This window comes from Heptranchias perlo, chromosome 15, assembly GCF_035084215.1.
Source record: "Heptranchias perlo isolate sHepPer1 chromosome 15, sHepPer1.hap1, whole genome shotgun sequence".
Lineage (NCBI taxonomy): Eukaryota > Metazoa > Chordata > Chondrichthyes > Hexanchiformes > Hexanchidae > Heptranchias > Heptranchias perlo.
Window position 1 is genome coordinate 8,157,366 of NC_090339.1, and position 72,089 is coordinate 8,229,454.

Sequence of the window (72,089 nt, forward strand, 5' to 3'; positions counted from 1 at the left end):
AAAGCCGGCGGGATGACAGTTAAAGAACCAAATGTACCACATTGAGGTACTTAAGGCTCTTTACCTGTGACAAAGGAAGTAATTAGAACGATTTTGAACTTACCTGGGCGGCCTACCCACTGCTTCTGATTCACACTTGATGAAACCAAACGTCAAGGACCGGATCAGGGAACAAGAAACTAAATAAACTAAATAAAAGATCATAGACAGAAGTGAAAACACAAAATGAACCCACCTTTACACCCTGCTCTGATGTCCGATGTCTCCCGCTCCGATGTCCCCCTCTTCAACCCCCCCAATGTCCCCCTGATGTCCCCTTCTTCACCCCCCCGATGTCCTCCCAATGTCCCCCTCTTCACCCCCCAGATGTCAACCTGATATCCCCCTCTTCAACCCCCAATGTCCTCCCAATGTCCCCCACTTCACCCCCCAATGTCCCCCCAATATCCCCCTCTTCACCCCCCCCCGATGTCCGCTCCACCCACCCCCCCCGATGTCCCCCCAATATCCCCCTCTCCACCCCCCCAATGTTCCCCAATATCTCCCTCTTCACCCCCCCTGATGTCCCCCCAATCTCCCCCTCTTCACCTCCCCTGATCACCTCCAATATCCCCCTCTTCACCCCCCCGATGTCCCCCTCTTCACCCCCCGATGCCCTCCCAATCTTCCCCTCTCCCCCCGATCTTCCCCTCTCCCCCCCGATCTTCCCAACTCCCCCCGATCTTCCCAACTCCCCCCAATCTTCTCCTCTCCCCCTGATCTTCCGCTCTGCCCCCCCCGATCCCGATCTTCCCTTCTGCCCCCCACCGATCTTCCTCCCTCACCGCAACCCCCCCCCACCCCCGTCTTCCGTTCCAGCACCAGATGACATCTCGCTCTCGTTCTTTCTCTCCCCTCATCCCTCGCGTTGCAGCTCCTGACTGCCAGGCGCGAAACCTGTAGAGAACGTTAGTCATCAGCAATCAGCATGTGATCGCGTCGGAAATGGTAAGTTTTGTTCATGCGGGTTTGCCACGTGCACCTTCACCCCCCCTGCTGCCAACCCACTACCATTGCAAAATCGAGCCCTTTGCATCTTTTTTCATAAAAGAGGGGGACAATGCAGAGATTATAGTTAAGGAGGATGAATATGAAATATTGGATGGGATAAAAGTAGTGAGAGAGGAAGTATTAAGGGGTTTAGCATCTTTGAAAGTAGATAAATGACCAGGCCCGGTTGAAATGTATCCCAGGCTGCCAAGAGAAGCAAGGGAGGTAATAGCGGAGGCTCTGACCATCATTTTCCAATCCTCCCTGGCTACAGACGTGGTGCTGGAGGATTGGAGGACTGCTAACGTTGTATCATTGTTTAAAAAGGAAGAAAGAGATAGACCGAGTAATTATAGGCCAGTTAGTCTAACATCGGTGATGGGCAAATTATTGGAATCAATTCTGAGGGACAGCATAAATCATAATTTCGAAAGGCATTGATTAATCAAGGACAGTCAGCTTGGATTTGTTAAGAGAAGGTTGTGTCTGACTAATTTGATTGAATTTTTTGAGGAGGTAACAAGGAGGATCGATGTGGGTAACGCATTTGATGTAGTGTACATGGATTTTAGCAAGGCTTTTGACAAGGTCCCACATGACAGACTGGTCAAAAAAGTAAAAGCCCATGGAATCCAAGGGAGAGTGGCAAATTGGATCCAAAATTGGCTCAGTGGCAGGAAGCAAAGGGTAATGGTTGACGGGTGTTTTTGTGACAGGAAGACTGTTTCCAGTGGGGTGCCGCAGGGCTCGGTACCAGGTCCCTTGCTTTTAGTGATATATATTAATGATTTGGACTTAAATGTAGGGGGCATGATTAAGAAGTTTGCAGATGATACAAAAATTGGCCGTGTGGTTGATAATGAGGAGGAAAACTATAGACTGCAGGAAGATATCAATGGACTGGTCAGGTGGGCAGAAAAGTGGCAAATGGAATTCAATCTGGAGAAGTGTGAGGTAATGCATTTGCGAAGGGCAAACAAGGCAAGGGAAAGCACAATACTGAGAGGTGTAGAGGAACAGAGGGACCTTGGAATGCATGACTACAGATCCCTGAGGGTGGAAGAACAGGTAGATAAGGTGGTTAAGAAGGCATACAGGATATTTTCCTTTATTAGCCGAGTCATAGAATTTAAGAGCAGGGAGGTTATGCTAGAACTGATAAAACGCTAGTTAAGCCACAGCTTGAGTGCTGTGTACAGTTCTGGTCACCACATTGCAGGAAAGATGTGATTGTACTAGAGAGGGTACAGAGGAGATTTACGAGGAAGTTGCCAGGACTGGAAAAGTTTAGCTATGAGAAAAGACTGGATAGGCTGGTGTTGTTTTCTTTGGAACAAAGGAGGCTGAGGGGAGACTGAATTGAGGTGTATAAAATTATGACGGGACGAGATAGAGTGGATAGGAAGGACCCATTTCCCTTAACAGAGGGGTCAGTGACCAGGAGGCATAGATTTAAAATAATTGGTAGAAGGATTAGAGGGGAGCTGAGGAGAATCTTTTTCACCCAGAGGGTGGTGGGGGTCTGGAACTCACTGCCTGAAAGGGTGGTAGAGGCAGAAACCCTCAACTCATTTAAAAAGTACTTGGATGTGCACTTGAAGTGCTATAACATACAGGGCTATGGACCAAATCCTGGAAAGTGGGATTAAGCTTGATATGATGGCTGAATGGCCTCCTTCTGTGCCTTAACTGTGCCTTTCTATGATTCTATGATTCTATAATCTGGCGCACAACTGGTTTCGCCGTCAATCGCCAGAGCTGGCTGGATCACATCAAGCACTATCAAGCCTCACTCTCCTTTTCCAAAACTGAGCGGAATCATATTGACACGGTCAATCACACCATTCTCCTCCAAGACCTCTCCTCCTTAGTCCAGTTCAGTGGGAATGCTCTTGCTTGATTGCACTCTGACCTACCTGATCATAGGCAGAGTTTCTCCAGCAATGGCTTCTCTTCCTGCCCTTGCAATGTCACCTCTGGAGTCCCCCAAGGGTCTATCCTTTGCCTCTTCCTCTTCCTAATCTACGTTGCCCCTTGGCGACAACTGCTTCCACCTCTGTAATGTTGCTGGTCCCGGCCCCTGCCTCATCCTGTCTGCTGTTGAAATTAGCTTCTGGACCCTGAACGCCTCCAACTTCAAATTCTGATCCTCATGTTCAAATCCCTGTTTCTATCTCTGTAACATTTTCCAGCCCTACAACCCCCACCGAACTCTCCGTTCCTCGGACTCTGGCCTTTTGTGCAGCCCTTTTCCCTTCACTCCACCACTGGTGGCTGTACCTCCACCTGAGTAGGAGAACAACACTTCCCTGCTCTAAAATCCCCTACCAATGAAAAGGACAAGAACAGCAATATCATTCGAACACAATCATTTCCAACTTCCCCTCTAAGTCACATTTCTCAGACCAACTAGTTATAGGCAATAAACGAGGCCTCGCCAACGACGCCCACATTCTGAGAAGTTTTTTTTAAAATTCCACTGCTTTACATCTGACAATGAAAGTTACAGTTACCGTGAATATTTTTACTACAGTTTATGGCAAAGTTTATGTTGGCAATACAGAAAAGGCGATGTCACAGTGAATGAGCGAGGTGCTTGAACACTTCCCAGTTTGTTCTTAATAAACATTTCCCAGAAATGAATCATAATTCTCAAGGCAGCAAAAGCTCAGCATTGTTGAAACATTTCCAAAAATGTGAGGTGTGTTCAACTGTTGAAACATTTCCAAAACTCCACACACACTGGGATATATGAGACATTCATTTTATATAAGTGTATAAATGCATGGTTGAGCAAGATAACCTTCAGCATTGATAGTTCTTTGAAGACTGTGGAGGTTGAATTTTATAATTTAGTGCTTACAGCTCCGAACTTCACATGACTGGAGTGGGTATCGGGAATTCGAGTGTAAAGGTCAGTGTCCCTGATCTGTGAACTGACGATTTTCCATCCAATAGTTTTAATAAACGGAATATGATTCGGGCACTGAACTCTGCACCCGAATGTGTTCCAGTCTCAGCAAGGTCTGCACTGGAAGACCTGAATCATAAAACTTACTCAGTGGATGAAACCATGACTGGAAAACAATCTGTGGCAATTAATGAGCACTGAGTAAAACTGACAAATATTCTAGGATCATTATTAGATTCGGCGTATCTTTCCCACGTGAAGGTTAAAGGCAACTGTGAATATTTCATTTCCCTCTTATGAAATTCTGTTTATTATGATTTGTATAATAGTTATTCGTTATCAGTGGTTTATGTGTGTTAAGGAACAATTCATCAAATTTGGGCTGTTCTTCATACCAGTCAGCACTACAATGATTTCCTTTTACTAAACAATTCACAAACATATTTATCAAACTTTGTGGTCTCTTGTGAAGAGGGAGGCAACATAATCTCTTATTGATCATCCCATTAAAAACTTACCACATGAGAAATTTTATTCTGGAGTGAATTCAGGGAAATTCCTGCTTCTTTGGACATACTGGTCTTGAAAGTTTACAGCTCCCACGCTGTAACGATAATAAAAACACTGGTACATTGTTATAAAGCTACTCAAAGCATGGGATTATCGAATAATATGATATTGATCCAATATATAATAAATATTTATTTAAGATTAAAATAGTGTAGCTTGTTCCTTCAAATATTTTTACTCCCGCTGAGTATTTTGGAGGTGGGAGTGACTGAAAATATTGTCATTTCAACAGTTGAAAACCAGCTCCAAAGGTCAGTTTTCTGGATCTCTGTTATATCCAATTAATTCCCTTTATTAAACACACAATCCATTGCACAAGCAGGTAACAATTACAGTTGGTGATATTAGTGAATAAACATTTAAAGCATTCAAATGACAGTCCTCTGTCCTCTATTTTGTCCTATCTTAAATGGGTTAACACCTCCGCTAACTGGGCAGACTGAGGAACCTCATATGAACTGGCGAATCATCTGTCCGTTAATATTACCAACAGTAATTTCTAGGTGACAGTGTTGAGGACAGTTGGCTCCAAGACCCCTTTAGTGCTAATAGTGAAACTACACTGCACATCCTGTGTGTCTGTGAGACAACATAAACCCCACAGGTGCAACTGAACTGGTATCAGTCTGTCAATTTGCATCGAGTGTGAGGCCACCAGGAACAGATAGGGCTTGATTTTAAAAGGGTGGTGGGATGGCAGCGGTTGCTGGGGGGGGGGTCAATGGGCATGCGGCAAACCCGAATAATAAAAACTTACCATTCCCCACGCGATCGCGACATAATTGGTGCCCCTTAACCTTGTTTCCGGATTTGCCTTCTGAAACTGCACAGTGGGCAGACTGTGCACCCGTAGGAGAGGCTGTCTGGATTTAAAGGGCCATTGCTCCAATGGATTTTGCTGGAGCAAAGAGCCAGAAGATCAAAAATGGAGCAGCACAGGGACAAGGCTGCTCCAAGATTCAGCGATGCGTCACTTCAGCTGCTACTGGCCAGGGTGAGGAGGAGGAGGGAACCATTTTACCGTCAGGCCGACAGGAGGAAGTGCCCTGCCTCTGCCACAAAGAAGGCCTGGCTCGAGGTGGCAGAGGAGGTCACCAGCAGGAGCAACATATCCCACACCTGGATCCAGTGCAGGAAGTGTTTCAATGACCTAACTAGGTCAGCAAAAGTGAGTACACTTACTCATTCTCCTATATGCCGAGTTGCACATCAGCGCCACCACCCCCCCAGCTCATTCTGCACTGCCAAGACTACTCTAGCACATCACTCCTCACACCCATTTAAGGCTCATCCTCAACTTACCTGCACTTCCTGAGCACTTCCTCACCTCCCCATTTGTGACCCCACCACTACCGCTCACCCCAATCCTGATCTAATGTGATGTTTCTGTCTCATACACACCCTCTGATGCACCTCTTTCACGGTCAGCCTCACCCAAATCAATGCATTCATCAATTGGCCACTTAACCATCACTCACTCACACATCTGTACTTTCTCCCCTTCTAGGAGAAGAGAGTGCAAAATGCACGCGAATGAGTGAGGACTGGAGGGGGGCCACAACAAATAGTGGTCCTCACAGATGCAGTGGAGGAGGCTCTGCAGATCAGCCACACCCTCGAGTACCTGTCCTTCGGGGACGCCGAGTCTGGCACCTCACAAACGTCTGGTGACACAACTTTAACATTCATCACATACCACATACCCCATTTCCAACAGTTGGTAACCAATGCCCCCCTCCTCCCCCACCCCGGTATCATGTGTGTGATGAATGTCAACAATGCTTGGCATGTTGAACACCTCAGTATGCTCATCGCAACATGACACATCTATGATGATGATTAATATTGCCTTCTGTTCTCCATCAGGCCCTTGAATGACCACAGTGACGGGAAAGGGTGATTCTTCAGAGGACCTGCTCCTCCTCAATGTGGATGGCAGATGCGGATGGTGGATGAGGGCATGGGGCCTCATCAACCGGTACCCCTCTCTGTTGCGCCATGTTGTGCAGGACACAACACACTACTATAATGCGACCCACTCTCGCTGGTGCGTATTGAAGCGCTCCCCCAGAACGATCGAGGCACCGAAATTGCATCTTCAGCAGCCCTATAGCATGTTCAATTATAGACCTGGTGGCGATGTGGCTGTCGTTGTATCGATGCTGTTGCTCGCTGATAGTGTTCCTCAGAGGTGTCATGAGCCATGTGTGCAGGGGGTATCCCTTGTCCCCGAGGAGCTAGCCCTTAAGGGTGTTCAGTGCATGGAAGAGGCCCGGGATGGTGGATTCCCTCAGAATGAAGGAATCGTGGCAGCTGCCAGGGTATCTGGCGCACACGTGAAGAAATCTTTTGCAGTGGTCACAAACGAGCTGAGCGTCGATGGAGTGATAGCCCTTCCTCTTGATGTCCTGGCTCGTGTGGAGGTGCTGGGATTGCTTTATGGGCGCAATCAATTGCACTCTGTACACGTGAGAAGCCAGCCACAGACTGGAATCCCACTGCCCTCTCCATCTGGCTGAGATTGTCCATGGGGAAGTTGACGTAGTGCAAGGCTCTGCGAAACAAGCCGTCGGTGACCTGCCTTATGCACTTGTGTGCAGATGACTGAGAGACCCCGGCAATGTCCTCGGTGGCACCTTGGAATAATCCAGAGGCGAAGAAGTTGAGGGCAGTAGTGACCTTAACTGCGGTAAAGAGATGCTGCCAGGCCCAGCCGGGAGTAGCTGGGCATGAAGGAGGCTGCAAATGTCTGCGACCACCTGGCGACTCACTCTGAGCCTCCATATACACTGCTCCTCAGAGAGGTCCAGGAACCTGAGCCTCGGTCTGTAGACCCTCTGATGAGTTTAGTGCCTCCTGCGATGTCGTTCCCTCTGTTGTTCCCCTCTGTGCTCTTGTGCAGGTGCCTGTGGCGCAGCACTGTGTTGTGGAGCTCCACGTGGCAGAGGCGGACGCCGTGCCTGGCGAGGATGGTGATGTTGCTCGTCCTTGGATGGTGAATGCAGCCATGGCACCCCCCCATCCTGATGGTGTCAGTTTGAGGGGGTCCGAAAAATTGGTAAATATGTGTAAACAAAACAATTCTGAATGGAAACCAAGAATTCTCAGTCTAAACACAAAGATCTCCCAACCAAACGTTTGTCTGAGAGAACTGAGTGCCCTGCTGCAATAATACACCTTTCATCCCCATCTGTCAAATAGGCATTTAAGTGTCCAAATGGCTGCCGGCTGAAACATAACTCATTCACCATGGCGTGTTTTACACAGCTCGGGAAACACGCTGAGGCAGCATTGAAATCGCTTGCCTTCACACTTAATTAGATTCTTGCACATTTCAAGTACTTCAAGTTCTTGAACTCCTTGTGTAAATATCGTCCCGCCGGCTTTAAGTGCCCACTCATGGAACTTGCGATTTTCTTCGCTCCCCCCTCCCCCTCCCGCCCCCAACGCACTCGCAGTTCCAGTTTAAAATCGAGCCCATAGTTTCAGTGTAACCGGAGCAAAACCAAATATTCAAACTGTAATTTAAATGTGTAAAAAGGACTCAGGCACCAGTGGAGTGCATTAAGTTTCTGCTATCAGCAAAGACTGTCCCATTTTTAAGCAAATACACGTAGAGTTCTGCATTGCCTGAGGTCCTGATTGGTGCAGGTGCACTTGGTGCTGTCCCCTTTAAAAATTAAACTGTTGTCAAACCTGTGGAAGCAGAAACAGTGCGTTTTGATACTGAGTGTTCTGAAAGTAATTCAAATATCCTGCAATCAAAACTTTTGGTCTGGTAGATCAACCTATTAACAGTAGAAATACTCTAGGAGCTCAGATGTCATCATGACCTAAATAAACAGAGTTACACCCCTTTTAAATTGCATATAAGGAACTGGGTTCTGACTGCAGAAGAGTCATTGCCTGGTGTGGAGCTGATTAATCCTTAACCAGAGTCCCGGAGCAGTACAAAGTTAAAAAATCTTTGGACAAAAGTGTCCTCTTCAAGTTTCACATGCAACCCCTCCAAAAACAGAAGAATTGTTCATCATTATCCAAAAATGGACAAGACAGAATTAGCTTTACCTGGGTTCTCAAAGAATGATCATCAAATGCAGCCTCCAGAGGACATGGTGAGTATTTTATCAAAATATGATAGTAAACTCATGTAAAACCCTGAGAGGTGCTGATTTGGGGATTTTGGTTGTTATGATTTGCAGAGGCTCTCTGTGGGGTTCAGGGTGTTTCCAAATGACCAATGATTGCTGCTAAATGGAGAACAACACAATGTTTCAGTAGTGGGTGAAAACTGTACTTTTTACTTGAGTTCTAGTCTGACAAAGTCTAACTTCTGAGTGGGCCATTTCCTCTCTTTCCCCCAGGCTGCCACCAATGAATATGTGGGTGAAAGTGACGAGAATGTGGAGCGAGGCAACTGGTCCTCGAAGACTGACTACTTGCTCTCAATGATCGGCTATGCTGTGGGTCTGGGCAATGTCTGGCGATTCCCTTACCTGGCTTACAAAAATGGAGGAGGTACTGTAGTGAAATCCAAAATACAGGGCAGAGAAAGCAGAAATAAAGGGAACAATTCATTGATTTATAAAGAATATTAAATTCAATGAACCAGGGAACCCTTTATTGTACTCGGTAAATAATACAGGATTGAACATTGCTGATATAAGCAGCAATGAATTGAATCTCACAGCTTTAAACTGTTGGCGATTTAAAAATTCTAGTGGGGGTTTAAGAAGCATCACCATGATTAGCTAGAGAACAGGGAATGAGTAAAGAGATTATTCCACCAGTCCCTCTCAGAGTAAAACTGACAAGCTCAGTGAACATCTAGGAATGAGATTTATATTTCCTGAAAGACTGACACTGATCACCAAACCCTTTTAAAAAAAATGTGTTTTTGGTTAAGAGTGAGATACCAAATAGATGGTATTTTAAAACCAAAATGAGTGAGCCTTGGCAGGTGTGTAGAACTGATGATTTATTACTTTTGAATATCTTTTAAAGTGTTATTGTTTAAAATGCATGAACTGTACACATTAGGCATGTTTATTGCACAATATCTGAAATCCTCGGTTATCCGTCTCCCCAGTCAGGCTCTGGGATTAGGTTTGTAAGTTGGAGTCATACCTATCAGGTACTCCTCACAATCCCACAAAACTGGATTGATGTGAACTGAGGACAAAAGTGTAGAAGTGTCGTAACACAGTTGCTCAATGTCTTTAATTAAAGAGACGGAAAGTATTTTGATTCAGTTACAGAATGAATTTTACAAGGTGAGAATTTCCCTGGTATCTTCATTCATTTACTGAACTTTCTGAACTGAAGCTGAGAGCTGAAGATCTATCATATATTAATGTACATTCACATCATAAAATCTTATTGGAATCATGATATGGAGAATAAAATAGGAGAGATTGAAGATAAATTGTTTTTTCTGTGTAATGATAAAAGAAAAAACATAGATAGATAGATAGATAGATAGATAATAAACTGACAGACAGACAGAGGGAGATGTATCAACAAAGACAACACCTGTGCCTTGCCTGTACAGAGATCTGGAGTGCCAACTCTTCATGGGACTCCAGAATAATCCAAAGTGACTTATTTTTCCCTGAAAACAATACTTCTGTCGAGAATATCTCCTGTATTCAACATTCAGCCCTTGGAAATCAGGGGAATAACTAACTTCACCTTTTCACCATTAATGGGTCTGGTAGAATTTGGTGAGCTAGTGCACTGTCCTTTCCTGGGGACAGTTTAACCAGTATGGAGGTGGCATACAGAACTTTCAGCCGTTTTTTATTCACTGGATCTCTATAATTGGTTTTAAATGTTCACATTTCCATATTATGTGTAACAAGAAAGCGTTGCTGAGCAGCTCCTCCAACATCGGAACCAGGTCCAAGCCCCACCCTTTGGAATCAGATTACCGTATGCCTGTAAATATATAATTACTAAAGGAATATTCACTGAACAGGCTGCCTTACCTACATTCCTTCAGATCAAGTCTCCACATCCAAGCCTTTTCTTGTGTTAACTTCTTTGAAGACATGAGAAGGATGGGAAGGTTCCTTTAAAACCATTTTTGTAAGCTTCCCTTCCCACACAACACACATACTTCAGGTTACAAGGAAACCTCCCAGCAACGTAAATCGCTGCGTTTAGTGTCTGACTAATGTTCAACTTCAGATCGGGTTGTACTACGTGAAAGCATGCAGGAGTATATTTTCTTCTGTTTGCTAATTTTAGTGAAAAGAACAGATTTGTGTACAAAGTACATTAAACTCACGTCTACTTTGCCACTCAAATTAACAGAGTAAAATATAATCTCTAATGTATTATATCCCCTACTTTACAATGCTAGAATTTCACTTCCAAAATTCATGAGCTGGCTCTATTAAAATTGTTAAGGGACAACAAAATATATAAATTGATTTCATAGAACGTAGGCATAGACCTGCCTTGTTAACTCTCTTTGGGAGAAGCTGAAAGCTCGTATCCTGTGGTCACTGGCACACATACCAACTGAAGTGTATCCAAGAATAATAATGGAGGCTACATCAAGGTAAATGCAACTTAAAGTCAGTTACAAATCCAGGGAGATTAGTGCCTGTAGCATTTCAATCTTTTTAAATAAAATCCAAAAGGAAGAAAAGGGCCTGATCTAGTAAACGATTTAATTTTCCACTAAGTATAGCTAAGTTGTAATATTATTTTTTCTTTTTACCATGCTATTATTCACATTGCATGGGGATTTGAACTTGGTCAACTGTTTACCTGAAGTGATGGTGCATTTTAATGTTATAATAATAATCTTTTTACACACTTTCAAATTCTGTAGTTTCAATAGTAATGACAGATTCTCCAATTTTTGGTGAAAAATCAATACAACAAGATTCAGCTGGGAGCAGATTGTATTTTCATCTCTAGCACTGACCCCATAATGAACTCCCTGTAAACTACTTGACTGTGCTGAAATAGAGCATTTACTTTGTGCCAAGTGCCATTTGAGACTCTCAAGTGCAAGAACTGGGGTGTTGGGAGTAATGAAATAGGATAAAAGCCTGAATGTTCATTGTGACTTTTATTTTGTATTCAGATGCTGAGTAAACTTGCAATCTGCAGTCACCGGGGGTTAAATTGTATATTCCCCAAAAACGGGTGTGGGGATCGCGGTCCGCATTTAACCCGGGCCCGTTCATTGCGCTGCAGGCAGCACGTTAAATTGGCTCTGCCTGCTAATTTCCTTGATTGCTGCGTGCAGCCAGCGCAACGGCGCTGTTCATTGGCGGCACACATCAGCAGGGGGCCCGATATTGCGAGTGGCTAGCACAACTTAAAGGTAGCCTGCACCTCTTAAAGTGGAGGTGCATTGTGGCTGCAAGAAGTGATGGGAGTTGTTTGAAAACCGAATCTGATACTTTGAGGAATGGCTGAACATGAGAGAGAGTGCACCAAGGTTCGCTGATAACGCACTGGTGGCCTTGGTGCAAGAAGTGGAGAGAAGGAGAGGCACCCTGTATCCACAGGAGGGCAGGAGGCCCTCAAGACATATGTTCAAGAAGCAGTGGGAGGAAATAGCAGAGGACGTAAATGCCAGGAGCATAGCTGCAAGAACATGGATGCAGTGCAGGAAGAAGTCCAATGATTTAACACGAGTTGTCAAGGTGAGTGAGTTTAATCTTCGAGTGGCATATCTTATCAACTGCACCACCAGCGTCCACTGCTCAATGGACACCCATCACCCACCTACCAACAATCTCTATCAATCAGTACTCAATCCTTCAATTCATATGCTTTACCTCACCCTCACACACTTAGCACTGTTGCAAGCCGCACACCCACAACTCACAGGGTCACACATACTGGCAGCTATTCAACCATGACAGCCACATCACCCAAACATCTTGCACGACACTCACTGACACACTTCCACCCTTCTTGCAGGATAAGGTGGCGCATAACCGTAGGTAGCAAGAAAGAACTGGAAGAGGACAGGCGTGCCTACATGTCCTCATCCCAGTGGAGGAGACAGTCCTGTGGATCATTGGAAGGACCATCGCCGCAGCTGTGGCCAGTGGTGGCTCTGGAGGGATCGATGATGTGGGTCTCTGCATACCTAATCCTCCTTCTCTCTTCCCACTTCTCCCTCATCCCACACTCCTTTTTGACTCATATGCTGCAGATGGTGTAAGCATGGACTTCTTACTTTCTCCTCTCCCCTCACCACAATCCAACCAAATCCTTTGTCATTTCAGATACTCAAGAACTGGAACCTTCCCAGTCAGAGGAGACAGAGGAAGAAGACAGTGATGATGAAGAGACACCATCACCTGATCTTACACTCACAGCCACCATCACTGTGCATACTTTAGAGGCTAGGATCAAGGAGGGATCTGCACGTGGTGAGACACCAGCCAGAAATGCGCAGGAGTCGTGGCGGGTGCCAGCTGGCCAGAGGGCGAGGTCACAAACTAGTACTACTGCAAAGGAGTCAGATGATGACTTTGATGGGCCAGGCTACAGAAGAAGGCTGATGGGCTACATAGCCAAATGCTTGGTGCACTGGAAAGCCTGCCAGAAAGCCTGCGCATAATGTCAAGCGGCATGGAGGAGTCCAGCTCCAACTTGGCGCAGGGCTTTGCGCAGAGCTTGAAGCCCATCCTTTCCAACCTGGAACGGGTGGCCACCTCCATCAGCACACCTGTGGAACCCACTATGATGCAGTGTCTGATCACCGATGTAACAGGTTCCATCAGAGGTCTGACTGCTGCCATCGTGGTTCTGGGTACCAATGTTGAAATGGGCTTCCAGGGCATCACAGCAGTCCAGCAATCTGTTCTCCAGCAGATCACCAGAATTGCTGTGATGCCGCCCCGGGAGAGTGGCAGTGGCTCCATGGAACATGAACCAATTGTCCTCTCTCAGGATGACGGCATTCCTGTTCCCAACCCTGCCACTCCGCCAGTGCCCTTGCCGTTTCCTGTCAGCCAGCCAGGCCCAGACTGCTGCAGCCCAGGCCAGGATGGTGCATTCTGAAGCCGGGTTCTCTAGGCCCAGAGCTGCTAGGGATCGTCCTCCAAACCCATGTGCAGTCTCCTCCGCCTCCGCCTTTTCCTCCTCTTCCTCTGCATCTTTCTCTTGCTCAGGTTCTCGCCTGATAGGCGGTGACAAGGGCTGTTCCCTCATATTGGCGAGGTTGTGAAGCATGCAGCATACAACGACAAATCTTGATACCCGCTCAGCCGAATACTTCCAGGCTCCTCCAGAGCGGTCCAGGCATGGGATGTGTTGCTTGGGGATGCCTATGGTGTGCTCTATTCCTTGTGGTAGAATGGTTCTTGTTGTAGGCCTGCTGTGCACATGTGTGTGTGGGTTCCTGACTGGAGTCATAAGCCATGTCATGAGGAGATAACCCTTGTCGCCCAGTAGCCAGCCTTTGACTTGCTGTGCTGGTTGAACTATAGGTGGCACAGAGGACTGCCGCAGCATGAACAAATCATGACTGCTGCTAGGGTAACGGGCATTCACCTGCATAATGCGCTGCATGTGATCGCACACCAGCTGTACATTGAGGGAATGGAATTCCTTTCTGTTCATGAATATGCCTGAGTTCAGATGAGGAGCACACAAGGCAATGTGCATGCAGTCAATGGGACCCTGCATCATGGGGAAGCCTGCATTGTGAGCAAAACCTGTGCTCGCTCCTCCTGCTTGTCTCTGGCAAAAGGGAATGAGATGAAAGTATTTCTCATTGTATAGAGAGCCTCATTGACCTCCGTTATAATGCAGTGCACTGCAAACTGCGAGATGTTGCTTATATCTCCAGCAGCAGCCTGACAGGAGCCAGAGCCATAAAGATTAAGTGCCACGGTCGCCTTGACCCTTGCCCTGCTCTGAGGCTGCAGTTATGGCTGCAGCAGTTGACAAATTTCAGTCACAACCTCCTTTGTGAACCAAAGACATCTGATGCACTGATCGTTGCTGAATTTGAGATAAGAGAATTGGTCCCTGAAGACCCTCCTTGGATATGGCCTCCTGCTGAGTGACCTGCTCCTCCTCCTCCTCCTTCTTCTAGAAGCTTATCCTGCTCTGCGTGGCCTCTCTTCATTCTCCCAGTCATGTTCAATTCCCAGAGGAAGCCCTATCAGGCCACCCATGTCTGAAAGCAACTTTTTTTGGCACAATATTTTAAAAGACACAAAGAGTACAGCAAAACCAGCCTGACCACTCTCCCTGTAGAGTATTGAAACTTTATACAAGTAGAGGAAACCTCCAAAAACACGTACAATTGCACCAGTAGCAGAAGAAATAATCCAGCATCTAAGCTGTAAGTACTTCATGCTCCCTTTAAATAGCGCTGGTGGTGGTAGGGAGGTCCTTCATGCCCTTTAAGTCCTGTTCAGTTGTGCGAGGTTAAGACTGGGCATTGGCTGGAGTGTGGAGTTCCAAAATAGCAGCATTGCCTTCGAATCAACGTTGAACGCTAATCCACATCATAATCCCCCTACTCAACATGCTGCTGACGGTCGTTAAGTGTGTGCACGCAAACACCTTTACCAAGATGGCACCCTGCGCACTTTCCATCAGAATTGTAAGTGCGCATCTTGGACCCCATTTTCGGGACTGAAGTGTCTGCGTTGCACCTACAAAATGGGCACTACACAGCCCAATTTCACCCCACCCTGTTCTGTCAATGACAATATTAAGTTCCTGTGTTGATGTGAAATGGACTGTTTAGTTGTTTAACATCCACTCCAAAACTGCATGAATAAACCTGGTCACTCTAACATCCAAACAATCTTTTTCAGCTTTCCTTTACTATTTTTTCCAGGTGCGTTTCTTATTCCCTACATAGTCATGCTGGCACTCGCTGGGATGCCGCTATTTTTCTTGGAATGCTCTTTTGGGCAGTTTGCCAGCCTTGGACCTGTTGCAGTGTGGAAAGCCGTGCCAATGCTACAAGGTTAGTGTTTATTGAGCAACACAAGCTCGGCAACAGTTTGAGTAATAACCTTTAATTCATGTTAATATACTGGTTATATTTTCCTTATCAGAGGGTGATTTAAACCAGCCTTACTGAAGTACTGTTTACAATCTGATCTGTCGTACGCTTTTACAAAGACAGAGACAGACAGTGAAGAGACAGAAACAGCGAGTGAAATGTTTTCTTTCCTCATTCCGAATTTTATCAGATATTAGACCCAATACCTGGAGAACTCTCTATCTGTCATTCAGTAATTAACACTGATGTTGGTTTCATGTTTCATTTTTCTAAAAGTGATGTCAATTAATTGAGATTGTGTTAATTTTACTCATTTCATTTTGATGCAGCAACTGGGGGCTCATCAGATCATTGAAAGACGTTTAAGGATGTGGATAAATACTTTCCATTGATATAAAGTGAAGGAGGGAATTCAGTCTCTCCTGATCATAACATGATAGAATTTCACATCCAGTTTGAGAGTGAGGATCTTGGGTCTGAAACTACTGCATTAAACTTAAATAAGGGCAATTATAAAGGAATGAGGGCGGAATTGGCTAAAGTGGACTGGGTAAACAGATTAGATGGTATGATGGTGGATAAGCAGTGGCAAACATTTTTTTAAAATTCTTATGACTCGCAACAAAAATATATCCCTTTGAGGATGAAAGACTCCACAAAAAGGGTGAACCAACCATGGCTAACTAAGGAAGTTAAGGATGGTATCAGGTTAAAAGAAAAGGCATAAAACATGGCAAAGATTACTGCTAAGCCCGAAGATTGGGAAAACTTCAAAAACCAGCAAAGGATGACTAAAAGAATACAAAAGAGGGAGAAAATAAATTATGAGAGTAAACTAGCAGGAAAAATAAAAACTGACAGTAAAAGCATAGGAACAAGAGTAGGCCATTCAGCCCCTTGTGCCTACTCTGCCATTTGATAAGATCAAGGCTGATCTGTGATCTAACTCCATTTACCTGCCTTTGGCCCATATCCCTTAATACCTTTGGTTGCCAAAAAGCTATCTATCTCAGATTTAAATTTAGCAATTGAGCTAGTATCAATTGCCGTTTGTGGAAGAGAGTTCCAAACTTCTACCACCCTTTGTGTGTAGAAATGTTTTCTAATCTCGCTCCTGAAAGGTCTGGCTCTAATTTTTAGACTGTGCCCCCTACTCCTAGAATCCCCAGCCAATCTCTATCCACCCTATCCGTTCCCCTTAATTTCTTATAAACTTCGATCAGATCACCCCTTAACCTTCGAAACTCTAGAGAATACAACCCCAATTTGTGTAATCTCTCCTCGTAATTTAACCCTTGAAGTCTGGGTATCATTCTAGTAAACCCACGCTGCACTCCCTCCAAGGCCAATATGTCCTTCCGAAGGTGCGGTGCCCAGACCTGCTCACAGTACTCCAGATGCGGTCTAACCAGGGTTTTGTATAGCTGCAGCATAACTTCTGCCCCCTTGTTCTCTAGTCCTCTAGATACAAAGGCCAGCATTCCATTAGCCTTATTGATTATTTTCTGCACCTGTTCATGACACTTCAATCATCTATGTCCCTGAACCCCTAAGTCACTTTGGACATCCACTGTTTTTAACTTTTTACCATTTAGACAGTACTCTGTTCGATCCTTTTTTGATCCAAAGTGGATGACCTCACACTTGTCTACATTGAATTCCATTTGCCACAGTTTTGTCCATTCACCTAATCTATCAATATCCCTTTGTAATTTTATGTTTTCATCTACACTGCTTACAATGTCACCAATCTTTGTGTCATCGGCAAACTTCGATATGTGACTTTCTATGCCTTCATCTAAGACGTTAATAAATATTGTGAATAATTGAGGCCCCAAGACAGATCCCTGCGGGACTCCACTAGTCACATCCTGCCAATGTGAGTACCTATCCATTATCCCTACTCTCTGTTGCCTTTCGCTCAGCCAACTTCCTAACCAAGTCCGTACTTTTCCCTCGATTCCATGGGCTTCTATCTTAGCTAACATTCTCTTATGTGGGACTTTATCAAATGCCTCTGGAAGTCCATATAAATAACATCCATTGACATTCCCCTGTCCACAACTTTAGTCACCTCTTCAAAAAATTCAATCAGGTTTGTCAGGCACGACCTACCTTTCACAAATCCATGCTGGCTCTCTCTGATTAACTGAAAATTCTCGAGGTGTTCAGTCACCCTATCCTTAATTATAAATCCAGCATTTTCCCCACAACAGATGTTAGGCTAACTGGTCTATAATTCCCTGTTTTCCCTCTCTCTCCTTTCTTAAAAAGCAGAGTGACATGTGCAATTTTCCAATCTAGAGGGACAGTTCCTGAATCTAGAAAGGAAGAGGATAGCTAAAGTAAACATCGGTCCCTTAGAGGATGAGACTGGTGAAATAATAGTGGAAAACAAGGAAATGGCAGAGGAATTGAACAGATATTTTGTATCTGTCTTCACAGCAGAAGACACTAATAACATGCCAATAATAGTGGAAAATAAAGGGGCAAAGGGGAAGGAGGAACTACAAACAATCACTATCACTAGAGAAAATGTATTAGGTAAACTAATGGGTCACAAGGCTGACAAGTCCCCTGGACCTGATGGCTTGCATCCAAGGGTTTTAAAAGGAAGTGGCTACAGAGATAGTGGATGCATTGGTTGTAATCTTCCAGGATTCACTAGATTCTGGAAAGGTCCCAGCGGATTGGAAAACCGCAAACGTAACACCCCTATTCAAGAAGGGAGTGAGACAGAAAGCAGGTAACTATAGACCAGTTAGCCTAACATCTGTCATTGGGAAAATGCTCGAATCCATTATTAAGGAAGTAGTAGCAGGACATTTGGAGACTCATAATACAATCAAGGAGAGTCAACATGCTTTTATGAAGGGGAAATTATGTCTGACAAATTTATTAGAGTCCTTTGAGGGAGTAACGTGGATAAAGGCAAACCAATGGATATTTGGATTTCCAAAAGGCATTCGATAAGGTGCCACATAACAGATTACTGCACAAGATAAGAGCTCATGGTGTTGGGGGTAATATACTGGCATGGATAGAGGATTGGCTGACTAACAGAAAACAAAGAGTCGGGATAAAAGGGTCATTTTCAAAATGGCAATCTGTAACTAGTGGGGTGCCGCAGGGATCAGTGCTGGGGCCTCAACTATTTACAATATATATCAATGACTTGGGTGAAGGAACAGGTGTCTTGTGGCCAAATTTGCTGATGATACAAAGATAGGTGGAAAAGCAAGTTGCGATGAGGACAAAGGGATATTGACAGGTTAAACGAATGGGCAAAAATTTGGCAGATGGAATATATTGTGGGAAAATGTGAAGTCATCCACTTTGGGAGGAAAAATAAAAAAGCAAAATATTATTTGAATGGAGAAATACTACAAAATGCTGCGGTACAGAGGGATCTGGGTGTCCTCGTACATGAAATACAAAAAGTCAACATACAGGTGCAGCAGGTAATCCGGAAGGCAAACGGAATATTGGCCTTTATTTCTAAGGGGATGGAGTATAAAAGCAGGGAAGGCATGCTACAATTGTACAGGGTGCTGGTGAGACCACACCTGGAGTACTGCGTACAGTTCTGGTGACCTTATTTAAGGAAGGACATACTTGCATTGGAGGTAGTTCAGAGAAGGTTCACTCGGTTGATTCCGGGTCTGGAAGGGTTGTCTTATGAGGAAAGATTGAACAGGTTGGGTCTATATTCATTGGAGTTTAGAAGAATGAGAGGAGATCTTATTGAAATATACAAGATTCTGAGGGGACTCGATAGGGTAGATGCTGAGAGGATGTTACCCCTCATGGGGGAATCTAAAACTAGGTGGCATAGTCTCAGAATAAGGGGTCGCCCGTTAAAGACGGAAATGAGGAGGAATTTCTTCTCCCAGAGGGTTGTGAATCTTTGGAATTCTTTACCCCAAAAAGCTGTGGAGGCTGAGTCATTAAATACATTCAAGTTGGACAAATTTTTGATCAGCAAGGGAGTCATAGGATATGGAGAAAGGGCGGGAAAGTGGAGTTGAGGTAAAAATCAGATCAGCCATGATCTCATTAAATGACGGAGCAGGCTCGAGGGGCCGAATGGCCTACTCCTGCTCCGATCTCTTATGGTCTCTTATGGTCTCATGGTTCAGTGGTTTGTCTCTGGAATGAGAAGCATGATAAAAAATGAAAACAAATTGAGAGAGTGTTGAGAGAATGAATGGGAGCTGGTATACTGCTTAGAATTAAAAAGTAAAATGAATCACACCTGTTGCTCAACAGTGCAGCTTGTCCTGAGAAACAGTGAGGGCACTAGAGCTGTCCCCGTGTCCTTAGACTAAGGAGGAAAACATCAGCCAAGGATCCTGTCACTTATTGCCAACTCCTGCTAAACAGAACACGTGTGGGTTATGAACATTGGGTGAGGACAGGACTGGGCCCAGCTGGGATGCCCCTCCCGGTTAATAGTTAATGATGTTCACTGTTTAGGATCTTTGGTGAAGAATGTGCCCTTGGACAGGAGACCAGAGGGTGAGCAGCACCTGTGGGACCAAACCCCAGAATGAGTTAAATTGAGTTACATCCAAACTACAGCACAGGAACAGGCCATTCATTGCAACTGATCTATGCCGGTTTTTATGCTCCACACGAGCTTCCTCCCTCCCTACTTCATCTAACCCTATCAGGATACCCTTCTATTCCTTTCTCCCTCACGTGCTTATCTAGCTTCCCCTTTAATGCATTTATGCTATTTGCCTCATCTACTCCTCATGGATGCGCGTTCCACATTCTTACCACTCTTTAGGTAAAGACGTTTCTCTTGAATTCCTATTGGATTTATTGGTGACTATTTTATATTTAAGACCTCTGATTTTGGAATCCCCCACAAGTGGAAACATTTTCTCCACGTCTACCCTATCAAACCCTATCATTATTTTAAAGACCCCTATCAGCTCACCCCTCAGCCCTCTCTTTTCTAGAGAAAAGAGCCCCAGCCTGTTTAGCCTTTCCTGATAAGGATATCCTCTCATTTCTGGTATCATCCTTATGAATCATTTTTGCACCCTCTCCTGTGCCTCTATATCCTTTCTATAATATGGAGACCAGAACTGTGCACAATACTCCAAGTGTGGTCTAACCAAGGTTCTATACAAGTTTAACATATCTTCTTTGCTTTTCAGTTCTATCCCTCTAGAAATGAACCCTAGCGCTTGATTTGCCTTTTTTATGGCCTTATTAAACTGTGTCGCTACTCTTAGTGATTTGTGCATCTGTACCTCGAGATCCCTTTGCTCCTGGATCCTATTTAGACTCTGATTATCCAAGCAGTATGTGGCCTCCTTATTCTTCCTTCCAAAATGTACCAACTCACACTTATCTATATTTAAATTCATTTGCCAATTACATGCCCATTCTGCAAGTTTATTAATATCCTCTTGCATTTTGACCATTCTTCATTCATATTAACTGTATCCCCCAATTTGGTGTCATCCGCAAATTTTGAAATTGTACTTCCAATTCCCGAATCCAAATCGTTAATGTAAATTGTGAACAACAGTTGTCCCAGCACTGATCCCTGGGGTACACCACTTCCCACCTTATGTCAGTCTGGGTAGCTACCCTTAACCCCTACACTCTCTTTTCTGTTTTGTAGCCAGCTTGCTATCCATTCTGCTACCTGTCCCCTGACTCCACACGCTCTGACCTTAGCCATGAGTCTACAATGCAGTACTTTATCAAAGGCCTTTTGAAAATCCAAATATATTACGTCTACTACATTACCCTTGTCTACTCTTTCTGTTACTTCTTCACAGAATTCAATAAGGTTGGTCCCTTCTGAAATCAGTGCTGACTATTCTTTATTATATTTTCATTTTCTATTTCTTTCTATTACATCTTTGAATAAAAAATCCATTACCTTTCCTACCACAAATGTTAAGCTAACTGGTCTATAGTTCCCTGGACTTGTTCTATCTTCCTTTTAAATATAGGAATCACATTAGCTGTCCGCCAGTCCTCTGGCACTATTCCCTTTCCTAGTGAATTTTTATATATATGTAATATTGCCTCTGCTTTCTTCTCCCTAACTTCTTTTAATATTCGCAGATGCAATCCATCTGGACCGGGGTCTTATCCTCCCTTAGTTTGATAGTTTACCAATTATCACCACCCTTTCTATCTTAAATGTTTTATTATCTTTTTTTACCTTTGTCCTGCCCACCTTGTTTGTCTCCCTGGTAAATAAGGAGGCAAGGTAACTATTCAATATTTCTGCCATTTTGCTGTCATTACCTGTGACTTTATCTTATGCATCCCTTAGTGGCCCTGTCCTTATTCTGATTGCTCTTTTGTTATTTATGTGTCTGTAGAATACTTCGCTGTTTCTTTTTATATTCCTTGATAATTTAATCTCGTAGTTTCTCTTTGCTTTCCTATTTCTTTTTTGCTTCTGTCTTAACCTCTTTGTATTCCCTTTTGTCATCCTTTCCTTTATTGTCTATGTCCTTGGTGTGTGCCTTTTACTTTAGTTTCAATTTTACCCTTATCTCTCTATTCATCCATGGTGTTTCATTATTGGCTAGTTTGTTCTTGCTTTTTAGAGAAATATATTTCTCCTGAACTCTATTGATCACCATTTTGAATATTTCCCACTGTTATTCTATTTCTTTGTCTGTCAAAATTTTTTTCCAGTTTACCTTCCCTAGTTCCATTCTCATCCCTTCAAAATTAACTTTTTTCCAATCTATTACTTTAGCCTTTGTCTCACTTATGTCTTTCTCAATCATTACTTTAAACCTTATTATGTTATGATCGCTATTGCCTAGATGTTCCCCCACACTTACTTCTCTTAACTGTTCTGGTTCATTTCCCATTACTAGATCCAGCAGTGATTCCTCTCTTATTGGGCTTCTCACATACTGGGTAAGAAAGGAGTCCTATACACACTGTAAAAACTTCCTTCCTTTTCGCCTTTCCCTACCTCTTCATGCCAATTTATTTGGAGGTGGTTGAAATCTCCCATGATTATTATTCAATGTCTTTTTACTCATTTCATAGATTTGTTTCCATATTTCATCCTCCATTTCTCTTCCACTGTTAGGTCTTAACTTGGTCTGACCTTTACTCTCATTTCCTATTTCTTTTTTGTTCAGACTTATGTTATCTTCCCCAGATCCTTCCCTCCATCTTTCTAGTTTAGAGTTATATTGACAGCCTTATTTATCCTTTCCACTAGGACTCTGGTCCCATTCCGATTCAGGTGGAGCCCATCCCAGCACTGCAGCTCCTTCCTGTCCCAGTACTGGTGCCAGTGTCCCATGAAATGGAATCCCTCCTTCCCACACCAATCTTTCAGCCACGCATTCACCTTCCTGATCTGTTTATCCCTATGCTAATTAGCACGTGGCTCAGGTAGTAATCCCGAGATTACTACCAGTGAGGTCCTGTTTTTTAATTTAATTCCTAACTTCTGATATTCTCTTAGCAGGGCCTCTTCCTTTTTCTTCCCAATATCATTGATCCCAACATGGACCACAACAACGGGATTCTCCCCCTCCTTTTCCAAGTTCCTCTCCAGTTGCTCCGCAATGTCCTTTACCCTTGCACCAGGGTTAGATCTTCAGGAAAATGGGGGAAGAGTTATCACCCAATTAATGCAATTTAATTAATTTAGGGCTTTAGAAAAAAATTAATCCCAGAATTAGAATTGATATGGAAAGCAGTTTTACACTTTAATTGTTTTTGTTTGTAATTACTAGCAGATCTCCTTTGCCATTGCTCGCAGTGTCAGGTGATCAGCTGTCCATGAGCTTATTGTGGTCGATTGCATCGACATCATGGCTTTGACGGAAACTTGGCTGATGGGTGATGACATATTCCCCCTTACTGAAGCCTCCCTGCCTGGCCATACCTTCCACCACTTGCCCCGCCCAGACCGCCGCAGTAATGGTGTGGCCATTTTAACCAAATTACACCTTGGTCTGTCCCCCTACTCTTCTGGCACCTTCTCCTCCTTTGAGCATCTCACCTTGTTTCACCCCTCACGCCTCTCCTTTAAAATCCTCATTCTCTACCACCCACCCAAGTACCACGTCAAGTTTCTCACCGAGGTATCTTTACTGCTTTCATCCCTCAGCCTCCGCATCGAGAGAATTCTCATCCTTGGTGATTTCAACCTCCATCTGAGCTCATCATTCCCTCTCTCGTCTAAGTTCACTACTCTCCTCTCCTCCCTTAATCTCTCTCTCCATATAAACTCACCTACCTATATTCATAGCCACCCCCTCAACCTTGCCAGCTCACGTTACCTCTCTACTCCCATCATGTCAATCATAGATAAGACCATTTCTGATCACTTCTTTGTATCCCTCTCCACTCACATCCCCCTTCCCTCTCCCCACCCCACTTTCTTCTGTGTCCGCCCTGGAAAAAACTCTCCGCAAGTCACTTACAACGGCACTTTCACATTCCCAAATGTCTAGCCATTGGCCCTCCATTCAACACGACATTTCTACAGCTACGATCTGATCAATCCCACCCTCACCTTCACCTTTGATATCCTTGTGCCCATTAAAACCATTACGCTGCCTCACCCTGGTCAGACCCCTTGGTACAGTCCCCATCTCCGCTCCCTTAAGTCCAAGCGACTCAGACTTTAACATTTATGGCGGACAACTGGTTTAGCCATTCATTGTCAGATCTGGCTGGACCACATAAAGCACTATCTGGTCTTGCTGTCCTCTGCCAAAACTGCTCACTATTCCAGGATCAGCCTGAAATGCAAAGATAATCCCTGGCTTCTCTTCTCCACTACAAACCATCCTCCTATTGTCGGGGAGGGTTTAAACTAGCTTGGCAGGGGGATGGGAACCTGAAAGTGAATTCAGATGGGAAAAAGTTGGCACTGGAAATGGAAGGCAGAAAATTAGTGAGTGAGTCTGGAAGGCAGAGGGAACGAAGGTTAGAAAATAAACAGAGGAGTTTGGCAGTCCTTAAATGTATTTACCTCAATCAAGGAGTATAGGAAATAAGGCGGATGAATTGAGGGCAAAGATAGACACGAGGCAGTATGATATCTTAACTATTACAGAAACATGGCTTAAAGAGGGGCAGGACTGGCTGCTCAATGTCCCTGGTTATAGGGTTTTCAGACGCGATAGAGAGGGGGATAAAAAAGGAGAGGGGGTGGCAATTTTGGTTAAGGAAACAATTACAGTTGTGAGGAAATATAGAAACATAGAAACATAGAAAATAGGAGCAGGAGTAGGCCATTTGGTCCTTCGAGCCTTCTCCACCATCCAATATGATTATGGCTGATCCTCTATCTCAATACCACATTCCAGCTCTCTCCCCATACCATTTGATGCATTTTGTGTCTAGAAATCTATCTAGCTCCATCTTAAATATGTTCAGTGATTGGCCTCCACTGCCTTCTGTGGTAGAGAATTCCACAGGTTCACCACACTCTGAGTGAAAAAATTTCTCCTCATCACTGTCTTAAATGTCCTACCCCGTATCCTGAGACTGCGACCCCCCTCGTTCTGGACCCCCCCAGCCAGGGGAAACATCCTCCCTGCATCCAGTCTGTCTAGCCCTGTCAGAATTTTCTATGTTTCAATGAGATCCCAACTCATTCTTCTAAACTTGAGTGAATACAGGCTGAGTCGACCCAATCTCTGCTCATACGAAAGTCCTGCCATCCCAGGAATCAGTCTGGTGAACCTTTGCTGCACTCCCTCTATGGCAAGTGTATCCTTTCTTAGGTAAGGAGACCAAAGCTGCACACAATACTCCAGGTGTGGTCTCACCAAGGCCCTGTATAACTGCAGTAAGACATCCTTGCTCCTATACTCAAATCCTCTTGCAATGAAGGCCAATCAGGGGGAAAGCTCTCCAGTGGCTGGAGTCATACCTAGCACAAAGGAAGATGGTAGTGGTTGTTGGAGGCCAATCATCTCAGTCCCAGAGCATTGCTGCAGGAGTTCCTCAGGGCAGTGTCCTCGGCCCAACCATCTTCAGCTGCTTCATCAATGACCTTCCCTCCATCATAAGTTCAGAAATGGGGATGTTCGCTGATGACTGCACAGTGTTCAGTTCCATTCGCAACCCATCAAATAATGAAGCAGTCCGAGCCCGCATGCAGCAAGACCTGGACAATATCCAGGCTTGGGCTCATAAGTGGCAAGTAACATTCGCGGCAGACAAGTGCCAGGCAATGACCATCTCCAACAGGAGAGAGTCTAACCACCTCCCCTTGACATTCAACGGCATTACCATCCCCAAATCCCCCACCATCAACATCCTGGGTGTCACCATTGACCAGAAACTTAACTGGACCAGCCATATAAATACTGTGGCTACAAGAGCAGGTCAGAGGCTGGGTATTCTGCGGCGAGTGACTCACCTTTGCCTTCCTAACTACTTGCTGCTCCTGCATATTTGCTTTCAGTGAGTGGTGTACAAGGACACCCAGGTCCCTTTGTACATCAACATTCCCCAATCTATCACCATTTAAATAATAACCTGCCTTCCTGTTTTTCCTTCCGAAGTGGATAACTTCACATTTATCCACATTATACTGCATCGACCATGTATTTGCCCACTCACTCAACTTGTCTAAATTGCCTTGAAGCCCTCTCTGCATCCTCCTCACAACTCACGATCTCATCTAGTTTTGTGTCATCAGCAAACTTGGAAATATTACATTTGGTTCCCTCATCCAAATCATTTATATATATTGTGAATAGTTGGGGCCCAAGCACTGATCCCTGCGGTACCCCACTAGTCACCGCCTGCCACCCCAAAAAAGACCCATTTATTCCTACTCTCTGTTTCCTGTCTGTTAACCAATTTTCAATCCATGCCAGTATATTACCCCCAATCCCATGTGCTTTAATTTTGCATACATAACCTTTTATGTGGGACCTTATCAAAGGCCTTCTCAAAATCCAAGTAAACCACATCCACTGGTTCTCCCTTATCTATTCTACCAGTAACATCCTCAAAAAAACTCCGGTAGGTTTGTCAAACATGGTTTCCCTTTCATAAATCCATGTTGACTTTGTCTAATCCTGTTGATATTTTCTAAGTGTCCTGTTATCACATCCTTTATAATAGACCCTAGCATTTTCCCTCCTGCTGATGTTAGGCTAACCAGTCTGTAGTTCCCTGTTTTCTCTCTCCCTCCTTTTTTAAATAGTGGGGTTACATTTGCCACCCTCCAATCTGCAGGAACTGTTCCATAATCCATAGAATTTTAGAAGATGACAACTAATGCATCCACTATTTCCATGGCTACCTCTTTTAGTACTCTGGGATGCAGATTATCAGGCCCTGGGGATTTATCGGCTTTCAGTCACATTAATTTCTCCAGCACTATTGTTCTACTAATTCTAATTTCCTTTAATTCCTCCTTCTCACTAGTCCCTTGGTTCCATAGCATTTCTGGGAAGTTATTTGTGTCCTCATCCGTGAAGACAGAACCAAAGTATTTGTTTAATTGCTCTGCCATTTCCTTATTCTCCATTATAAATTCTCCCGTTTCTGACTGTAAGGGACCTACATTTGTCTTCACTAATCTTTTTCTTTTTACATACTTGTACAACCTTTTACAGTCCACTTTTATGTTCCCGCAAGTTTACTCTCATACTCTATTTTTCCCCTCTTAATCAATCTCTTGGTCCTTTTTTGCTGAATTCTAAACTGTTCCCAAAAGCTTGCTGCTTTTTCTGGCAACTTTACATGACTCCTCTTTGGATCTAATACTATCCTTAATTTCTTTTGTTAGCCATGGTTGGGACGCTTTTCCTTTTGTGTTTTTGCACCAGAAAGGAATGTATAATTGTTGCAATTCATGCATTCGTTCCTTGAATGTTAGCCATTGCCTATCCACCGTCATGCCTTTTAATGAAGCTTCCCAATCTATCATAGCCAACTCACTCCTCATACCTTCGTAGTTTCCTTTGTTTAGATTTAGGACCCTAGTCTCGGCTTGGACGACTTCACTTCATCTTAATGAAGAATTCTATCATGTTATGGTCACTCTTCCCTAAAGGACCCCGCACAACAAGATTATTAATTAACCCCTTCTCATTGCACAATACCCAATCTTAGAGAGCCTGTTCCCTGGTTGGCTCCTCAGCGTACTGGTCTAAAAAACCATATTGTACACACTCCAGGAATTCAGGAGGAATGATATTTTAGAAGGAGCATCAAATGAGGCCTTATGGGTTGAACTAAAGAACAAAAAAGGGGCAGTCACATTCCAGGGAGTGTACTATAGTCCCCCAAACAGTCAGAGGAGATAGAGGAGCAAATATGTAGTCAAATTTCTGAGAAGTACAAAAACAATAGAGCAGTAATAGTAGGGGATTTCAACTACCCTAATATTAACTGGGATATAAACAGTGTGAATGGTATAGAGGGCACAGAATTCTTAAATTGTGTACAGGAGAATTTTTTTAGCCAGTATATAGCAAGCCCAATGAGAGGGGGGGCAGTTCTGGATTTAGTTCTAAGAAATGAAGAGGGGCAGGTGGAAGAAGTAGCAGTGGGAGAGCATTTTGGTGGTAGTGATCATAATACAGTTAGTTTGAGCATAGTTACAGAAAAGGACAAAGACAAAGCAGGAGTTAAAGTTTTCAATTGGGAAAAGGCCAATTTTACTAAACTGAGAAGTGATTTAGCAGAAGTAAACTGGAAACAGCTGCTTGAAGGTAAATCAGTGTCAGAGCAGTGGGAGACATTCAAAGGGTTCAGGGTAAACATGTTCCCACAAAGATAAAGGGAGGGGCTGCCAAATCTAGAGCCCCCTGGATATCAAGAAGCATTCAGGGTAAGATACGTCAGAAAAAGAAAGCCTGTGATAGACACCGGGAACTCAATACTACGGAAAGCTTAGAGGAGTATACAAAGTGCAGGGGTGAAGTTAAAAAGGAAATTAGGAAAGCAAAGAGAGGGCATGAAAAAATATTAGCAGGTAAAATCAAAGAAAATCCAAAGATGTTTTATAAATACATTAAGAGCAAGAGGAAAACAAAGGAAAGAGTAGGGCCTATTAGAGACCAAAAAGGTAAACTATTTGTGGCAGCGGAAGATGTGGGTTTGGTTCTTAATGAATACTTTGCATCTGCCTTCACGGAGGAGAGGGCTGATACAGGGCTTATAGTTGAGGAGGAGGAGTGTGAAATATTGGATGGGATTAACATAGTGAGAGTGGAAGCATTAAAGGGTTTAGCATCTTTGAAAGTGGATAAATCACCAGGCCCGGATGAAATGTATCCCAGGCTGTTAAAAGAAGCTAGGGAGGAAATAGCGGAGGCTTTAACAATCATTTTCCAAACTTCACTGGATACAGGCGTGGTGCCGGAGGATTGGAGGACTGCTAACGTTGTACCGTTGTTTAAAAAGGGAGCGAAGGATAGACCGAGTAATCACAGGCCAGTCAGCCTGACCTTGGTGGTGGGCAAATTCTGAGGGACAGGATAAACTGTCACTAAATAAAGGCATGGATTAATCAAGGACAGTCAGCACAGATTTGTTAAGGGGAGGTCACGTCTGACTAACTTGATTGAATTTTCCAGGCGGTGACAACGAGGATAGATGAGGGAAGTGCAATTGATGCAGTCTACATGGATTTTAGCAAGGTATTTGACAAGGTCCCACATGGCAGATTGGTCAAAAAAGTAAAGGCCTATGGGATCCAAGGGAATGTGGCAAATTGGCTCAGTGGCAGGAAGCAAAGGGTTAACGGTCGATGGGTGTTTTTGCAACTGGAAGGCTGTTTCCAGTGGGGTGCCGCAGGGCTCGGTTCTAGGTCCTTTGCTTTTTGTGGTATACATTAACGATTTGGACTTAAACATAGGGGGCATGATTAAGAAATTTGCGGATGACACAAAGATAGGCCGTGTGGTTGATAGTGAGGAGGAAAGCTGTAGACTGCAGGAAGATATCAATGGACTGGTCAGATGGGCGGAAAAGTGGCAAATGGAGTTCAATCCGGAGAAGTGTGAGGTAATGCATTTGGGGAGAGCAAACAAGGCGAGGGAATACACAATAAATGGGAGGATACTGAAAGGTGTAGTGGAAGTGAGGGACCTTGAAGTGCATGTCCACAGATCCCTGAAGGTAGCAGGACAGGTAGATGAGGTGGTTGAGAAGGCATATGGAATACTTTCCTTTATTAGCCGTGGCATAGACTATAAAAGCAGGGATGTTATGCTGGAACTGTATAAAACACTAGTTAGGCCACAGCTCGAGTTCTGTGCACAGTTCTGGTCACCACATTACAGGAAGGATGTAATTGCACTAGAGAGGGTGCAGAGGAGATTTACGAGGATGTTGCCAGGACTGGAGAATTTTAGCTATGATGACAGATTGGATAAGTTGGGGTTATTTTCCTTGGAACAGAGGAGGCTGAGGGGTGATTTGATTGAGGTGTACAAAATTATGAGGGGCCTAGATAGATTGGATAGGAAGGACCTATTTCCCTTTGCGGAGGGGTCAATAACCAGGGGGCATAGATTTAAAGTGATTGGTAGAAGGATTAGAGCGGAAATGAGGAAAAGTTTTTTCACCCAGAGGGTGGTGGGGGTCTGGAACTCACTGCCTGAGAGGGTGGTAGAGGCAGAAACCCTCAACTCATTTAAAAAGTACCTGGATGTGCACCTGAAGAGCCGTGACCTGCAGGGCTACGGACCAAATGTGGGAAAGTGGGAATAGGCTGGGTGGATCATTTGACAGCCGGCGCGGACACAATGGGCCAAATGGCCTCCTTCTGTTCCGTAAATTTTCTATAATTCTATGGATCCTATTATTCTTAAGCCCCTCTTCCCTGCCCCCTCTGCCCTAACCTCCAACACCAAGTACGAGGAGCTCATGGACTGCTTTGTCACTAAGATTAAGACCATCAGTTCGATTGCCTCTACCGCTTCCCTCCCTTCCCCTAGCCCACCAAGCCAAACTTTCCCTAAGGTTCCCCCCGCCTGAGCCCTGAACTCGCATCTTTCTCTAGTTTCTCTCCTATCTCCTCTAAAGCCTTGTCCATGAGACCCACCTCCTGCTCCCTTGACCTTATTTAAACCAAACTGCCAACTACCCAATTTCCCTTCCTGTCCCACATGTTAGCTGATATTGTTAACAGTTTCCTCTCCTCAGGTACTGTCCCCCTCCCCTTCAAATCTGCTGTCATCATCCCCCGCCTCAAAATATCCAATCTTGACCTCTCTGTCCTTGTAAACTACCGCCCCATCTCCAACCACCCTTTCCTCTCCAAAGTCCTTGAACGTGTTGTCGCCTCCCACCTTTCCCGCAACTCTATGTTTGAATCCCTCCAATCAGGTTTCCGCCCCGTCACAGTACTGAAACGGCCCTTATCAAAGTCACAAATGACATTCTATGTGTCTGTTACCATGGTAAACTATCTCTCCTCATCCTTCTCGAACTGTCTGCAGCCTTTGACACGATTGATCACAAACATCCTCCTCCAACGCCTCTCCTCCATCGTCCAGCTGGGTGGGACTGCGCTCGCACTGTTCCATTCTTATCTATCCAGTCACAGCCAGAGAATCAGCTGCAATGGCTTCTCTTCCCACTCCCGCATCATTACCTCTGGAGTCCCCCAGTGATCTATCCTTGGCCCCTCCTAGTTCTCATTTACATGCTGCCCCTTGGCGACATTATCCAAAAACACAATGTCAGGTTCCACATGTACGCTGACAACACCCAGCTCTACCTCACCACCACCTCTCTCGACCCCTCCACTGCCTCTGATTTGTCACACTGTTTGTCTGACATCCAGTATTGGATGAGCAGAAATTTCCGCTAATTAAATATTGGGAAGACCAAAGCCATTGTCTTCGGTCCCCACCACAAACTCCGTTCTCTAGCCACCGACTCCTTCCCTCGCCCTGGCCACTATCTGAGGCTGAACCAGACTGTTCGTAACCATGGCCTTTTATTTGACCCTGAGCTGAGATTCTGACCTTATATCCTCTCGATCACAAAGACCGCCTGCTTCCACCTCCCTAACATCGCCCATCTCTGGCCTTGCCTCAGCTCATCTGCTGCTGAAACCCTCATCCATGCCTTTGTTCCTCTAGACTTGACTATTCCAATGCTGTCCTGGCTAGCCTCCCACCTTGCACCCTCCATAAACTTGAGCTCATCCAAAACTCTGCCGCCCGTATCCTAACTCGCACAAAGTCCCGTTCACCCATCATCCCTGTGCTCGTTGACCTACATTGGCTCCCACTCCAGCAATGCCTCGATTTTAAAATTATCATCCTTGTTTTCAAATCCCTCCCAGGCCTCACCCCTCCCTATCTCTGTAACTTCATCCGCCCTACAATCCTCCGAGATCTCTGTGTTCCTCCAATTCAGGCGTCATGCGCATCTCCGATTTTAATCGCTCCACCATTGGCGGTCGTGCCTTCAGCTGCCTAGGCCTCAAGCTTTGGAATTCCCTCCCTAAACCTCTCCGCCTCTCTACCTCTCTCTCCTCCTTTAAGACACTCCTTAAAACCTACCTCTTTGACCAAGCTTTTGGTCACCTGTCCTAATATCTTTTTATGTGGCTCGGTGTCAAACTTTGTTTGTCACTCTCCCTCGTTCACAATCCTACCCTAATCCACATAGACACTGTACACCATCCAACTCCCCTCCCTTTCACACAGATACTGTATACCATCCAACTCCCCTCCCTCTCACAGAAACACTGTACACCATCCAACTCCCCTCCCTTTCACAGAGACACTATACACCATCCAACTCCCCTCCCTCTCACAGAAACACTGTACACCATCCAACTCCCCTCCCTCTCACAGAGACACTATACACCATCCAACTCCCCTCCCTTTTACAGAGACACTATACACCATCCAACTCCCCTCCCTTTCACAGAGACACTGTGCACCATCCAACTCCCCTCCCTTTTACAGAGACACTGTACACCATCCAACTCCCCTCCCTTTCACAGAAACACTGTCCTCCAACTCTCTCAGTTAATCCTGGCACTCTTCCCATCCTCAATTCAATTTTCAATCTCATTCTCCTCCCTCAGTTCCAGAGAATCAAGGGCACACAAATGACAGCAGAAATGACCATGCTGACCGATTGCAAGAAAACAAAATTGGTTTATCTGACCAACTGAATATGTGAAAAGAAAATGATTTTGAATAAATAATTTCTAATTTAAACTTCTCTTTCTTGATCCATTTAAAGGTGTGGGTATCACTATGGTCCTTGTGTCAACATTTGTGACCATTTACTACAACTGTATCATCGGCTACAGCCTGTATTACTTGTTTGCTTCCTTCCAATCCTCCCTGCCATGGGCAGACTGCTTCAGTTGGTGGGGTGCAGATGAAATTTGCAGCAAGACTCCCAAAGGTACTGTGATAACTTCTATTTAGTAAAGTATAGACATTGACTATTCAGTCTGTCTGTCTGAATGAGTGAGAAAAAGTTGACGATAGTTTAAGTAATCATCTTCATTTTGATAGTGTGGAAGACATCTCAAATTATAGAAGGTAGATGGGGTGACGGGGATAGTGGTATCAGTTATCATGGTCTCCTGGAGCTTACTTGATTGTCCCTGGGGTGGGTTTCTCTGGAATTTCCCAGAGTTTTTTTCCTGGATTGGCCCAAGGTTTTTTCTCTCTTTCTTTGTCTGTCCCTGGAGATTGTTCAGTTTCTGGGGTGGGGGATGGGGTTTCTGATGGGATGGGATGAGATGGGTATGTGTAGTTTGCATGATGTGGAATAGGACAAGCTCAAAGGACCAGCTGGTGTTTTCCTATCATTGTAAATGTTTGATGTGGAGATGCCAGTGATGGACTGGGGTGGACAAATGTAAGGACTTGCACAACACCAGGTTATAGTCCAACAGTTTTATTTTAAATCACAAGCTTTGGGAGCTTTCCTCCTTCGTCAGGTGAGTGAAGGGTTCTAAAAACGCATAGCATATATAGTCCGAGAACAATGCCTGGTGATTACAGATAATCTTTCCAACTGCCCCCATCACACCTTGGCTGGGAGACGATCGCAGCAATCAAAGGTGTCGTTGGTGTTCAGACAGGTTAGCCACGGAAAACATTACATCCCAGTATACTGAATACACAATGGGTCAGATCACAAAGACAGAGAGAGAAAGAGACCCAAAAGGCAGAGAGAGAGAGAGAATGTCCAGTTGTATTAAAAACAGATAACTTTTTTTCGCTGGTGGGGTTACATGTAGCATGACATGAACCCAAGATCCCAGTTGAGGCCGTCCTCATGGGTGCGGAACTTGGCTATCAATTTCTGCTCGACGATTTTGCATGGTCGTGTGTCTCGAAGGCCGCCTTGGAGAACGCTTACCCGAAGATCAGAGGCTGAATGTCCTTGACTGCTGAAGTGTTCCCCGACTGGGAGGGAACCCTCCTGTCTGGCTATTGTTGTGTGGTGTTCTACCTCATAAGTTGCAGGAAAGGATGCCCCGGAGCATGGTACATCGGCGAGAACATGCAGACACTGCGATAACGGATGAACGGACACCGCGCAACAATCGCCAGACAGGAGGGTTCCCTCCCAGTCGGGGAACACTTCAACAGTCAAGGACATTCAGCCTCCGATCTTCGGGTAAGCGTTCTCCAAGGCAGCCTTCGAGACACACGACAACGCAAAATCATCGAGCAGAAATTGATAGCCAAGTTCCGCACCCATGAGGACGGCCTCAACCGGGATCTTGGGTTCATGTCACGCTACATGTAACCCCACCAGCGAAAAAAAGTTATCTGTTTTTAATGCAACTGGTCATTTCTCTCTTTCTCTGCCTTTCGGGTGTCTCTCTCTCTCTCTCTCTCTGTCTTTGTGTTGTGACCGTTTGTGTATTCAGTAGTCTTGTATGTAATGTTTCTCTGTCTGAATACCGTTCAACTCCTTTGATTGCTTTGATAACGGGCAGTTGGAAAGATTATCTGTAATCACCAGGCATTGTTCTCTGACTATATATGCTGTGCCTTTATGGAATCCCTCGCTCACCTGACGAAGGAGGAAGCCTCCGAAAGCTTGTGATTTCAAATAAAACTGTTGGACTATAACCTGGTGTTGTAAAACTCCTTACATTTGTCCACCCCAGTCCATCACCGGCATCTCCACATCATCGGTAGTTGCCCTAAGGAGGAGTTGGTGGGTCTTCTGTAGTTATTGTTATTTACAATTAAGTGGTTTGTTAAGCCTTTTAAAAAGCCAGTAAGTGTCAGCTATGAAGTGTGGGTCTGGAGTCACGTATAGGCCACTCTATGTTGGGGTTCCCTTCCCTGAAGGATATTAGATATAAAGTACTTAGAACAATCAGTAGCTTTCTTGGTCATGCTTTCATCACACATTAAATTTATTAAATTCACTTCCACACCTTATTATAGTAAGATTTGAACTCATGACCTCTGAATAGCACGTCCAGTACCACCGCAATGCTGCTCTGCCAAAGTGAACTCCATATGGCAGAATTACAGTGGATGTTTTGAACTGTGCCCAGGTGGTTTCCCTTCAGAGGTATTCTCCACCTCTCTTGGAATAGGTGTACTGTAATAGATATGTTGCACCGTATTATATATACAATGCACTGTAATAGATGAGGGATACTGTAATACATGAGGTGCACCATAATATATGGGGTGCACTGTAATGCATGGGAGGCACTGTAATACATGGGCTGCACTGTAATACGTGGGGTGCACCATAATATATGAGGTGCACTGTAATATGTGGGGTGCACTGTAATACGTGGGATGCACTGTGATACATGGGGTGCACCATAATCTATGGGGTGCACTGTAATACATGCGGTGCACTATAATAAATGGGGTGCACTGTAATACATGGGGAGCACTGTAATACATGGGGAGCACTGTAATACATGGGCTGCACTATTATACATGGGGTGCTTTGTAATACCACTTGCAATAATCAAAAGCAATAACAGTTTACCTGGAAAAATTTTATAAAATACTTCTGAATACTTTTTATCCACTTTTTGTTTATTATAACAAAGCCACTAATTTACGATTTCACAAAAAGTCACTTCAACCAAAATGCTGCTAAAAAATCATCAAATCCATTGCAGCAAAAATGAAATTTGACTTATTCTATCACTATAATCCAATGGCCAAACTACAAACAGAATTACGGACTCTGAGAACACCAGCGAAAATCCCATGTAATAAAACAAATTTGACTTACGCAATCAGAATAAACCAGTGACCCTGATTATAGGACGATAAATGACAGCATCGTTCCCAATAAAATGTATTTCTGAAAACGTAGGTGCTGGCTGCAGTTCAGTGCTGGCACTCTTACTTCTGAATCGGAAGGTTGTGGGTTCAAGTCCCACTCCAGAGACTTAAGCACAAAATGGGGGCTGATACTTCAGTACAGTACTGAGGGAGTGCTACACTGTCAGAGGTGCTGTTTTTCGGGTGAGATGTTAAACTGAGGGCCCCGTCTGTCCCCTCACATTGTCGTTAAAGATCCTGTGACTCTATTTCAAAAAAGAGCACAGGGGTTCTCCCTAGCTAAATAAAACAGATTATCTGGTCATTTATCACATTGCTATTTGTGGGATTTGCTGTGCATTTCCTACATTACAACACTGACAACACTTCAAAAGTACTTCATTGGCTGTAAAGTGCTTTGGGACATCCTGATGTTCTGAATGGCGCTATATAAATGCAAGTCTTTCTTTCTTTCACATTCCACATTTCCTAGATCCCCTCTGCAATCTCACTCTGGATGATGGATATTTTGAAATAGTTAATACAACATGGCTGCAGGAAAACAATGAAACTTGCACAAATGGATCAGAAATCTACGTTCCTCACCAGGGTCCAAGTGAGCAATTCTGGGAGTAAGTAAATTACTACAGATAGCTGCACCTATAACCTGCACAGCTGTACCAGTAGCTTCCTCTTGGGAAGGTTAGTTGAGTGAATGTCCTGTTTAATGAGTGAAAAGCTGTTGGATTTAAATAGAAGTTAAATTTACATTGGGAGATACAGTGACTAACCCAGGTAGTTTTAGCAATGCATCGTAAGGCAGTCAATGAAGCACTGCCAGGAACTCCTTCAAATCAGCTCTCCAGGTAATCTTATCAGCACTCACTGTTTAAGCAAAGCTTTGCACTGCTATATTTTCAAGTATATGACTTCATTGTTTCATTTAATTATTGTGACCCAAATAATATTTTGGGATAAAGTACATGAGTAATTTGAAACATGAGATATGGTAAGTGCAGAATGCTTGGGAGGAACAAGTGACTTTGGATTTATTGGGGTAGAATTTAACTTTGAGCTGGGAAGGGAGCGAGTGGGGAAGATTTTCGGGTGCGAAACCCAGGAGGTAAATGATCGTGACCTTAATGAGGCCCATCAATTTTACTTCCAGCTTTCACGTCCAGCAGCCAGCCTGATTGACAGCAAGCCGCAGCCGGGGATTGGAGGGAGGTTAGGAGGAAGGGAGGGATCATGACCTGGCGGTGGGGGGTGGGGGTGGTGGTGGGGAGGAGTTCGGGGAGCCGGAAAGAAGATCGGGGGGCCGGGGAAGAAATCTGGGGGCTGGGAAGAAGACCAGGGGGCCGGGAATAAGATTGGAGGTCGCTGGCGGTCGAGTGAAGAGTCGGAGATAGATCGGGGTCCACCATGGGAGGGGAGTCCACCATCAGTGGGGGGGTGGCCATTCGTGGGCCTCCTGTCAGCCAAGTGAGCTTTTTAGCCTGGATAAGCACTCCTGCTCTTCTGGACCCACAAGGAGTGCAATAAAGGCACTCACCTCATGGATCCGGTCCTTCCATCCTGCTTACACCTGACTTGATTCGGAAGTGATGGGAAACCCGAACAGGTGTGGTTAAATTCATTTTATTTTTCCAATACACAAAATATTAAGTACCTCAAGTAGGTACCTCATGAGGTACATTGCCCTTTTAAGTATCGGCCCGCCGGCTTTAAGTGGGGTCGGGACTTCCTGGTGTCTGCTGTCCACGAGCATACAAACCTGCCTGGGTTAAACCCAGAAGTGGGCAAGTTGGAGCCGGGGTACGGTCCTGCTCCAAAAAGCTGTTATTTTAACCTCCCACCCGCCCCCAATCCACCCGTTCTTGGGGGTTAAAATTTATCCCATATTTCCCCAAATTTTCCACCATTGGAGATTACCTCACATTATGTCTGGATCTGTTCTGGACTAGTTGATGGAGATTAATTGCCATGATCAGTCAAACAACTCCATTATCATCGTATCATGCGACTACCAGAATGATAGAAGGCAAACTAGATGGACATTGGTCTTTTCTCATTCAGAAACTCCTACGTTCCTATGGGCTCCTTTTTTCGTCTGATGGCATCAGTAAATAAAAGCTAAACACCACAAATACAAAGGAAAGCCAAAATGAAATCAACTTCAATCTCAATTCCTTGCAATAATTCACTTATAAAAGCAGTAACTGATTCTCTTTATCTTTCAAATCCATGTACAATCGACAAAACAACTTAACTGTGTGTAATGAATTGTATCCTTATGTGAGATGTTTTCTGTTTCCATTTTATTTAGTAAAGTGGTTTTACGCCGAACAAGTTCAATGGATGAGACTGGGGAGATAGTCTGGTATTTAGCCCTCTGTCTGCTTCTGGCCTGGATAATAGTTGGGATAGCGCTATCTAAAGGAATCAAATCTTCAGGAAAGGTAAAACGATTGGTGATAAATAGAGTTCAAACTCTGATGGCAAAGTACAATAAAACGAGAATTAATAAGTCATTTGTGAAGTGGGCTGGTTTATCTCACAGGTGATGATAGCAGTGACTCTTTGGGGAATGTGAGATCCAGAATTCATGAACACTGCAGGCCTGAGTGAGATCTGAAGCTCTTTCTCCTGAGTGAAAGAACAGCAGAAATTCTACAAACCCCTGAAATGTGCCACTCATAACCGTGCCCTGCTGGTTAAGACTTTTTTCTGCACCCTTCAGCTCAAAATTTTTTTGGGCCGTAACTTGCTGGAAATGCGAGCTGATAATGGTGGTGAGGGAAACGGAGCATCTGGGATCTTTGTGAACGGTGGGACCAATGGTGTATCTCCTTAACCAATAAGATTTAAGGATTGAAAAAGAACGAGGGGAAGGATTGAGAAGGAGGGTGAATTTGAGTGAATGAGTTAGAGTCAAATCAGGTACAGAAACAAAAGTAAAGAACATAGGAACATAGGAAAGAAGAGGGAAAGAGGGAAAGAAAGATTGGATTAAGAGAGAAAAAAAATTAAAAATTCTTGAACATAACAGGAAAGCTAAGGGCAAGATGCTATTTGTGTGAAGCAAACGGCGGAGCGATGTAAATCAACCAAGTTCTGGACATTTGTAACTCACAGCATATCTCTTTATCCCCTGAAATTGCTGGACGATTTGCAATTAATAACGGTGTGCGTCGTTAACACGCCATTATTTTTACAGCAAAATCCAGCCTAATATTGTACTATTTAAATTCAGTTACAATATGCACCTCAGTGTTAAATATACCTTTCATGCAGTTATTACTCCTCCATATGTGTTCTGGTTCATTCTCTTTGATTACAATCCTATTTGTTAGTCATTCAATGGAATTCAATACTGTAAATGTTGTACCAGCAATACAGGAAAATCTAACAAACTACTCTCCGTGGTCAGGTGGTTTATTTTACTGCGACATTCCCTTATTTGATTCTCATCATACTTCTGGTCCGAGGCGCTACTCTGGAGGGAGCCTATAAAGGTATTGAATACTACATCGGAAGACAGTCAAACTTCACTAAACTGGCTGAAGCTGAGGTAAACACACCAAGATAATCCATGGAACTTCAACTGTATTCTTCAGTCAAATTGTTTCATGTTTCACTTTTATTTATTTTCCTGATTTATGACAAGTTCAGTGTAAAAGCTGTGTTGTTTTTGGATTCGTCAGTTATGGAAAAATTAATTTCAGTCATTGCGTTTTAGTTGATAGAATCAGAAGGAAGTTGTAACTGAAAGCTAATGATAAAGGCTAATGAGTTTAATTTATGCTTTTTAACGTCTAGATGTTTGCAGATGGGATGGGATAAAATAGCAGAAATGGGATGAAATGGGATGAAATAATAATAGGATGGAATAGGATGGAATGGGATATGATAGAATTGGATGGGACAGGACAGAATAGGATAAAATGCAATGGCTGCCATATTCCCTTCTGGATACCTACTTTTTAGTATCTTGTAACAAATTCACTAATAAAATTGTCAGGTAAATATTTTTTCAATCTATGTGCGTAGGTCACATAGTAACATTTAAGTAGACAATCAATATTATGACATGGCATTTATTGACATTAAGATCTGATTGTTAATTTTGGTGGAATTCTGATGGCCTTTTGGTGTGCCTTTCTTTGTTGCTGCTTTCAACAAGGGTGACAGTAATTAAATTAAACCATCAAGTCATACACTTGAAAACATAACAGTACAAAGCATCAAAGCTCCTGGAGGGAATTAGACAAGGAGGCAGAATGATAACCCTACTGTTCAAGGGAGATACTATTGACCAAAGGGATTTTCATTCAGTCAGATCACTACTGAGCTATGGCACGAACCCCCATGTTCCTCATAGTTAACTTGCAACAGTTGAAAGAGGTCAAGTAAAATTTCTCATTGCTGATTAATTCTACCTTCTATTTACCAGGTCTGGAAAGATGCTGCAACACAGATTTTCTTTTCATTGTCAGTGGCTTGGGGAGGTTTAACAGCACTGTCATCCTACAACAAATTCCACAACAACTCTTACACAGATGCCATCATTGTCTGTGTTGTTAATTGTGCTACGAGTGTGTTTGCTGGATTTGCCATCTTCTCCATCCTTGGACACATGGCTCACATACAAGACAAGCCTGTTTCAGAGGTTGCAAGATCAGGTACCTGCAGAGTCAAACTTACTTTCTTCTGTTAAAATGTTTCCAAACTGTGAGATAAAACCGTCCGGGCTCAATGATCTCAGCCTTTCCACTCTGATGGCAAAATCTGGATCCAGTAGTTTTGAATTGGAAATAATTTAACATAAACTTGCTTAAGTGTAAACAAAGCAACCATAACATTAACTGACCAGCTGCTTGTAATTCATAAACGGGAATAACCAGAACTGGTAAAAATATGAACCAGGGTCACAGCTTTAAGCAGCTTTTGAAATCTCAGATTCTCTTTGGGGATTGGGTGGTGCAATGAGTTGGACATTGGTCTTACATATAGGATCTGGCTATAAATCCAGTCCAGACTGATGGGACTAATGTCTCCAATGACTGCTAAGTGTAAGGGACCTACATGGAAAAAGTTTGGGCAGTCTCCATCCTGTTCCTATTGGACATGGGCTCCACAGCACAAAACCGGCTCTGAATTGGCAACATCACTCGGCAAGGGCCCTAGATGGCTGGTGTGAGGAATGGGAAAATGTCACAGTGGTGCAACCTCTTCTCGGGGTGGGGCTGAGGCACATTGTTGGGGCAAAGTAGAGGGATCTTTACTCTGCAGATAACTGTGATAAAAACTAGGGGCCTTAAATGGAAACTGCCCCATTCCCCAGCACTGACATCACTCACCCTGATGGAAAAAAAACAAAAAATCTCAGACCGAATACACAAGTACTCAGCAAGATGTGATACATTTTCACAATCTGGATTCTAAAAGAATTAATAGGTTTTAAATAAGTAATTTCAGGTTACAGTATCTCTCTTTTCAGCATCGTTCATTGCACCGTATCAATTGTATCCATTGTTTAGGTTTCGGTTTGGCTTTCATTGCCTACCCAGATGCTCTCGCACAGTTGCCAGTGGCACCTTTATGGTCCATTTTATTTTTCTTCATGCTGGTCACTCTGGGACTCGACAGTCAGTTTGCAAGTATAGGTAAGAATGACCTTACTTCAATTAACATATCTCTTTCCACTTATACAAAAGAAATTATATAAAATATTAAGCTTATAATAGTGGACAAATGTTTAATATGTTTTTGTGTCAATCTTCTGCTCGTTATGTTAATGGATCATGAACCTATTTGTTGACACCTGCATTAAAGTAACGGCCAGAGGAATGTCACCCCAACATCTGGAAGAGTTTATTCACTAATATCAGCAGCAGTAATTCTAGCCCAGAACTTCCATTTGATGAATCACTTTTTCTAGCTCTAGGCCAGTGTAGTGTCAAGAAGTTATTGTGAGATTCTGGAGATACAATGGTATCAGCCATTGCTCACAACCAGAGCTCATGAATGAAGATCATGTGTTTTTAAATCATTCATTTTATTGAGCTGCTGGAAAACCTTCTGGTAAAAGAGATGTTGGATAGTGAGAATTGGGAAATCCATTGGCCTCGATATTTACGGGGAGGCGGGTCGGAGCAGCCAGGAAACCCAGAAATGCAGATAACCCAGAGGTCCTTATTTAAATTTTTTGTCTCCGATTCCCGGCTGGCAGCCAGCCAAATTGAGAGGCTTGCTGGCTGCTGTGCGGGAAGGCCTGAGGCACCAGGCCGCAGCCGGGGAGCAGAGAGGAGGGAAGGAGAAATCGGAAAGGTCAGGGTGGTGGGGAGATCGGAGGTCAGGGGGGATTGTAGGTTGGGGGGATCACAGGTCGGGGGGGGATTGTATTTCGGGGGTATCACAGGTCGGAGGCCTTGAGGAGGTCGGAGGGATCGGAAGGATCAGAGGTCGAATGCCTGGGGGAAATCAGAGGTTGAGGGAGGATCGGAGGTCAGGGGAATTGGAGATCCAGGGGGGAATCGGAGGTCAGGGGAATTGGAAGTCAAGGGGGGATGAGATGTCGGGGGGATCGGAGGTCGGGGTGGATCGGATATGAGAAGCCTTGGAGAGATCAGAGGTCGGGGGGAGCCCAGAGATCGGGGCGGAACATCGTGGGAAGGTGGAAGGGGTCAGCAGATCACGGTGTGGGGAAGCAGGTTTGCTTGGGGGGCCGAAAGGAAGCACTCCTGCTCCTCCTGGAAAGGCACTTACCTGCTGGATCCGGTCATTCACGCCTCCCTCCAGCTGCCGGGTTTCCTGAGCCCTGGGAAACACGGCCCGCAGGCGTTAAACTTGAAACTCTGTTAAAATTTGAGGCAGGTAGCCTCATTAAAATATTTAAATTACGGACCTGCCACTGGAGAGCAGATCAGTCACCCGCCCCTCAACATGCCTCCATTAAAAAGGGAAGTTGGAGGTGGGTTGGGTCGGGTTTCCAATTTTTAAAATTTTAACCCCTCCCCCAGCCCTCTCCCGCCTGTTCCAGGGGTTTAAAATTCCCCCCATTGATTCCAATCTGACTGCACTATGATATCTTCTGACACATTCTTTCATATCCACAGCACTCTTCGTCTTACTAGACATTGCTGCTGCTCTTTCCCCGTAAATACTGTCAGAGATAAATCTCACCTCCAGCTCTTTCAGAGTTGCTGATGACTTTTGAGGCACTTTGACACTCTGTAATTGTAATACAATTTGGGTCCAATTTTCCACCTGTAAATTTATTGGAGAAAATTAATTCCACTGTCCCAATTTTAAACTTATTGATCTAGACTAAGAATCATTCAAATTGCAGCATAGAAGAAAGGAGGCCATTCAGCCCATCACAGCTTTGCCTGTGCTAGCTCTTTAACTGCTGTTATCTGCTCTAATCCTATTTCCCTACCCATTCCAGGTACCTTTTCATATTATTCCTCTTCTACTCCCTATCTTTTAGTGATGATCCTGAGTTGATGTCCCCTTATTAGTAATTCACTAGCCTGTGGAAACAATCGTTCGCTATTTTCCTTCCATAATTTTGAAAACCTCCATTACATCCCCTTAACCTTCTCTGTTCCAGTGAAAAAGCCCCAATTTTTCAAACCTTTCTTTGCAACTATAATCCTGGGTCTCATTCTGGTGAATCTTCTCTATACCCCGTCCATGCCTCCAATATCTTCCCTACAGTGGGATTGCCAGAACTACAGACAATATTCCAATTGTGCCCTAACCAATGTCCTGTACAAATTCAACATCACTTCCTGCTTTTATGTTCAATGCTCCAGTGTATAAAACACAGAATCCTTTTCAAGGCCGTTTCAACCTGCACTCCCAACTTTAAAGATCTCTATGTCTGCACCACTGGATCTCTTGATTCTTCCACATGGTTAAGAATCTCACTGTTCAGGTTACACGTCCTTTCCCTGTTCTTTTTCCCCAAAATATACCGCCCCACATTTTTCTGCTTGTGCCCAGGCACTGCTGCACTGAGGATAATAATTATACAGTTTGAGGTACATCTCTAAAAGTTCACCACACAGCAGAGCAACAGGAAAGGGATGGGGTAAAATGCATGTTCTTCTATTACGTTAAGCCCATTAAAATCTTCATCCTATATTCAACTTCCAGGTGTAAAGGCGCTTTGGGGAATAACTGTACATCAGCTGCATCCAGTCATTCAGTAATTGCTGAGGCATCACACTCATCATGTGAGACCCACAGCCAATTCAGGAACCTTTGTCAAAGATTCATCTCCGACTCTTCAATGGTGATCAGGCAAGCCTCAGGGGACCCCACCCATTGATTATTACTGACAATCTGATGTTCCTTCCACCATGATCACATAGTTTTCCAAAAATACGTCTTAACACCTTCTTAAAGGACTGCAAGGAGTCAGCCCTCACCACCACTGTTGCAAAGGTCAATCACCTTCTGAGAAAAATAAAACTTCAACACGTCCAACCTTACTCCCTGCTTCCTCAACATAAATGGACAGCCCCTAGTTTAACCCGGCCATCACCTCAAGCAATCTTTCCACCTGTACGTTATCAATGCCCTGGATAAATTTAAATAACTCAATCAAATTACCTCTAACTCTACATACACCTCTCCAGCCAATCCAAACTCAAGACACAAGGACCACCGTTACAATTCAATGCACTTAGACCAGGTATCATCCTCATTGACCTTCTATGTACCTTCTCCAGAGTCAGATTGCCCTTTTTGAGATATTCCTATTTACTGCTTTGTAATTTATCTCCATTCAGACGTCAGCAATTCTTACACTTCAACTCCAGACAATCCAGAAATGAGGCTTTAACAACTATAGTAAGTCATCAAAATACAATAATGATGGCAAAGATAATTGGCAGTTGTTGGAAACACCACAACAAAGCACCATTATTGTGAGCAGGATCACAGAGGCCTGGTACCAACACATTCTACAATATCACCGCTGAGCTGGCAGCAGAGTGTAGCATCACCAGGAGAGGAGGCTGAATTATTGAGTCCCATTTTAGATCACAGGCCTCAAGATCATTTGGGTAAAGAGGTCACTGTGCACAGCGTTTAGGGTCATCTGCAGGTTATGCAAAACTCTACTGGTCAGTTCCATACTGCCTTCATTCTGCGATTAGTTAATATTTAAGGCTTCGTTCTCCGAGATTCATGAGGAGCTGGACTATGGATTGGGTGAAATGCACGCCAGAGAGAGCAGTGGCTGCTGCTGCAGCAAAGACATTTAGTGAATGGCTGGAAGCATTGTATTCATTCTGGTTTTGGTAGTGAATCCTGGTTTGATTGTGACTTCGTTCTACCAATGTAAGGGGTTTTAAATATCAGAAATGCCCATCTCACTGCTCGGGACAGTAAGCTCCATAAAGGTGAGTGTACTGCCCCAGTTCCTCTGGATGGATGTTGTCCATTCCATCCCAGCCCCCCATTCCAAGACTGATAGAACATCTTCAGCTTCCTCTGTACAGAGGCCATCCATGGATGAACCTTCAATGGCTTTAACTCCCCAAGAGAGAAGACAGGCTTAGTCTCCCCTCACTGTGAGGCAGTGTACCTCTATGGGATAATTGCTTGGATCATTGCCTCGCCCTGAAACCTCTAGATGGGCATGGAGACAAGATTGTCCCTCCCATTCCCCTCCTCATCCTCCTTATTGCAGTCCCAGAAAAGACCATCAGAATACTGAAAACATCCAATAGTCTCAGTAACTCTGGTGTCCTGGAGGGGAGGCTTCAATGCCCTGCACTGAGGATACCCTTGAGCTTTTGGCCTTCTCTCCACTATGGTATAACAGAACCAACCTCTCAGAGGAGCTCACTGCAAATGGCTTCAAGGCACGGCATGAGAAAGGAAGCACTGAAGTTACCATCCTGCTTCATCAGGCTCAGATCACCAGATTCCTGTGTTCCTGGTGCAAATACGGCTTAAGTACAAGCAAGCCTTGTGGTGATGTTCTGCTTATAATCTTGTAAAGGGCTGACAGCCCGACCGCTTCTCTCCAATGTTTCAGAGAGCGGACTCATGGATAGAGTAAGCTGTCCTCATCTGCTCCTCTGGGCTGCAGGGCTTTGGTCTCTCCAGTCATTTGTTTCTCTGGCAATTTATAAATTATTAATTAATTACTGATCTCGTTTAACTTTTTTTTCATCAGAAACAATTATAACAACCCTGCTGGACCAGTTCCCTAATTTTCTGCGATCAAAACGCATTTTTGTGACAGCTGCAATTTGTTTATTATTTTTTTTGCTCGGCCTTGTATGTGTAACACAGGTATGCTGTCCTTTAATAGTTTGCTACGTTTCCATGTGTAATGTTATTAAGCCAGAAATTTCACAGGATTAAGTACACAAAGAAGGATCTGGTGTGTTGGTTGTGTTGTTTTTCCATTTGTTTAATATTTTGCAGTTATGGTATGGGACTGGTTTGACCCTTCCCCATCTGCTGTTACTAAATACAGAGTCTGGTTAAAGAGATGAAACTCATCATCATTATCATTCTGTGAATCAGATTTACAGTGTATTCATTTTAAATCAGCAGTTATTGTTTGAAATATTTTCTTTCTGTTTAGGGATGTCCACCTTGATAAGTTTCTATCTTAAGTTTCAGTTAGGCTCAGTTGGAAACACTCTCACTGCCGAGTCAGAAGGTTGTGGTTTCAAACCGCAACCAAGAATTGAAGTACATATTCTAGGCTGACACTTCAGTGCAGTAGCTGAGGGAGTGCTGCATTGTCAGAGGTGCCATCCTTTGCAGGAGGCATTAAACCGAGGCCCCGTCTATCTGTTCAGGTGGGCGTTAAAAATTCCATGACCTCCTTTGGTTAACTTTCTTCCATCACCCAACACGACCAGAAACAGATTAACTGGTCATTTTATTGCTGGTTGTAAAGTGGCTGATGCATTTTCTCACATAACCATGGTGACCGCACAAAGTAATTTATTAATTCCCATTTCAAGGCACTGCATAGGCTCCTTGAGATGGATCAGAGTCATTGCATTTGTGTCTATCACAAATGTTAACAGGTAAATGGGTGTTTCTGAGGGTTTCTGAGATCTTTTATACCAACTGTTGTCCTGGTGGAGTAAAGGGACAGAGGCTGGGGAAGAGGCTGTTGCAAATGATCTCACTGGGTGATGGACATGGGTGCAGATAATGAGGCAGACAGATCAAATGGTTATCTTTGCATTATATATCAGCAGAGATCTGCAGCAAAATACTAGAGTCCTTTAGAACTGTAAGAAAACATGGGGACAGTAGTGGATCTAAGAGAATGTGTCCGAGGATATAACAATGCAGTCAACTTAGGATTGGCTGGTTTGTAGTTGAGAAAAGTGCTGATTTTTCATGTCCCAGAAAGCTCTTATTTTGAATATCAGTGTATTATAGTTTTCTCATGCAGCATATTTTCTAATACTTCATTTCTTTTTAGACTGGAATTTACTGGATCAATTTAATTGATCATTTCTGTGCTGGATGGGGCATTCTTATAGCTGCTATCCTGGAACTTGTTGGTCTAAGCTGGATCTATGGTATGTACAACTGGGAAAGCACTGAAATAAAATGAAATAATTACATTTTTAAAAGTACTGAAGAAACAGGAATAGGGTGATGTGATGTAGATAGTCCTTCATCTTCAATAATGATGGGAATTCGAGTGCTCTCCTTAGTTGTCAAAGAGCTTTCCCCATTTGGTCCCAGAGGCCAATATGAGATAGGCAGTGCCTTCTGCATCCTTCACCCATGAAGCCCCTTTGTTTTTGCTGCGTTACAGCTGGGTTTTTTGGCGGTAAATTTTGCTGCAGCCATTTTCCTGCTAATTGCTGATGGGGATGTTGCTCAAACATCTTCATCCCGATTTGAACAGCTGTTTGCCACTTGACACAATCAATTACCAGTTTCTCTCAACTATCAAGGCAGATGGAACAACAGGACAGGTTTTGCTTCAGCTTGTTCACCATGTTTCTGGAATCCATTTGCTATTCTTCAGCTCAGGACAGAGGATTCACTTTGGTAGTCCATCCTCCCTCATTCTGATAGCAGGGGGCCTGTCCATCTCAGCACAAATCTGATACAAGAGCCTTTCCTAGAGTGAGAACCTGTTCTTCAGGATTTTCTAAGAACTTTTAAGCTTCACGGATAATCAGGTTGGTGACAGGAGACAATTTACTCATCCTGTTTGAAATCCTGAGTGATCCCTTCTCTGGTTTAACCTATTCATTAGTGACACCCAGTACAAGATGAACTTCCACAGCAAACAAGCTGCCCCAAAGACAGGACAAACCAAGTGATTGTGTATCCCTACTTTTTTGTTGTTCACAGGGGTAAACAGATTCATCAAGGACATTGAGATGATGATTGGAGAAAAGAATTTTCTCTTCTGGCTGTGGTGGAGAGCGTGTTGGTTTTTTATCTCTCCGTGCTTGCTGGCAGTAAGGAGATGTTACATCTTTTAATGATTTTAAACTGAAAGTAACCAAGCTGCCGATAGTCTATCTCATTCTGTTTCTGATCTTTTGTGCAATCTTTTCATTCAGGCAATCCTAATCTGGTCCTTAGCAACATTTGTTCCACCAACATATGGACCTGTTGAGTACCCTGTCTGGGCAACAGCACTTGGCTGGTGTATGATAATCTTCTGTATTATATGGATCCCCATTATAGCCATTGTGAAAGTTGTCCAAGCTGAAGGATCCAGCTTATGTCAGGTAAGGAAAAACCTTGATATATTTTAACGGCCAAATGAATTTTACGCTTATTGAGATGCAGCGTAATGGGAGACATTTAACTCAGTCTACTCAGCCCTAACATTGTGTCTTAGTTACAATCTCTGAAGAATATCTTCCAACACTCTCTCACCACTCACACACACACACACACACACACCATGAAACCAACCATCCTGTAGTTCCAGTTTGTGAAATTGACAATTTAGTGCCAATTATAGGCAATTTTTTGTTGTGGGTCCACATGCAATAGTAACTGGGCTGAAAATCTACCTGATTTCACCTTTGCAACTATCCCAGAGGTGAAAGGATAGTTTGCAAACCCACTGGGGTACTCAGTCATTTATATAAAGCCTTTCGTAACCTCATGATATCCCAAAGCACTTTTACAGCCAATGAAGTACAATTGAAGTCTAATCGCTGTTGTAATGTAAGGAAAATTGACAGTCAATTTACACACAGCAAGGACCCACAACAGCAATGAGATAAATGACCAGATAATCTATTTTATAGTGATGTTGGTTGAAGGACAAATGTTGGCCAGAACACCAAGAGAAGAATAGTGCCATTAGATCTTTTACATCCACGTGAGAGGGGACCAAGGGGCCTCGGTTTAACATCACATCCAAAAGACCGCACCTCCGACAGTGCCTCAGTACTGCATTGAAGTGTCAGCCTAGGTTACATGCTTAAGTCTGTGGAGTAGGGCTTGATCCCATGACTTTCAGGTTCACAACCAATAGCGCTACCACTGAGCCATGCCTGACACTTAATACCCAGGAAATGGATTTACCAGACACACAGATCACAAACACAAGTTGTTGTTGTACAAGGCTGGCCTCGTATGGTGACCTGCAAAACTGGATATGCAATTTCCTCAGATTCTGATGTATGGGTCCTTATTAGTGGACAGATATTTTCAAGCTCATACTCTAATATCCTAGGAAATAGATAGATTCGACTACCTCCTTTTTATCTGAGTAATATGCAAGGTTTTCCTATCCATAAGTACCTACAATATATTAAAAAACTTGAGGGTGAATGAAGTCAGTGGAAACAAATATTGGGCAGAGTGTAAAATGGGCGGCCGATTCGCTATTGCCCATTTTGCGTTACTGCCCAAGGCGGATTTCACCCCCCCTTATGTCTGTCCACGCTTGCTGCCTACAGAACCTTACTTCCTGTTGTCACATTTTTGATAAACGTTTATGTTAACTTTTTTCTATTATAAATTCCTATTTCTACAGTTATAAAGGAAATTTCCTATGTAAACGTGTTACACTATAACTACTCCCTCGCACCAGTGATGGTGCTTTAGTGGCGCAGTTTTGCATCTCCCAGCTCTTCACTCTGTGTTGGGGAGAAACTCCTATGCTCCAACCTACTTTTCTTCCCAAGTTGCTGTAAGTTTTGCTATTTAAATATAAATAATAATATTGAATCAAAATGTATGACTTTAAAATGGGGACTGAATCATACCTGTGTGCCCTGGTCCAATTATCCTCTGCGCTCTAACCCCGCATCACCTGAAATCAGCTCTTGGTTTTGACTCCCCATGTGCAACACCATGGGAGATCAATGAATAGATTTAAATACCGAGTATGAAGTGTGTTTAATGCGTTAAAGAACTTTGTAACAAAGGGTTGCATTCATGCGACTACCGGGTTGGTAGAAGGCGAACTAGATGGACCTTGGTCTTTTTTCTTCCAGCAATTCCTATCTTCCTGATGTAGAATTGTTGATAAATAAAAGGTGGAAATAGTAAATAGCAAATAATAAAATATTGCTGTGTACAACAGTGATTCGTGTCATCATCCTCCTTTATGGCAGAATACATGGGTCAAGATGGAGGAATCATTGACACTTCAATTCTGAGCTGAAGTGAAGAGTTTCAAAGTCATGAGAGGTGCTGTCGAGCGACCGAATATTGGGACATGTGCAAAAACTGTTGTTAATTACATCAAAGATATAGTTCTATTGATGTCATTCTTCATATTCATAGGAGCTTGTAGACACTGAGAATAAAAGTCACAAGGACACTACCATATGGCACAGCACGTTAGTGGTGTAACACACTAAATAACAGAGCAATGGCTATGGATTCTCACCCACGATTCCTCCACATAGCGAGTTCCCAATCTCGGCCATACAGTCTGAGTGGATGTGAGCCACTTGTCAAGCGATAAGGAAATCTAAACAAAGGTAGTGATAACCCTGCAATGGATCTCTCAGGGCCAGTTCAGAGCATCATTAACAAGAGAGGCCATTTGGTCACTGTCTGTCTCAGAGAATGAGTCCTAACACAGAAAGAGCCTAAAATGGCAAATAAAGTCATGTTCAAAAATGGAGAGCAGAGGGAGCAAACATAACATAATGTTAGAATGTGATCATTTAAGCACACAGACCAGAAAAAAACACCGCCGATAATTCTGTTATGTTGATATTTTGGCCATTTTGGGTTTCGACAGTAAATTGAAAAATTGATAAAATGCAAATTAAAACTCTAGCTAGGCTACAATCTCATTTAATACGGACACATACTGCCATTTTGTATAGATTTTAATACTCATTGACACAAATATCAGTGTGACTCAGGAGTCAGGTCCTGATCTGACTGCCCAGTGTATTAGGATTCATTAGATTTCCTGGGTACTTTCTGAACTACTTTTATTGTTTTTAACATTACGAGAAAGCAGACACTTCCACCAACTCTCATCACCTTAAGAATTAGTACAGCTCTGCAATGTGAACCAAGCATGCAAAAACGCTGCTCTTTAATGGTTGCCCTACGTGTGACCTGCACTGAAGCACACTCAACAGTATAACTCTGATCTGCTAACGGAGCATTGCCCTTCACAAACACCAGTCTGAGATGGATAGCTGCCGTTTAACTGCCGTCTCACTGTTAGGATCTCCATCACAAAGATTGCTTAATTCCACCCCCACATTAGCTCCAATCATGCCTACCACAGCCCTTCCACTGCTCAAACCCTTATACATGCCTTCATCAACTCCAGAATCAATTACTCCAATGCTGACCTTGCTGCCTCCTTTCTTCCACCATCTGTAAACTCCAGCTCATCAAAAACTCTGCTGCCCTTATCCCACACCGATTCCCATTCATCTATCACCCTTGTCCTCACAGAATGACACTGCCTCCTGGTCCCCCAATATCTCATATTTAAAATGATCAAGTTTATGTTTAAATCCCTCCCTGGCCTCTCCCCTCCATACCTCTGTAATCTCCTGCAACCCTACAAATCTCCCCAGCTTTCCATTCCTCTGACTCCACCCTCTTAAGTATTCCTCCCATTGTTTGCCCCACCATTGTCAGCAGAGCATTCAGCCACTTTGATGCTGGTCACTGGTATACCTTCCCTAAACATCTCCTCTTTTAAAAAACCTCCTCAAAGCTCTCTTTGTCCAAGCTTTAGGTCAGCTCTCCACATCTCTCCCTTCCTTGCTCAGCGCCCATCTTCAATACATCTTCTGTGGAACGCTTTGAAACTTTTTTTCTACATTTAAGGTGTGATATAAATGGAAGCTGTTTAATTGATGAATGGTAAAGACAGAGGGAGCTGTATGGAGATAAGCAACATGTTAACAGTAAGGCCTCTGGGATAATGTGTTGGAATAAATTACAGTCTAATATAGGAACAGGAGTAGGCCATTCACCCCCTAAGGCCTGTTCCGCCATTCAATTAGATCATGGCTGATCTGAATCTTAACTCCATCGAACTGCCTTGGTTCCATAACCTTTAATACCCTTGCTTAACGAAAATCTACCAATCTCAGTTTTGAAATTTTCAATTGACCTAGCATTAACAGTTTTTTGGGGGAGAGTTCTTTCGATTTCCACTACCCTTTGTGTGAAGAAGTGCTTCCTGACATCACCCCTGAACGGCCTAGCTCTAATTTTAAAGTTATGTCCCCTTGTTATGGGCTCTCCTACCAGAGGAAATAGTTTCTCTCTATCTACCCGATCAAATCCTTTAATCATTTAAACATCTCAATTAGATCACCTATGCTTGAGGGAATACAAGTCTAATCTATTCAACCTGTCCTCTAAATTTAACCCCTTGACCTGATATCATTCTGAGTATAATCAGGGTTTTTTTTTCTAGTTGGGTGTTGATGGTGGATAAAAATCAAGCAGAAATTATTAATTTTGTAATTGTTCTTTTTACAGAAAATCATTGCAGCTTGCAAGTCAACTCCAGACTGGGGTCCATACTTGAAACAACACAGAGGGGAAAGATATGAAAATAAGCATGATTCCACACAAACTGCTATTCCCGAGATGGCAAAACTTTAGGGAACATTTTCAGTTCAATTTGTAAACATTAATTTCAAAATTGAAGAATTTGTAAAGAAAAAGTGTAGTAAAGAAACAGTTGTGTTATTTTTTTAAAAATAAGTGAAAAGGTTTCTCCTTACAAATCTTTCAAAGTACAGGGATAATTTTTTTAAATGATCAACAACCTCCCAGTCCTGGGGAGTGACAGATACCTACTTGCCACTGGACAAATGCTATTTGTGCAAGCAAGTTCATCAGGTGGTGGGGAGGGAGCAGAAGCACAATGACAAGTCCCCTCACCCACTTACAGGAACAACAATTATCTTCATGTTCAGTATTCCAAGAATATATCCAGCCTGACCCGCAAAAAAAGGCATGGCATTTAGAATCAGGTTTAAATTGATTTCTAAGTTTATCCTCCTTTCTTGCATATTGACTACAATTGGGTTGTTAAATCCCACCCTAATATATAGTGAGGTTGATTTTACAAATGAACACTCCTAAGGCTGAGAATTCGTGTGCAGACGTCAGCGTGATTTTCTACCCATTAATATGGACACTGATCTCTGAGCCCAAATTCCCAGTATGAGAAGCTCTGCACCGGGAGCTTTATATAAAATCCGCCCCAGTTGTCTCATTTTGTTATTTATCTGTGTATTGGCCCACTCCAGAGGGGATCGTTGTTAAGCTGAGGTCTCACCCTGATAAGTTGTTCGATAGCCTGCTTTTTGTTTCCACAATTCCCCTTTTTATCATAAATTATACGAAGGCTCCTTGTGTGCCCAATGTTACTCTCTTCCAAGTTAATTCCTCAAGTACGGCACAATGCATTAACTTACAAGTGTTGGGACAGCAAGTGTGTGAGTTACTGCAAGTACAGCTTTGAACTGTTCAGCCAGTAGACTGATAAGCAGTGGAATGGAAGTCTGAGCTCACATAAGGTCTATTGGTTGTCCTATTCTCAGGCTGTTAGATGAGTGTGTGTCGCACCAACCACACACCATATTGTTGCTGGATTAAAGCACACCGAAAGAGGAGTTAATATAAGTATGTGATATTTCCCATTATAATTAGGTAGGACCTACCTTTCAGTCCTTCAGTTTCTGTTACATGTCTCCCTGGGATGCCGACACTACTTGCCAACAAAATGTGCAGGGTGGGTAGGTGTGTCGGTGTGGTTATATTGCTGCTATTCTCTTTGACTATGAGACTGTAATGATAGCTGATTGAGGAGAGCTGATGGCAGGACAAAGTGGGTGGGATAGTGCCTCTGTGCCAGGAGCCACATTGATGGTCATTACGGCTCGGATGCCTGTTGCACGGGTGAGTCCTGGATAGTGGTGTAGCCGCTGAACTTTGGGCATTAATCTTCCTCCAAACAAAATAAAAATTCTCAAGTTTAAAAATGAAGGGTCTTTAATAAATATCATTATTAAAAATAATTTATATTTTGGAAGGGGTGGAGCTGTAATGATCGGATTCCTCAAGGTAACAGCTACTTGCCCCATCTTCACTCATCTTTGTACAGTCTCAGCCTCAATGGCAGTCTCCCATTCCTTATCACAATATCTAGAGCCAATTCCCGATCAGAGAGGAGCAGTGGAGTGCTGGTTGGAATTGGGGGCTTGCAGCCGTGGTGGTTTTCCATCCTCTAATGGATGAGGAATCAGTTGCTGAGTGCCTGCAATTTCACAACCAGTGCTCCCACTCTTCACTGAAAGTACCTGATCGAGGATTCAGTCCTTCTATCCATTCATGAAATCTTTCCCCTTGGAAAAATTTCCACTGTGAACAATGGCGAAGTAGTTTTGTGTTGCAGAAGCAAATCAAAGGAAGTATATACTGGTCAAAGGAAGACGGGTAGCTCCTGCTAAATTTAGATCGAGTCACCACGATTGTGTGGCTGATCTTAACCTGCCCCGTCCAGTGGGAAACTGACATGATCGGATAGGCCACATGTTTTATACCCCGCTCCAGTGACGGGTGGCCAATCAGATCCGACCAGTTTCCTGACAGGCTGGTTAGATTAAAATTACCTCCATATGAATCAGAAAATGTATTTTGTTATATATAAAAAAAGTAATAAATTTTATTCATGTTTGCTGGTAAAGTATTCTCTCTCCTTCCAAGACTGGCTCCTTGTAGGACGCAGCTATTATTACACCTTTTTGAACTCCAAATGACACCATTTGTATGTCTGTATTCATCAGCATGACTCATCTCACACCACTGAACAGAATGCTTCATTGGTTGCCTGAAAGTGAATGTCAAAGGCCATTGATTTGACATTTTCACTTAAAATTGGACAGAAGCAGAAAACACAACCACAAAAAATACTCAAAAATAGTCCCAGAAATTCCTACATATTGCAGACAGAATTCAACTTTTTTCAGTCGCCATGAACCAGTGGATCTAAATATAAATGGATGGATTCGCAGAATTCATAGAACCAGGAAATATCCTTGTTGCAGTAGAGGGACTGGTGGAATGCAATCACAACACAACAGGAAAATCCCTTGTCGTAAAAATACAATTTGACTTCTTCAGTCAACAACAACAACAACTTTAACGTAGTCCCAAGGCACTTCACAGGAGTGTTATCAAACAAAATTTGACACCGAGCCAGGTGAGGTAGGTTTTAAGGAGCGCCTTAAAGGAGGAGAGAGAGGTGGAGAGGCGGAGAGGTTTAGGGAGTGAATTCCAGAGCTTAGGGCCGAGGCAGCTGAAGGCACGGCTGCCAATGGTGGAGCGATTAAAATCAGGGATATGCAAGAGGCAAGAATTGGAGGAGCACAGAGATATCGGAGGGTTGTAGGGCTGGAGGAGCTTACAGAGATAGGGAGGGGCGAGGCCATGAAGGGATTTGAAAACAAGGATGAGACTTTTAAATTCAAACCGTTCCTGGACCGAGAGCCAATGTAGGTCAATGAGCACAGGGTTGATGGGTGAACAGGACTTGGTGTCAGTTAGGATACGGGCAGCAGAGTTTTGGATGAGCTCAAGTTTATGGAGGATGGAAGATGGGAGGCCGGCCAGGAGAGCATTGGAAGAGTTAAGTCTAGTGGTAATAAAGGTATGAATGAATGAGGGTTTCATCAGCTGATGAGCTGAGGCAGGGGCGGAGACAGGCGATGTTACGGAGATGGAAGTAGGCGGTCTTGGTGATGAAGCAGATATATGGCTGGAAGCTCAGCTCAGGATCAAATAGGATGCCAAGATTGCAAACGGTCTGGTTCAGTCATAGTAAAACAATGCAGTGGTGCTTGCTGTGTGGTAATATATCTAAACCACAGGTCCAATACAACTGAGTAAATCATGAAAAGGTCAAATTCAGTGATTATATGAAGATGGAATGCAGTACTGTTCAAGATTGTTACTCTGGACAACAACGATAATCCTCCAAAGACAAAACAAATTATATTATGTCACTGAACAAATTCAAATCGGTTACTGTGCCCTTATTTTTTTGAATTAAAGTTTCTGGTTCCTAAAATCCTTGTCCTACCATTTTATTTTGAAACCATAAACCCAGGCCGATGGACAGTTAAAATCGCCCAGGTTACTTAACACTAGGATCCGGCTGTTCGTAATTTTAACCTGCTCTCCTGAGCAGGCGGCAAGGACGTCCACTCAAAGCCAGAGGGGTCTTTCCTTACATATGCATCTCCGGTCCTGATGACATCATTGGGACCTGACTGGAATTTTAGCTCATGGCTAAGCGGGGAAGCTGCCAGGTGAAGGCCAGTCAGGACATGCAGAGGAGAGCAAGAGGCTTAAAAAGGTAAGTTGTTTTCTCTCCTTTGTGGGGCCTGGAGTGCTCCTCTGGTCCCCTTAGGGAAAGCATATGCCCCCCACCCCCCCCTTCCAAGGGTGAGATCCCTTCAAAACGCCCCTGTAACCCAATCCCGCCACCTATTTCGTGTTAGTAGGCAACCCCCAGGCCACACGATATTCCATTGCTTGATGCTTACTTCCACCGGCAGAAGTTGGCTGGCTGGATTTAAATGAGGCCTAAGGGGGCAATATTAACCTAACCCGCCTGGCAGGAAACTGATGGGATCAGGTTGGCCGCCCATTTTACACCCCGCCCGATTTTGTAGTAAACTACCACCCCTCACCCCCCGCCCCGCCCCGCCATTATTTCTGGAGCAGTGGGTGAGTTTCCAACTCACCTTGTTACCCAACCGCTCAAAACCCTCCCGGAGTTAAATTAGGGGCCATCCTCTTTACCCATTTTTGCTGGAACATTAATTTCTTATTGAATTAGTACAAATCAATTATTCAACCCACTGAATCTGCTCAAAATCGCATCAGGTACTGCTGCTGTTTTGAGTATTCCTTTATAAGTGAATTTACAATTTAAGAGAAAGACACTTGGGAGTTTGGCAATTGCTGATGATGTTCGAGTCTGCATGGTTAATTTGGGGTGGGAGGAGGCTCGTGTGGAGCATAAACGCCAGCGTAGACAAGTTGCGCTGAATGGCTTGTTTCTCTGCTGTGGACTCTATTGTAAACAATTTTACAACACCAAGTTATAGTCCAACAATTTTATTTGAAATTCACAAGCTTTTGGAGGCTTCCTCCTTCCTCAGGTGAATGTGGAAATGAAATCCTCGAGCCCTTCGCATTTATAAATAGAATCATAGAATCATAGAAGTTACAACATGGAAACAGGCCCTTCGGCCCAACATGTCCGTGTCGCCCAGTTTATACCACTAAGCTAGTCCCAATTGCCTGCACTTGGCCCATATCCCTCTATACCCATCTTACCCATGTAACTGTCCAAATGCTTTTTAAAAATAGAACAATACCTGGTGATTACAGATAGTCTTTCCAACTGCCCGTTGCCAAGGCAATCACAGTGTGCAGACAGAGAGGTGTTACCTACAAGGCCACCGAATATACAAACAACCAAAAAAAAAAGAGATAGAGGCAGAAACATAGAAACATCCGGAAGGAAGAGAAAGACAGCAAATGACCCATTATATTAAAAACAGATAACATTTGTTCACTGGTGGGGTTACGTGTAGCGTGACATGAACCCAAGATCCCGGTTGAGGCCGTCCTCATGGGTGCGGAACTTGGCTATCAATTTCTGCTCGACGATTTTGAGATGTCGTGTGTCTCGAAGGCCGCCTTGGAGTACGCTTACCCGAAGGTCGGTGGCTGAATGTCCTTGACTGCTGAAGTGTTCCCCGACTGGGATGGAACCCTCCTGTCTGGCGATTGTTGCGCGGTGTCCGTTCATCCGTTGTCGCAGCGTCTGCATGGTCTCACCAACGTACCATGCTCTGGGGCATCCTTTCCTGCAACGTATGAGGTAGACAACGTTGGCCGAGTCACAGGAGTATGAACCGTGCACCTGGTGGGTGGTGTCCTCTCGTGTGATGGTGGTATCTGTGTCGATGATCTGGCATGTCTTGCAGAGGTTACCGTGGCAGGGTTGTGTGGTGTCGTGGACGCTGTTCTCCTGAAAGCTGGGTAATTTGCTGCGAACGATGGTCTGTTTGAGGTTGGGTGGCTGTTTAAAAGCGAGTAGTGGAGGTGTGGGGATGGCCATAGCAAGGTGTTCGTCGTCATTGATGACATGTTGAAGGCTGCGGAGAACATGGCGTAGTTTCTCCGCTCCGGGGAAGTACTGGACGACGAAGGGTACTCTGTTGGTTGCGTCCCGTGTTAGTCTTCTGAGGAGGTCTATGCGATTTTTCGCTGTGGCCCGTCGGAACTGTCGATCGATGAGTCGAGCGTCATATCCCGTTCTTACTAGGGCATCTTTCAGCGTCTGTAGGTGTCCATCGCGTTCCTCCTCGTCTGAGCAGACCCTGTGTATTCGCAGGGCCTGTCCATAGGGGATGGCCTCTTTGACGTGGTTAGGGTGGAAGCTGGAAAAGTGGAGCATCGTGAGGTTGTCCGTGGGCTTGCGGTAGAGTGAGGTGCTGAGGTGCCCGTCTTTGATGGAGATTCATGTGTCCAAGAAAGAAACTGATTCTGAGGAGTAGTCCATGGTGAGCTTGATGGTGGGATGGAACTTGTTGATGTTATCGTGTAGTCTCTTTAGTGATTCTTCGCCATGGGTCCATAGAAAGAAAATGTCGTCGATGTATCTGGTGTATAGTGTTGGTTGGAGGTCTTGTGCAGTGAAGAAGTCCTGCTCGAACTTGTGCATGAAAATGTTGGCGTATTGGGGTGCGAATTTGGTCCCCATGGCTGTTCCGTGTGTTTGGGTAAAGAACTGGTTATCGAAGGTGAAGACATTGTGATCCAGGATGAAGCGGATGAGTTGTAGGATGGCGTCTGGAGATTGGCTGTTGTTGGTGTTGAGTACTGATGCTGTCGCAGCGATGCCGTCATCGTGGGGGATACTGGTGTAGAGTGCCGAGACATCCATCGTGGTGAGAAGTGTTCCTGGTTCAACTGGTCCGTGGGTACTGAGTCCTACAGTTCAACTGGTCCGTGGGTACTGAGTCCTACAAAAACTCATTCACTACCTCAGGGAAGCATTAAGAAATGTTTTCACCTAACCATGACACACCCCCCACCCTCCCCTAATTTGATTACATTTTATCTTCACAAATTCAAATATTATTTCAATCTAAAATGACTTCCAAATACTTCATCCCTCTCACTGAACATCTAAAAGGAGCACAGTCAAATTTGAGAGGAGGCTGTACTTAGATAATGGCAAAGTTGGCTCACTTTATAGCCAGAGAGACCCAAACTGTCTGGAGAGTCTAAAACCAGGGGGCATAGTCTAAGGATAAGGGGTCGGCCATTTAGCACTGAGATGAGGAGAAATTTCTTCACTCAGAGGATTGTGAATCTTTGGAATTCTCTACTCCAGAGGGATGTGGATGCTCAGTCATTGAGTACGTTCAAGACTTAGATTGATAAATTTTTGTACCCCAAGGGAATCAAGGAATATGGGGATCGGGCGGGAAAGTGGAGTTGAGGTCAAAGATCAGCCATGATCTTATTGAAGAGTGGAGCAGGCTCGAAGGGCCATATGGCCTACTCCTGCTCCTATTTCTTATGTTCGTAAATTCTCATACAACTTCGCAACAATGGAGGGATTGACGTTCTGAGAATTGAAATGAACTTCGTAAGGTAGAATTTTCTGTTAGTTGCGCCTCATAAATGGACTTAAACAGGTTGTAACTGACCAGAGGTAAGGGTGGAAATTCATATGGCAGATCTCCACCTGTAATGTCCACTTCCAGTTGGGCAGATGTTGGGCACAAGAAGATCCCACCAAAAACAGGCAGGACCTTCATTGTAATATGTTAATAGATTGCCTACGCCATCATTTGGATGTCAATGTAACATCCTTTTTCAGGCACAGGAAATGTCCTCTTTGTAAACTTGGCCCATAATAAACAGGTAACCATGGTTACTGGGTTGTGTGCTGGAAGCACAAGTCATCCGAAGGGATAGGTGGCAATTAGAATTAATAGGCCAGAATTTGCTGAAAAAATAATAGCTTGTGAATGACGCAAGCCGTTATTAATGTACAAATCAGCCAGCAACTTGTAGCGAGGAAGAGATACCCCATGAATTGCGAATCACCACAAGTTGCTGGATGATTTGCACTGTTCCTCTGTTGGCTTCGCGAAAACGGCATCGCACTCTTTAAACTCACAGGGAGGTTAATGAAGTTGCTCCAATTACACATTAATCACCCATTAAATTCGCTGCTGAAAGTTAAGTCTAGTAATTAATAGTGTAAGTACCTTTTTAACAAGGTGATCATTGTTAATGACTGCCAATCAACCTGCTTGGCCCTGAAAGTGAACAATTAAAAGTGTGGAGTCTCATTCTTTCAGGTAGTGATTTGTTGTTGGAGATTTTAAAAATGTCAAATTTCACATTTTTACATTTTTTTTCTTACTTTTCCTTTCTGTCGCCTTTTTCTCTCTCCATTAATCCAATCTATCTTTCCCCCTCTTTATTTCTCTTCCTGTATCTTATTTGACTCTAATTCACCCTCCTTCTCAGTCCTTCCTCCATTTATTTCTCAATCCTTAATTCTCATTGGTTAAGGAGATACCCAGTTGGTACCGTTGTTCACCAAGAAGCCAGGTGCCCCATTACCCTCGCCATGCCGTTATCAGCTTGCACTTCCAGCAAGTTACTGGGCAAAAATATTTTGTTGACAACCTTTGAAGTGTTTATTTCTACTTGCTTTCTTACTACTGAGTTGCTGAAAATGTTTTTATCATTGATTTTGGCAATGACATTTTTTGGGTTGCCCCTCCCCCCCTAGAAATTGGGACAATGGATGTCTTTATTGGAATCCTGATGTACGTCAGAATATAAAGGTTGCATTTGGGCTGGGCCAACACAGAATATACTTATCATTTACACTGAAAGCGGTTGACAAAGAAAAGGATCTAGCTGTTATTGTGCACAGATCATTGAAGGTTCACAACCAATGCAGATAAGCTGTAGCCAAAGCAAACAGGGTACTGGGTTGTATTAACAGAACCATTCAGTATATGGGAACATAGGATCAGAAGTAGGTCATTCAGCCCCTCGAGCTTGTTCTGTCATTCAATGAGATCACAGCTGATCTGTATCCTAACTCCATCCACCCACCCTTAATATCCTTGGCTGGCAAAAATCTATCGATCTCAGATTTAAAATTATTCATTGAGCTAGCATCTACTGCTTTTAGTGGGAGAGAGTTCCACACATCTACCACCCTTTGTGTGAAGAAGTGTTTCCTAACTTCTTTCCTGAATGGCCTGGCTCTGATTTTAAGGTTATGTCCCCTTGTCCTAGACCCCCCACCAGCGGAAAAAGTTTTTCTCTATCTACACTATTAATTCCTTCCAAAATCTGAAAAACCTCAATCATATCACCCCTTAACATTCTATATTCCAGGGAATACAAGCCTAGTTTATGTAATCTCTCCTCATAATCTAACCTGGTAATATTCTGGTGAATCTGCACTGCACTCCTTCCAAGGCCAATATAGCCTTTCTAAGGTGCGGTGCCCAGGACTGTACACAGTACTCCAGATGTGGTCTAACCAAGGCTTTGTATAGCTGTAGCAAAATTTCATCTCCGTTATATTCTAGCCCTCTACTTATAAAGGCTAACATTCCGTTAGCCTTTTTGATTATTTTTGTACCTGACTACTATATGTTCGTGATCTGTGTAAATGGACCCCTAAGTCTCTTTGGACTTCCACTGTTCCTAAATTTTCACCATTTAAAAAATACTCAGATCTATTCTTTTTTGGTCCAAAATGGATGACCTCACACTTACCTGCATTGAAAGCCATCTGCCACAGTTTTGCCCACTTACTTAATCTATCAATGTCTCTGTAATTTTATGCTCCCATCTACAATACTTACTATACCGCCTATCTTTGTGTCATCGGCAAACTTGGATATATGGCTCTCTATTGTGTTATCTAAGTCATTAATAAATATAGTGAATGGTTGAGGTCCCAGCACAGATCCTGTTGGACACCACTAGTCACTTCCTTCCAATTTGAGTACATACCCATTATCCCCACTCTCTGCCTTCTACCACCTAAACAATCTGCTAACCAGTGCCTTCAATTCCATGAGCTTTAATTTTAGCTATCAGTCTCCTACAACTCAAAGGACACTATTCTGTCATTATACAGGTCGTTGGTTAGACTGCATCTGGAGTATTGTGCCCAGTTTTGGTCGCCTCGAATGGTGGGTGATACAATGGCCTTGGAAAAGGTTCAGCAAGAGCTACAAGTATAATTCCTAGCTTAAAGAACCTTAGTTACTCAAATCAGCTTAAAGAGCTGGATCTATTAACTTTAGAGCAGCGTAGACTTAGAGGCAACCTAATAGAGGTATATAAAATAATGAAAGGGCTGGATTGTGTACCTATTGATAGATTATTTCAGTTTGACAGATTGGGGAGGACCAGGGGACAAACATTTAAACCATGCAAAAGTAGGAATAGGCTAGATGTTAGACAGTTCTTTGTTTCCCAGAGAGTAGTGAGCCTCTGGAATGCATTGCCGGCTTGTGTGGTGTGTGCTAACTCTCTGCATGCCTTCAAGAGAGAGAGCTCTTGGCTGGGGCAGAGATCGCATCATATAACAGGTAAGTGGATTAACAGGAGATTACATGGCTGTGGGGAGGGCGGGGTGGGGGGGGTGGATGTGGGTGGTAGGAAGTGTCTAGTCATAATGCTTCAGGCATCATGAGTGTGGGACAAGCTTGATGGACCAGCTGTTCTTTTCCTGCCCATCATTTTCATACGTTCGTACCCGAAAGCCAACCATGATTCCCTGGATGCCATAGTGGGCAGAGAACCTTTGCACTAATGGAACCAGCCTTCTGACAAAGAGATGGGAAAACAGAAAGAACAATGAACTTACATTTATATAATGCCTTTCACGAACTCGGGATGTCCCAAAGTGCTTTACAGCCAATTAAGTGCTTTTGAAGTGTAGTCACTGTTTTAATGTAGGAAACATGTTATTGTGCATTAAAAGCCCACATTATTAACCAAATAAATATCTGCCACCCAGGTAGTTTCTCTCTTGATTACAAGCAGCCACATTAAACATGCAAAAGATACAAATAAATATACTTGCGTCAGTTCACTCGAGGGGCGATTGAACAGACAACTTTTGGGAGATGCACATCAGAACAAAGAGAAAGTATAGCCTCAGACTTTGAGAAAATCTTCCTGTTACTCCCTACCAATACAGACAGCGCAAGACAAGGGAGATATTCAGTATTCAATCAGCTACTATGGCAGCCTCAATGGAGATGCCAACACTCAGGTAAGAAGAGAATTTCCGTTGAAACCTTACATTATTGCTTGGAGTTCATCAATCTCGGTATTTTGCAGATAATGAAGTGATGCACGTACAGAGCTCAGGGTGAAACAGGTTGGACAAGCGCCAATGCAAGAATATGTGAGAGCACAACTTGTTCAATGTGACAAAACATCACTCTTGTGTAACCTAGGTATTTTTCAGGAGGTAAAGAGATTTACTGGCAATCACATATTTTTCAGAGGAAAAAAAACAAGGTGTTAGTAATAATAATAATAATTGACAACAACATAAAGATTCTGATGCCATTTGGAAAAAAAAGGTCTTTAGACCTCTTGGGCACTAACGTGGGCCATGTAGCGCCCGTTGTTTCGGCGCTACACGGCTCCTCCGACATCCAAGATGGCTTCTTGGATGCGCACGCACGTTTCCTGCGTGACATGCACCAGACGCCATCTTGGTATAGGAGTTAGCGCATGCGCTAATCCCGAATGCTGGAAGCATGTAAAGTAGGGAGAAAATGGCTGCAATCAGTGTGCAACGCTGATTTAAAGTGGTACACACAATATTGGACCTTAACGCTCAACCCAACACACAGTGTTATCCCCGATCATCTAAACGTTTCTTACGGTGCCTGAAGGACCCCCCCCCCACTAGAGCTATTTAAAGGGGCCATGCAGGTGTTGCAGGTTAGTTGCTGGTTTATTGCTTCTGGCTGCTGGAGGAGTAGGAAGTGTTTTTTGAAGCTCCCTATTCTTATTGAGAGTTCTTAGACTACTTTTGAGAGGCTTTGGCAGGTATTGCCTTATGGGTCGGATTGTTACAACCGTGGTAGAACAACATTCCTGCCAACGTTGGGCAGTCTGCTAGGGCTCCCGTTGGGCATTGAGCATGACTGGGAGCATGCAGAGAGGCCACACAGAGCAGGTCAAGCTGCGAGGAGACGGAGGACAAGGAGGCTCGGGGCACTGAGCAGGAGGCCCTACCCAATGAGGGCCTTCCGGGACCAATTCCCTTACCTCAACATGACCGAGGAGAATTGCATCCAACTGCAGCCTCAGAGCAGGGCGAGGACAGCATTGCCTGTGGCTGTGGAGGTCACCGTGGCGCTGAATTTCTACGGCTCATGATCATTTCAGGCCTCTGCTGGTGACATGTGCAACATCTCGCAGTATGCAGTGCACTGCTGCATAAGGGAGGTCACAGAGACAATCAGAACGAGTGAGCACGGGGGTTCGCCCGCATTGCTGGCTTTCCCATGGTGCAGGGTGCCATGGACTGCACATATATTACCCTGCGTGCCCCACACATCAACTTGGCCGTCTTCGTCAACCGAAAGGGCTTCCACTCCCTCAACGTGCAGCTGGTGTGTGACCACACGCATCGATTCATGGAGGTCGATGCCCGCTACCCTGGGAGCAGTCACGACACCTTCATCATGCGGCAGTCCAACGTGCCAGCTATCTTTCGTTCGACTCGGCAAGTCAAAGGCTGGCTACTGGGTGACAAGGGCTATCCCCTCATGACGTGGCTCATGACACCAGTCAGGAATCCATGCACACGTGCACAGCAGGCCTATAATGAGAGCCATGCTGCCACACGCAACATCGTGGAGCACACCATAGGCCTCCTCAAACAACGTTTCCACTGCCTGGACCGGTCTGGAGGAGCCCTGCCGTACTCCCCTGAGTGGGTGGGCAGATTCGTGGTGGTCTGCTGCATTTTTTTTTATTATTCGTTCACGGGATGTGGGCGTCGCTGGCGAGGCCAGCATTTATTGCCCATCCCTAATTGCCCTCGAGAAGGTGGTGGTGAGCCGGCTGCACAACCTCACCATCATGAGGGACCAGCCTTTGCCATCAATGACTAGAGAAGACCCTGAGTCAGAGGTGGAGGAGGAGGAGGCTGAGGACGAAAAGGCAGAGGAGCAGGAGGAGGAAGAGGCTGAAGAGGAACAGGAGGAGGGCGTGAAGCCGGAAGAGGAGGTGGAGGAAGACGCAAGGTCTGCAAGGGCTCTGTGTGCTCGCCTGATCCATGCCCGCTATCAATAATGTGAACTACATCCCCCAACTCACCAACAGACCAACATTCCCCACCTTTCCCCTCCCACAAGACAATCAAATCAACCTCCATCAGATTACACATTGGTGTCCCTCTCAGCTCATTGCATGAATGAAAACCACCACCAAATGCAAAATGAAACTCTCATTTATGGATTAATAAATGAAAATATGCAAACATAACAGAACTATTCACCCTTGTGCATTCCCTTAGTGCCTGTTGTCCGTGTGCCTTTACCTATCCTAGTGCTCCAACGAGGTGCTTCCCCAATGGCTGGAGCATGGGTGGTGGGAGGCTGCTGCCCTTCAATGGAGGAGAGTGCAGATGGCCTTGGAGGACGACCTCGAGCGGCTCTGGGCCGGGAGGGCCCAGCTTCAGACTGCACCATCTCAGCGTAGGCTGCAGCAGTCTAGCTTGGCTGGCCGACAGGCAACAACAGGGGCACTGGCGGAGTGGCAGGGTTGGGAGCAGGAATGCTGTCCTCCTGAGAGAGGGCAGCAGGTCTGACTGCCATGGCACCACTGCCACTCTCCCGAGGTGGCACCTCAGCGCTCCTGGTGATCAGCTGGAGAACGGATTGCTGGAGTGCTGTGATGCCCTGGAAGCCCCGTTCCACAGTGGTCCCCAGAGCCACGATAGCAGCAGTCTGAGCTTCCAAGGCAGCAGTCTGAGCTCCAAATGCAGCAGTCAGACCTTGGATGGCAGATGTTTGTGCTGCAATGGAAGCTGTGACATCAGTCATCAGACGCTGCATCATGGTGGGTTCCACAGGTGTGCTGATGGAGGTGACCACCCGTTCCATGTTGGAAAGGATGGGCTCCAAGCTCTGCGCAAAGCCCTGTGCCAAGTTGGAGCTGGACTCCTCCATGCCCCTTCTCATTGTGCGCAGGCTTTCTGGCAGGCTTTCCAGTGCCCCAAGCATTTGGTGGTGTACACCCATCAGCCGTCTTCTGTAGCCTGGCCCATCGAAGTCCTCATCTGACTCCTTTGCAGCAGAACTAGTGAGCGACCTCGCCCTCCGGCGAGTTGGCTCCTGTGGTATCCATTCCCCCCGCCCCGGCTCCTGCGCACTTGTGCTCGGTGTCTCACAGCGTGCAGATCCCACCTCTAATCTAACCTCTAAAGGACGCGCTGTGTCAGTCTCTGAGCTGGTGGAAGCAAGTGTCAGATCGAGTGATGGTGTGGCTTCAGTGTCCCCCTCCTCCTCCTCCTCCTCCTCCTCCTCGGACGGTGCTGCCACGTGTTCTTGGGTATCTGCAATGACAAAGGGAAACAGGTTGAGTTGTGGAGTGGGGAGAGGAGCAAGTAAGAGGTGTTTGCTGGCAGTGTGTGCAACACATGAGTCAGAAAAGGTTATGGGAGGAGGGAGATGTGGAAAAGGAGAAGGAACATTAGATGCAGAGACCCCCTTCACCAGGACCTCCAGCGCGGCATGTTGTAACAGCTGCAGCGACGGCCAACCCAATAATCCGCAGCACCATCTATTCTAAGGGGGGAGGACGTGTAGACGTGCCCATCTAGCCTCAGGTCCCTCCTGCTGCCGGCTGTTATACGCCACCTTCTCCTGCAAGACAGAGGACAGTGTGTCAGTGAGTGTCCTGCAAGGTGTGTGGGTGATGTGCCTGTCATGGTCGAATAGCTGCCAGTTTGTGTGACTTGAGTGGTAGTTGTGTGGCCTGCAAGTGTGGTATTATGTGCGGGTGAGATGCAGCATTGCGTATGGATGGGCAGTGTTTGTTGGTGGGTGGGTGGGTGACGGGAGGTGTCGTGAATGGAGTATTGGTGCAGTTGGTTGGATGTGCCACTTGACACTTGTATTCACTCACCCTGACCACTCGTGTCAAATCATTAAATTTCTTGTGGCACTGCACCCACATGCGTGGTGCAATGCTCCTTGCATTCACCTCCTGTGCCATGGCCTGCCAATGCCTACGCAGCTGTAGTCTAGACAGTCTCCAGCCACCCTGCGGGTACATGGCTGCCCTCCTCTGGTCCACACCTTCCATCAGGACCTCCAGAGCATCATCGGAGAATCTTGGTGCCCGCTCTCTTGCTGGTGCAGCTACTCGTGATGCCATTCTCCCTTCTCCTCCTTGGCTGTGTATCTGCCATTGGAAATGTGCCTGCACCTTTAAGTAGTGCAGGCAGCTGATGACGTGCGCTGTGCACGCCCCATTTCCAACTTCTTCATTCTCCGTGCAGCCTCTCAGCAGTGAGGGCTGTGCTTGCTGCACGGAGATTTCAGGGTAAGTAGCAGGCAGCACAAAGTTCACGTGCTGCCTGCGTAGGGTTCACTGGGCGCGGGGTGGACCATTGCCCAGAACGGACCCTTATCCAATTTTTCCCCCTTTGCTCGCAAATCTCTCAACCGCTGGGGTTTTCCTCATGTCTTGTCTAAGTTTATTGTAGACTAATTGATAGAAAATTACTGCCATGATTAATCAACAACTCCATTGTCATTGTATCATGCAGCTACCAGGATGATGGAAGGCATACTTTATTTGTCTAGCAATTCCTATGTTCCTAAGAGCCCACGAATACACAGCACTTTGGATATTTCTGTTGAAGCATGGACATAGAGCTTCATCGAGACTACAGGATAGAAACAGGACATTCGGCCCAATTGGTCTATGCTGGCATTTATGCTCCATACGAGCCTCTACCCTCCATACTTCATCGAACCCTATCAGCATAACCTTTTATTCCTTAATCCCTCATGTCCTTATTTAGATTCCCCTAAATTACATCTATGCTATTTGCCTCAACTACTTCTTTTGGTAGCGAGTTCCACATTCTTATCACTCTCTGGGTAAAGAAGTTTCTCCTGAATTCCCTATTAGATTTATTAGTGACTAACTTATATTGATGACCGCTAGTTTTGGACTCGCCCCCAACTGGGAACATTTTCGCGACATCTACCCTAAAGACTTCTATCAGGCCAGCCCTCAATCTCCTCTTTTCTAGAGAAAAGAGCCTCAGCCTGTTTAGCCTTTCCTGGTAAGTATATCCTCTCAGTTCTGGTCTCATCCATGTGAATCTTTTTTGCACCTTCTCCAGTGCCTCTATATCAGTTTTATAATATGGAGAACAGAACTGTGCACAGTAAATGTCCAAATGTGGTCTAACCAAGGTTCTGTACAAGTTCAATATAACTTCTCTGTTTTACAAGTCTATCCCTCGAGACATGAACCCAGTGTTTGGTTTGCCTTTTTTATAGAATCATAGAAGTTACAACATGGAAACAGGCCCTTCGGCCCAACATGTCCATGTCGCCCAGTTTATACCATTAAGCTAGTCCCAATTGCCTGCACTTGGCCCATATCCCTCTATACCCATCTTACCCATGTAACTGTCCAAATGCATTTTAAAAGACAAAATTGTACCCGCCTCTACTACTGCCTCTGGCAGCTCGTTCCAGACACTCACCACCCTTTGAGTGAAAAAATTGCCCCTCTGGACCCTTTTGTATCTCTCCTTTTGTATCTTGTATGGCCTTATTAACCTGCGTTGCTAGTTTCAGTGATTTGTGTATGTTTACTCGAGATCCCTTTGCTCCTCTACCCCATTTAGACTCTTATTATCCAAGCAGTGCGTGGCCTCCGTATTTTTCCTACCAAAATGCACCACCTCACACTTATCTATAAATTGAAATTCATTTGCCAATTACACACCCATTCTGCAAGTTTAATAATGTCCTCTTGCATTTTGACTCATTCTTCTTTTGTATTAACTATACCCCTCAAATTTCATGTCGTCTGCAAATTTTGAAATTGTACTTCCGATTCCCGAATCCAAATCGTTCATGTAAATTGTGAACAGCAGTGGTTCCACCCTGTGGAACACCACTTCCCACCTTTTGCCAGTCTGAGTAGCTACCCTTAAATCCTACCCTCTGTTTTCTGTTTTGTAGCCAACTTGCTATCCATTCTGCTACCTGTCCCCTGACCCCACATGCTGCGACCTCAGCCATGAGTCTACAATGCAGTACCTTATCAAAGGCCTTTTGAAAATCCAAATATATTACATCTACTATAGTACCCTTGTCTACCCTTTGTGTTACTTCATCAAAGAATTCAATAAGGTTGGTCAAGCATGACCTTCCCTTCAAAACCTGTGCTGACTATTCTGTATTATATTTTCATTTTCTAAATGTTTTTCTATGCTATCTTTGCATAAAGATTCCATTATCTTTCCCACCACCGACGTTAAGCCAACTGGTCTATAGTTCCCTGGACTTGTTCTATCGTCTTTCTTAAATCTAGGAATCACATTCCCCTGACACTATTAATTAATTTTTATATATATGTAATGGTGCCTCTGCTATCTCTTCCCTAACTTCTTTTAATATGCACGGATGCAATCCATTCGGATCTAGGGTTTTATTCTTTCTAAGTTTGATTAGTTTATCAATTATCACTCCCCTTTCTATCTTAAATGTCTTTACATCTATTTTGATCTCTTCTTCTAATCTCACACCCACCATGTTCGTCTCCCTGGTAAACACTGAGGCAAAGTAACTATTCAGTATTTCTACCATTTCGCTGTCATTACTTGTGACTTTATCTTGTGTATCCCTTAGTTCCCCTCACTTTATTTTTAACAGTCATTTTGTACTTATTTCTATAAGTGTATTTGTCTTCTGGCCATTTATCTTACGTTTGTTCCTGATCTTACATTGAGTTAAATCGAAACTACCGCACAGAAACAGGCCATTCAGCCCAACTGGTCTATGTCGGCATTTATGCTCCACGGGAGCCTCCACCCTCCCTACTTCAGCTAATCCTATCAGAATAGTCCTCTATTCCTTTCTCTCTCAGGTGCTTATCTAACTTCCCCTTAAATGTGTCTATTCTATTTGCCTTAACTACTCCTTGTGGTAGCAAGTTCCACATTCTTACCACTCTCTGGATAAAGAAGTTTCTACTGAATTCCCTATTGGATAGATTTATGACCTCTAGTTTTGGATGCCCCACAAGTGGAAACATTTTCTCTATGTCTACCTTGTCAAACCCTATCATTATCTTAAAGATCTCTATCAGGTCACCTCTCTTTCCTAGAGAAAAGGGCCCCAGCCTGTTCAGCCTTTCCTGATAAGGTTATCCTCTCAGTTTTGGTATCATCCTTGTGAATCTTTTTTGCACAAATTTACCTACCTTTTGGAGCCCCTCAAACTGACAACATCAGGATGGGGAGGCTCAACGGATTTATTCCACAGTACATCGGAGGAGGAGGCACAAAACCATCCACGGCAGGCACCCGGTGCAGTTCTGGGATCTGCAGGTCCACAAGACAGAGGTGCGCCATAAAGACCTGGAGAAGAGCAGTGAGGAGACCAATGGAAGCACGACCCACGTGAAAGGGTCTACAGGCAGAGGCTGAGCTTCCTGGACCTCCCTGAGGAGCAGTGCCCAAGCAGGCTCAGATTGAGTCGGCAGGTGGTCGCAGACATCTGCAGGCTCCTTCAGGAAGAGCTGCTCCCGGCTGTTCATCCACACATACACCCATTGCACACAGGCCCAATGGGTGGAATAATGTCTTGGCGTTCATGATGAAGCACATGAGAGGGCAAATTCACAAAAGGGACTCAATAATGGCCAAGACATGGCAGTGGTGGTGAGTATTATAACATTTAATGTGGCATAAAGAAAAAAATATATAAATTAACAACATGTCATTTCGTCAAACACCCTTGTGCATACCCTTGGTGAATTACAATTGCTTAGCCTTTCTCTTCCTAGCGCTTCTACGTGGTGAATCCCTGTGGCTTCAGCAGAGGTAGTGGCAGGTTGCTCAGATCCCTGCCCTGACTGTTGAGATGCTCTTGGCCTATGACCTCTGGGGCTTGGAGCCCTTGAGAGTCCCGCCAAAGACTGTTCCACCTGCACCTGTGCAGGGGCAGACTCGGCCATAAGGAGAGGAGACATCATGTGTGTGAAGGATGTTAAAGTTCTATCACCAGCCATCTGCGGGTTGCCAGTCTCTCTGGGGGTAACTTTAATCCTGGGTCGGGGCAGGTGGGCAGTAAAAATGGTTGATTTTTGGAGCAGGACCACATCTCAGCTTCAACATGTCCACTTCCGGGTTTGACTCAGGCGTGTTTGGATGCGTGTTCTTCAGAAACCCAGAAGTCCTGCCCCACTTAAAGCCAGTGGGCCGATACTTAAAGGGGCAATGTACCTCATTGCGATAGTTGAGGCACTTAATTTTTTGGGTATTACAAATGTAAAACAAATTTAATCTTATCTGTTCAGGTTTCCCATCGCTTCAGATTCATGTTAGGTGGAAGCAGATGAGAAGGGCCAGGTCCACGAGGTGAGTGCCTTTATTGCCCTGCTTATGGGCCCGGAGGAGCAGGAGTGCTTCATCCTGGCCCAAAAAGCTCACCTGGCATGATCGGATCCCCGCGATCGGCTGACCTCCCCCCTACCCACCCAA

General features: G+C 44.4%; 1 protein-coding gene across 1 annotated transcript; it reads left to right on the forward strand.

Moving 5' to 3' along the window:
• Positions 1-8,426: 8,426 nt before the first annotated feature.
• LOC137332853 (sodium- and chloride-dependent neutral and basic amino acid transporter B(0+)-like) lies at positions 8,427-54,929 on the forward strand. The gene is made up of 14 exons (XM_067996810.1): positions 8,427-8,625; positions 8,875-9,028; positions 15,345-15,476; positions 32,721-32,888; positions 36,246-36,384; positions 38,079-38,211; positions 39,183-39,323; positions 40,206-40,434; positions 41,293-41,418; positions 45,951-46,069; positions 47,229-47,328; positions 48,119-48,228; positions 48,334-48,504; positions 52,712-54,929. The coding sequence occupies exons 1-14, from the start codon at positions 8,554-8,556 to the stop codon at positions 52,835-52,837; spliced, it is 1,920 nt and encodes a 639-aa protein (XP_067852911.1). The 5' UTR covers positions 8,427-8,553; the 3' UTR covers positions 52,838-54,929.
• The last annotated feature ends 17,160 nt before the right edge of the window (positions 54,930-72,089 follow it).

What these genes read in the sequence shown, in the direction of transcription:
- LOC137332853 (XM_067996810.1), top strand. Translation starts at nt 8,554, where the DNA reads ATGGACAAGACAGAATTAGCTTTACCTGGGTTCTCAAAGAATGATCAT. An exon ending in GAATCAAATCTTCAGGAAAG is followed by an intron (nt 38,212 to 39,182) that starts GTAAAACGATTG and finishes CTCCGTGGTCAG; the next exon opens with GTGGTTTATTTTACTGCGAC. An exon ending in TCTCTCCGTGCTTGCTGGCA is followed by an intron (nt 48,229 to 48,333) that starts GTAAGGAGATGT and finishes CTTTTCATTCAG; the next exon opens with GCAATCCTAATCTGGTCCTT.